The sequence below is a fragment of the Myxocyprinus asiaticus genome, chromosome 8, assembly GCF_019703515.2.
Source record: "Myxocyprinus asiaticus isolate MX2 ecotype Aquarium Trade chromosome 8, UBuf_Myxa_2, whole genome shotgun sequence".
Lineage (NCBI taxonomy): Eukaryota > Metazoa > Chordata > Actinopteri > Cypriniformes > Catostomidae > Myxocyprinus > Myxocyprinus asiaticus.
This window is the reverse complement of record NC_059351.1, coordinates 53,126,058-53,198,146: the sequence shown is the minus strand read 5'-3', so window position 1 is coordinate 53,198,146 and position 72,089 is coordinate 53,126,058. Positions and strand designations below refer to the sequence as shown.

The following is a 72,089-nucleotide window of genomic DNA, read 5'->3' as shown; positions in this document are numbered from 1 at the left end:
TATTATTCTTATTATCTCACACTGGACTGTCATAAATTATATTCTCTCTTAACAACACCCTGGCAACTGACTATCAACCTACAGCCTGAATGTCAATACAGTACAATACAACCTACTGTATATTTTATATATATTATTTTGATTGTATACTGTGTATTCTATATTGTGTGTATTGTATACTGTACATTGTATATTATTATTTGTATATTGTGTTGTGTGTAATTATGTGTATATTAGATATGTAAATTGTGTAAATCTGGTGCTTATTGTAAATTGTATATGTCTCATCACTGTCATGACTGCTATGTTGCTCGGAACTGCACCCAAGAATTTCACACACTATTGCACTTGTGTATATGGTTGAGTGTCAATAAAGTGATTTGATTTTGATTTGAAGTCGTGGTAAGGGCAACGACTGAGTCTGAAATTGTGTGAGAGAGATGAATTCTAATGAATTGTAATGGGATGAAATGTAAAGAGGGATGTTGGTAACAGTAGCCAAAGAACAGGCCATTATGTGTTAATGAGAGTCATTTACAGTATGAAAAAAAAAAACAACATGATTTCAATTTAAGTACTTCTGCTGTGCCACGTGCCACATTAGAGGATTCTGTAATTACTCCAAATTACCAGCAGGGGGAGTAAAATTACCATGGATTATCTGAACTCATGTTAACAGTTTAAACACACATTTCATACTGGTGCGGTGGACAACCATAGGTGAAAGAGTTAATATAGGTAAAGTTGTTAATGTAAAAAGTACAAACAAATAAAGCAACCACATATATATAAAGCGGTTAACTAAAAAATTGAAACCAAACACACGTGTATAAATCTTTAATCTGTTGAAATCAGTAACTGTTTAAATCATGAATAAATTCATCAAATTTCCTCTCGTGTTGACCAGTGAACTGTCCTATTCAACAGTAGACAGTTTTGGACTTTTCAAGATAAAAACAATAGCAAACTATTTTGATTTCTTAATGAATAAAATATGGCAGTTATAAAAATATGTCAGAATAAAATGTGTAAATATAAAACTTAAGAACAGTTTAAAAATGAAAAGCATTATCTGAAAAAGCATAATCTAACAATAAAGCATACTTGAACTGAAACATAAAACAACATCAGCACAAGTCTCATGTCACAAGTTCACGTATAAAGCATTTCTGAGAAGTTTTTAAAAATGCTAAAATGATTAAGTTATTAAAAATGGACTTCCTTGCAAGCTATCTGTAACTAATTTCTCTTGCATGTCCAAATCTAAAGCAGAACAAAAGTGCAAGTCAAAGTTGAGCATCATCATTTTCAAAGAGGAGAGAAGAGCTCACAAGACAACACAGTCACACATTCATTTTAACAGCTCTGAACACAAAAGTGATTTTCCTCATTTATAACATTCTAACAGTTTAAGAGCTGCTATTAATGAGTCTTTATAAAATATATGTGGGGGAAAGATGCTGCATCTCATCTACATTTGGAAATGAAAATTTGCATAGTGCAGTGAGTGTCACTTAAGTGTTGCATTTCCTGGTTTTTTCACACCTTCAGATAAAGTGAGAAGACAAACTCTTTACACATACTGATGAATGTCTGAAAGTCGCTGTTTCAAACATGTAAAAGGAAGCAACATGAACATACACCTTAAAGTCTCTCATGATTCAGCACACTGTTGATATTTTAATATTAGATTATGGGTCATTTTTACAAAATATCTGTGAGCCAAATCAAATGTTAAAATATCACAATGCATTTTAAAATACCCTTGGAATTGTTTGATTATCTGTAATATCTGTTATTATGGAATTAGTTCAGTCTTGTGCAGTATCTGATAGTGGCATAATCAGTGTGAATCTCCTCTTTACTGAATGTGACTGTATCATCAGTGAGAGAATCTTCATGTTTGTGGAAACTGACAGCAGCATACAGGAGCCCATCAGAGGAGTTTGAGGGAAACTGTACAGTAGAGTAAAGAGGAGCTGATGAAGGATCTGAGAGAGAATCACGTCTGCTGTCTGCACAGGATGACTGAAATAAATACAGTATGGCAAACATATAGAAAAATATATATTTCAAACAAAGAGAACATACAAGCATTTACTATAAGTGCATGCATTGTACCATATGAATTCTGTTAACTCCCTTTCACAAAACACACACTGTAACTCACCGTTCTATTTGTATCTCTCTTTCTCTTGTCTGATGTTGAGGTGATTTCTGATGAACAAAAAACAAAATCAAGACATCAGTAAGAGAAGACACAAATAAATGCAACTGTGTGTGTGTGTGTGTGTGTGTGTGTGTGTGTGTGTGTGTCACCTTGTCTCTTGTTGTGTCTTAATTTACAAAGAATCAGAGTGAATCCTCCAATCAGCAGCAGAATCACACACACACAAATGATGATGATCATGGAGAAATCTGAAAATAATATTGATAATTACAGAAAAACACAGAGATACTTTAATAAAATAGAAGTTAAACAAATATTAAAATATATAACATTCATGTCCAAGTTACAGTCAGCTTTAAAGTGTACAATACAAGCTAAAAGTAATGTCTAATTCATTTCTGTTTCTAATGAAGTTTGTGGGCTTGTTGATTTCAGTTTTATAACGGCAAGAGAAATCTTTTACTTTTCAGCTTTTTCTCTTCATAACACACTAAACGTTCATTTAAATTATTATTATTATATTCTTTAAATATACATTTATCTAGAAGAATTGAGAGCGTACATTTTAAAATATCTCACTGTATTTTTAAAATACTAGTGATACTGTTTGATCATCTGTGATCTCTCTTAAGATAATTAGTACGTTGACTGACAGTAGCATAGTCGACAAAACTGCTTAACTGAACATTACTGAATCATCACGAGAGAATATTCATGCTTTTTGAATAGTTTTTTTTTAAGCTGAATTACTCTGCAGTAAAAATGACTTCAATCAAAGCCTCTCTTCTGCAGAACTGCACACAACCTGTGATCTACTTCTTTTATAGGTCTCTCTGTTTCTTTAGCCATGTGGTCACACAGTGGGTTTCCTGAATAAGTCTGTTAAATGTTCACAGTCAAACTAAGACTAAAGACCTGGAACGTTCTACAGTTTTCTGTGGTTTTCAGCTGGTGTGAAAACAGTCTGTTCATCACGCACACAATTCACAACCAGAAATGATGAGAAACTTTTATACAAAAACATAAACTAATTAAATAAATAAATAAAATAGATATTTTAATATGACACCAGATAGATTCACTCCACTAGCTATAGCCCTGTTTACACTGACTGAATGTTTGAGAATTCAAATTACAACTTTAAAAATGTCCAAAACTTGTATTTGTACTGATTTTCTTCATCATCTTATTATCATTTTTGTATCATTTTATCATTGTATTACCAATATTCAGGTGCACACACACACACCTGCATCTGACCCTACATGGCACTATAAGCAGTTTTAAGTTTAAAGGTATATTCTGGGTTCAATACAAGTTAAGCTCAATCGACAGCATGTCAATCTTGGTATAATGTTTTTAATTAAAAAAAGAAGATGCAAAAATCAAGGTTACAATGAGGCACTTTCAATGGAAGTCTATGGGGTCAATTTTTGGAGAGTTTAAAGGCAGAAATGTGAAGCTTAAAATGTTATAAAAGCACTTACTAAAACTCATGCAGTTGTTTAAATCGTCATTTTTACAGTCGGTTTAAGGTTTTATGGTTTCTTGACATTACATTGTCATGGCAACGAAGTTGTAAAATTGATTATAACTGTACACAGAAAAGTTTAGTAAGTGATTTTATCACAGTAAAATATTGTTTATGTCTTGTGTCTATACTTTTGAAACAGTGAGTATTTTAATGTTTACAGATTGACCCCATTGACTTCCATTGTAAGTGTCTCACTGGAACACATATTTTTTTGCTTGTTTAAAGAAAAGGAGGGACGACTCAAAATAATTGTTTGTGGTAATCAATATTATGCCACAAATCCTGTAGATTGAGCTTAACTTGTATTGAACCCGGAATATTCCTTTAAGTTACGATAATATCTTCACCACCAGCGGTGTAAAGTAACTAAGTACAAATACTTTATTACTGTACAGATGTAGCTAGTCGTTTTTTAAAATATGAACTTTAATTGAGTTTTCAATTTGTTGCAGCTTTCAATAATACTTTGCAACATATTTTTTTTTACTTATTTTTACTCTGATACATTTTGCACAAGACCCTCATGTAAAACATTTTTAAACTTTCAGACAAGGCTTTGTCAAACCAACATCAATCTAGTTGTGACTGTTCTCTATAAATAATGACTGTACATGATTTGATTGTTAATACGTGCTGATATATGAATATTTCACGAGTTCGCCTGCCCATGTAATCTTTGAACGATGAAGGTAACGGCTTGTGGCTTTCTGTCCGTAAAGGAGGGGCTCGAGGATGAGGCCCCCTTTTTGGGACTAGTGAATAGATTAGGAAAGCTATAAAGCAGGAACTCTTAAAACAGGGGATGGAGATGGGGAGATGCCGAAAGGACCGTCACAAGAGAGAGGTAAACAGCAGCTTATTTATTCTACAGTTTAAAAGTTGATGAGATGGAAAGGTTCCTCCCGAACCTTCATTTATAAACTTGTGCCAAGGATGATGCAAATAAATTAACTCTCTTACCCCTGCTGATGTTTATATGTACTTTAGTGATGGCATCAGATCCACACCAGTATATCCCAGAATCCTCTTGTCTCAGATCAGTGATGTTTACAGTAAAGACTCCAGTAGATGCTTCATCACTTAAAGAGAATCCATCATGTCTGATTCTCTCCAATGAAACTCCATCCTTTACACACATTGAGGCTTGATGTCCTTTACAGAAGAATTTCTGATGTTCATCATGATGTTTGCACTTGATTGAGATGTTGTCTCCTTCAGACTGATTCAAGATCAGCTCTGAAAAGAACAACAATTTCACTCCACACAGTTCAGGCACATGTAATATTCATATTGAGTTGTTCATGTCCCTCACCTTGTTTCCTGATAATGATCAGATGAGTGCAAAGATAATTCACGTCTCTTTCTAATGTCATTGCACAGCAGTATTTCCCAGCATCCTCTGCTGTCAGTCCAGTGATGGTCACAGTAAAGACACTTGCTGTGATGTCATCATTCAGAGTCAATCTGTCAGTCTTGGTCTCATTCTGGTCTGTCACAGTCTCAATGAGAGGATTTCTATCTCTAGTGGAGCACTTCCCCTTACAGAGATACTTTGACTTTGATTTATAGATCGGATCATAAGGACAGATGATCTCAACAGATTCTCCTTCATGACCAAATACTGGAGGCACTTCAAAGAAAGATAGAGAAACATTTTATGCTTATACTGTACAAATTAAAGTAATTGTCTGTTTTACTCACTGATGAGGTTGAGATGAACTTCAGTGGTCAGAGAGATGAAAGTCAGATGTTCTTCACTGGTTTCTGTTCCACACCAGTAAACTCCAGCATCTCTCACTGTCAGATTACTGATTCTCACAGTAAAAACTCTTGCTTCATTTCTCTCAGATAAAGAATTCATTTGTGTCTCTTCAGATGTGTTGACAGTTTGACAGATGTGATCATCATCCTCTTTACAAAAGTGTGTTGAACTGACTTCATGTTCCTCTGGGATCTGACAGAAAATCTTCACTTCCTCACCAAGATAAACAGATTTACTCACCCTTTGTACTAATAATGCATCTATAAATAAAAACAAAGTGTATACAAATCTGAAGAAAATATTTCATACATGCTAGATAAATAAATAAGTACCGTAAAATGTGTTAGATAATTGTAAAAATGATCTACATATAATTTCCACACCCTCTTTGACGTCCAGTGTGACTTGAGTAACTCTGTCAGTATATTGAGATACATTGACTCCACACCTGTATGTTCCAGCATCTCCAGCATTCAGATCTCTAAAGAACACCATCAAGACTCCTCCTCTGGTGTCATCATATAAAGAAACATCTCCATTTTCCATCCATTTATTCTCAACTCCTGGATACTTCCTCTCAGAACATCCATCTGATTCTTTACAGATATATTTTGGGTTGGTTTTGTACTGAGGGTGTTCACACTTGATAATGATCTGACCTCCTGAGTAACCGGTCACTCTATATGAACCCACTTTATCTGACAATCACAAATATCACATTATACAAATCACATCTGAATAAATCAAACTCTGTTTACACTTTAAAATATACTGATATTACTAGCATTTAAAAAAAGAAATGAAAAAGTGAGAACAAAGTCAAATGATTCGATTGAGAGTTTATTTTACTTACTAATAATATGCACATATACAGTAGTAAGGAGTACGTGTTTCTGTTGTTGTTGTACTCACTCATAATGTGTAGATGAACAGTTGTAGTAATGGAGTAACTGTACGAGTGTCTGTTGATCTGAACTCCACATAAATAAACTCCTCCATCATCTGGTGTCACAGCAGTAATTCTGACACTGAAGAGATTTTTATATCTTTCATCAGAAATACTGAATCTTCCTTTCATATTCCATGTGCTGTAGATCTCCTCAATGGATGTTTTTCCTTCTTTGAATATTGCCTTCCAGTTATTCTTGTGATTCTGTGAATATTCACAGCTGAACTCAGCAGTTTCTCCACTATTCACAGTCACTGTTTTTGACCTCCCACAACAAGAATCTGTCATTCACATATAATAACACAGATGTTACATATTGATTGCCTTAATAAATACTATTAATAAATATAATATAATATAATATAATATAATATAATATAATATAATATAATATAATCAGTTCTATTGTTTTTTTTTTTTCATTACACAATGACTTAAATCCCAAATGACTGACCTCCAATCACATTTAAAGTCATATAAATGAACCACTGCCTATTAAACCCGATCTGGTATCTTCCAGCATCTGTTGTTTTCAGTTCTCTGATGAAGATCATGAGGTTTCCATATTTGTTATGAAACAGAGTGAATCTTCCTTCAGTAATCCATTGATCATGTTTCTTATCTTGTATAATTGTTCTGTATGGATCATGTTTAGCCATGTATTTAAAACAGTTATCGCACCAAAGCTTCCAGGAATTAACAAGAACACTTCCTCCAGAATATCCAGTCACATCAAAGCATCTCACTGAACCTGATCAGATTAATACTGTTATCAGAAACATCATTAAATAATTATTTGTCTATACGTCATTACTGTATATGGATTTAGAGAGTTTAAGTAGAGTACATCATGATTTGTGCAGTATTGAAAGAGAAGTGTATTGACCTGAGATGAGGTAGAATGTGAAGACGATGAAGATCTTCATTGTGAGTTGAGTTCAGCTTCACAGCAGCTCTGATTCTCCTCACAGGATGTTTGTCTTCTTTATGCTGAATGTTCTCTGTGTGTATCTGTCTGTCTCTACATCTGTCTGCTTTAGTTACTTCCTCTTTATTCAGCTCTTTATAAGTAATGATCAGATTTCCTCCCACCATCACCATTCACTCAATATTCATCACAGAGAAACAGCGACCTCTAGCTGACATTGGAGGTTCTGCTGCTATAAACTCATTCTGAGGTGTTCCTGTCATTTGGGTTTGCAAACTGTCCTTTATTATTTGGGATGTCCTGTATTTAAGCAGGGAAACACTTCTACTGAGACATAATTATTGTAGTTACTAAACATTTGCCAGGTTATGTCTAGTGCCGTGCCTTCACTAAATTATTTTTGGTCGGATTTTGATCTGATTTAGCTAACATATTTCCGAGGTTTGCGACAAAACCCCTGGATCACAGCCTAATATCTGCTCGCTTTGGTCTGTGATGCTCATCAAGTATGAGCAGTTCAACAACGTGATCTGAGCTATTCTTGAGATGTCAAAGATGCCACATAATCATGTATTGTGAAATGCAGCATCAGTGGCAAATTTCTCCAACCTGTCACATTTTATCATGCATCTTTATGTACAAGAATGGAAAGCAACAATTCAATCATGACTATGTTTTATTGTAATAAACTAACAAGAAAGAATTTTAACAAATAAATATATGGTCTGAGCACTATACTATGTCCACGTCTTCCCAATCATTATTTCTGCCATATTTTCTTTTTTCATATCCGCTTTTGTTTTTCAGACAAAATTAGTACAAAGACAACTTTTGGACTCCGAGCTGATCGTAACCATCTATTCCTGGAAAGTTTCTTGCATACCGTGAGAGCACATATGATTGAACAGAAAGCCAGGCTTCATTTGCCATCAGTCACTCGATTATCTAAAACTAATACATGCCTCGATATGGGCCTTCATTGGAAATTGTGCTGCTTGTTCGATACATGCTTTGGAGCATCTGTGTTTTTATTACTACATACTATTTTCCCTGTTCTTTCTGCCCCTCCAGACCTATCAAAGCCCAAAGCATCAGCTAGCTCTGCATGTTTAGCTCCTCCAGTGATCACTGAAAAACCTCTCAGAACAGATAAAAGGTGTCTTCGACCTCATGCATCGCTGCATAGACCTTGTCCACAAGGGGCTCAGGAGGACATTCTAGATACATGACATTCTAGAGCCTCTATATCACCAACATGATTAAAACTCAGCTGAAAAACCTGTTGTATGCTGTGTACTAGATGTTTACTGCCTCCTGGTGAAAGTTTCCATGCTCTTCTGGATGTATAAGACCTAGTAATATATTTTCCAAAATGGCTACCTTCACACTGTGATGCACTCGTCTATTTAATGTGAAATCTTTGCTGATTTTGATCAAGTAAAATATTACTGGTATTTCAAAATCTGTATTTATTGAATTGAAGCAACATGTGCTCACTTAAAATGTCATTATTTTATAGACAAATCATGTTGAAAATGTATCAAATATGATACAACAGGTTTTTCAGGAATATCTCTCAATCATCATTCCATTCATGTCCACCATAATAAAAATCTTTTAAAATACTGACATATAATTTTTAAAGAAATATTTGAAGTGTGATTTATTTTACATATGCAGCTTGCTCTGTCATTCTATAGATCTTGTGGTTTTTGTAAATATCTCACAGTTTGTTATTATAATGTGATCTTACTATTAAAAAAAATAAAAAAAATAATGTAATTTTTTTTTTCAAATATCAGTATAGTATTTGGTGTATTTTTTTTTTAATCATATTGCAATTTAGGTGCTGAACTGCAATGTCATACATTTCTATAGAGCAAGGAGAGGAAGTTGTCATGGCCAATCTCTGAAAAGCCCATGATGTCCTCTTAAGATACACAGACTATATACAATGCATTGCTATTACTGCCTGTTTGCCCTACATCACAAAAATGCTCTAAATGAAAATGGCGCTGGGGCCATTGCTAGCCATAATCCGCCCCTGATCAATCATTTAAAGGTGCAGTATGTAAGATTCAGAAACCCTTGTTATTAATGACACCTGTGGCCGTTAAGTGAATTGCAGCCTGTTGCTCGTGATCGCGCGCACACACTCCATAGGGACGCGAGCATCGACCAAAACAAAGAGACTGAACGTGATTCACCGGCATCATGCTGACAGATGAGGTAGCATAATTAAAATGCCACAGTTATGATTGTTTTACTGCAAACTTTGAGACTGTATATTATATTTGACTCTCCAGTGCTGGAACAGGGCTAAAACAAAGTGTGGATATAGGTCTGACTATGCGAGACAGTAGTTTGAAGTAATCACTTTTCTTTGCATGATACATTGACTGCAATTATACCATAGCCTATGTCGGCGTTAGCTAGCTAGCCAGCTTTATCAATTGCTGTTAGCTAAATTTGGTGGATGATGACAGTAGCTGTTTATAAAATAGACTGTACATTATAAATATGTTGATACAATTCAGTACTGAAATGATTTCATCACAACTGTCATTTTGACATATCGATGCGCTATTGTTTTATAATAATAGAATGTATATATTTTCTGTATAATCAAGTTACGTTACACTAATGAATGGAGTCTTTTTGCATTATCTTGAACACTGTCTAGCATTCATTTCATGTGTTATTGTAGTTTACCTTGCAGAATAATTACAGATTAACATTGACATTAACTTGACTTTTAGTATAAAGAGAAGATCGTTTAAATTACATGAAAGTTACGAAGCAAGGTAGCTTGCAATTTGTCAGCGTTAGCAGGCAAGATCAAGTTAGCTAAAATGACATAGATCAATCCTTATGGCACTATATTTCACATGCTTTGCAGTTATGTAAGCTTACCTGTCCAATAAGAAGAACGCCAATTTAGAGTTTGTTTTGATCCCCAAAACCGAATGAAGGTCCCACCATGAATCAAATGTCTTCCCGATGTCTAGTTTTCGCTCAACCACGATCACGTTCCCGCTTAGCCAGACGGGATTCAGTAAAAACATTTCTTTTTTTTTTTTTGGCTTAATCTGAGTTTGTGTAAGAGTCAGTGTTGTGTTTGGAGCCGGCCGTTTGCTGGATTCCATCTCTAACGTTATCTAGCGTTGCAGACTGTCTGTTGACAGTGTTAAATAGTGGAAGCACTGAAGCAAGGCTCTCGGGAGCACGCATAAACATCACATCCTTTGGATTTATCTGGCAAAAGCGACCCGCTCCCTTCGTATGAAAATCAGTCTACAGGCTTTAATAGGCAACCTAGGAAATCCGGGAAGGGCTCATTTTTTACACTGCGTTACAAACCGTTCACACATTGGCAAAAAAAAAAAAAAAACGAATATTACATGAAAAATGTTACATATTGCACCTTTAAATTGTAAGAGCAGTGAACAAGTACGCCATTACCAAGGTGTTTATTCTGACATCTCCAGCTCAGCGAAAACTCACACAAATCTTTTTTCATAACAGTACATCATGTTTATATCATGTTATATTATGTTTATCATGTTTATTCATAAAAAAATGAATTTATTCAAAATGGTTAAAACTACTGACTTCTTTGTTGGTATTAAAATAATATAGGTCAGGGCCTCGTTTCCCAATAGCATCATAAACCTTAGTAGATCGTAGAATACATATTACGATTCATCTTAGTTTTGCGGCCCGTTTCCCAAAGCCATCATAACTTAAGTAGTACAGGAAAATGCTCGTAGATTAACAAGTGCTCTGGAGTAATCGTACAGCGCAAAGAGCATCTTAAAGACACAGACTTACTGATGCAGTGAGATCCAGCAGATGGAAATGAGTTCAATAAATCAGATGATCTGTAGAAGGAATAACAACTTTTAATTTGTAAAAATGTATAAATGAATAAAAATGAATTAATGAATACTGAATAAATGCGATAATACAGAAAATAAATGATTGATTATAAATGTTAAGTAGATATATCTTAAGGATCCAAGGACTAAGTCTGGAATAAACCTAATAACACAAAGTCTTGTCTTTGTCTAATGAATTAAGTAAAATAGAAAATAAAGTTAAAGTACAGAGATGAGTTGAGATGAGGGCTCAAAGTTGGAGATCAGATGCGAAGAGCTAGAGAGTTGAGATGTTAGTCTGACACCCAGATATTCGATAAGGTCTTTATACCCTCTTGGGACTGTGCCAGCAGGCATTTCCTTTCTAGATGCAGAAAGTTCTGCACAATGATGTAATGGCCCTAAGTGTCAGGTCAGGTGGTTATGGCTGTACAGGAGTGTGAAACATGTGGTTTGAGTGGAAAGATAGACTATAGATCCACTCGTACATTTGTTTATGCAAACGACTTGTAAATGTACTTATCTCAGCGAAATCCGAGGACAGGTGTCCTGAAACATATCCTGTTGTGTACTAGGTCTATGTCTGCTCTATGTCTGCATGCTTCTTAGAACAATAGCAGACATAAACTATGCTCTCTCATTCCAGCTCTGAAACCTCATCAGGTCAAAAGGGTAATCAACAGGTCAAAAGGGTAACAAACTGATATACTAGAAGACCAGATGTATAAATTTGGTCTCACGTATGCATTTAATTCTCATGGGAACATTGAACACATAAGGCATCAAGCATGAATATAATGATAGTAATACAGTGATGATAGGCTATAAATGTAAATATAAAAATATGATTGCATAGCTTGTGATTACAGTTGATTTGAAGCATAATATCAATAAGCAAAAAGTAAAATATATGGGAAAGACTCTAGCCACTTGCATCACTTATGCAGACACCTGCAGGCAAATGCAAAATACACCTGATACAATTGAAATACCTATAGCTACACTTTATGCTTATTTAATATCAGTATACATACGTTTTATTTTATTATTATTTTTAACCGACAAGGATAATAATAATAATAATAATAATAATAATAATAATAATAACATCAGTAATAAATGCAGAAAATGTTTAGTCAATATTGGATGAACAGATAAATTAATAAGAAATAAAGTTATTTGTGGACTAGTTTGTAACATCAAAGTGGTGGCATGATTGTTGCAGAGAACTATAAAAATTACAATCAGAGAGAGAAGAAAAAGTCCTCCATACAGTATGTATATTGGCTCCTCATCCTCGTCTCCTCTTCCTCTCTGACACCTAAGGGCGCTCTCGTCCGCACCACGCGTTGTGTAGTACCGCACATGTTGTGTAGTATTGCTATTACCGTTATCACTTTTGGGAGTAAAGAGCAGATCTCCCTTTGATAGATGAATGTCCCTAAAGCGCAGCTCCCACGCGTCTCCTTACATTCCTCGTTATATTCCAATAATGCTTGCTGTCATTAGCAGGACCACACACAGGGTCTCCGCTGTCTTCACTGATCATAAAAGCTTTAATCTCGACCCACAGAGCAAATTTTGAAAACAAAATATTAAAATGCACATCTGATGAACGAAGCAGTGACTGTGTAAAATAAATATATTGCTAAGATCAATCGTTATTGGGAAACGCAGCCCAGTACCGCCGCTTCATACACGCATATTATGCAGTCTGCGTAGGGCACCAGCTCCCTAGGGAGGCTCCATCTTACCCTAGGAGGGGCACCAGAAATTCCACCGGCTGCAATTCCTCCCAGTTTTACTTTATTCAAGAACCCAATAGCAGTTGCGGAACATAGAGGATCCCCTCGTAGCTCGCAGCACATCAGATAATCACCTCATGCACCCCACAACAGTTTTTTAATAGAAACAAAAGACTCCTATTGCGCTATTCACATTGGTTCTGAAAAATCGCCCTCCGTCAATCCTGTTTTTTTTTGTGTGTTTTTTTTCGGAGAGTAGCTGCTAAAAATAGCAGCGAGGTTCGCAGTTCGTTTGGACTAAGCTCGTAGTAAAATATCACATAAAAAAGACTCTTTTCTTAATACGAGTGTAGACAAAGGAAGTGCAGAACCTCACTGCTATTTTTATTGCAAGTGTAATATAACAAAGTTCCTGTAACGGTGCTCTTTTCAAACCATTCACAAGAAATCCTCAATTCAAAACAAATATGCAATTATTTAAATAAAGACAGTGAGCCCATGTTTTCTTTTATATTATTTTTAATATTATGCATCATATTTTATACTATACATGTATACATGTACATTATTCCACGTGTATTTATATCACTGTGTTACGGGCCCCCTTTCTACGTCTAGGGGCTGGAAAGGAGGGTAACAAAATGTGAGGAGAGAGAGAGAGAGAGAGAGAGAGAGAGAGAGAGAGAGAGAGAGAGTATGAAAAGTATGAAAATGTAACAGGTTTTATTTAACAAATTGTGGGATATATACACACAAGGCTTCAGGAGGGGAAACGGACAAAATAAGACTAGAGGGTTTTAAAAACACCTTTCATATTTTCAAAATAAAAGAGAAAATAAAGTCACAAATGCATCCCTTACTCCTTCTCTATTCAAAAACAGGAGAAAACAAGGGGTCTCAAATAAAAAAAATGTCATCCACCTCCCTACAGATGATCCCACAAAAAAAGGCTTTAGCAATAAATTATGCAAAAAAAAAAAAAAAAAAAACCTTCGGCACACAGGCTCGTACTATATACACCTATATACACTATGTAAAAAATAAGCTACTTGTAACTACCATACACATTTAAAATGGCTGGTTGTAACACTACTCACACACTCAGGGCAACTACTAACCTTACACAAACCGAGGTTAGCAGAAAACACACAGCGTATCTTTTCACTGTCCACTTTAACACTACAGGTAACACAATAACACACATGGGAAAAACAACAATGAGCGCTGGGACCAGAAGATGACAGTTTTTCACAAAGGAATAATCTTAAAATAGTTCTTTTATACTCCTCCATTCACCCCTTAACGAGCTGGAATACGGATCAGGTGACACTCATGATCTTGTCAAGTGGATAGTAGGAGGAGCAACAGAGAAACACAAACACAGAACATAGGCTGAAACAAGCACCATATCTCACACAACAGTTCGGGAGTCCGCCGGAATATACTTGTAAAATACCTGTGCAAATATAAAGAAACAGGATGTTATGCAACAGTGCCTTTTACTCATCTCACTCGCATAAAAAAACACATATTACATTCCTCAAAATGCATCAAAAACATACAAATAGCATAATGAAACAGTTATGCCAAATTAGCTAAATAAAAGCTTTAAAAGCGTTCAATATATTTATGTCTGATGATTGAATGCTGAATCGTCTTAGCAGTGGACAACACGATCGCATGTGAAGTCGGCATGGTGTTTCCGATAGTTTTGGTACCCTAGGATCGGCGACTGTATGCCGACGCGATGCAGCATTCTTTTCAGATATGTTTGCTGTGGTTTCAATGTATTTACTTTTCCACCCAGCACGATTGGCAGCGCGTTGCATCAGCTGCGTGAGAGACAAAGCCAGACAGTAACCACTTTTGAATAATAAGTGATGAGCATGATTCTGAGGTTTCACTTTTCCCTCTAACATTACTTTTTTACTCCACTAATGGTTAAGGTAAGGTTTGGGTTGGGGGATAGAATCTATAAATATATGCTTTTCTCTTCATTGTATAAAGTCCTGTAAAGCTGAAAACAACATGCTTCACTACTAGCTTTTGGCGACCACTCCTGGACATAAATGGAGCTCACATGTGCCCATATGCCTTACAAGACTTACCGCTTTGGCCACTGGGGGCAGTGTTCAGTGTTTTCGGTCAACGTATACCGATTTTGATGAAAGAAAAATCTGTCTACTCTTTACGATTTCACTGTGTGATCAGGCTGCAGTGGAAACAAGTAGAACAGCAACAGTGCCGCCTACTGTATACAGGGGTGAAATAGTTTTTAGTTTCATGTCTTTAGATCTCTGTCTGAACAGACCTTTCATCCAAAGTTCGTCTCGCAAAATGGCACGATTTTGATGTGACCAGACCTTAACGCCAGTACAGTCTGTTAACCGATAACTTAACAACGTCCACGCGAAGACAGCAAGAAAGGAGGTTACGTAATTGACTCATTTCTATAAATGCACGTCAATTATTTAACTATTTTTTCATTATTATCTAACTGTCTCTCACTTTCATCTCACTAGCCTATAGCCTATTTCCCTAAGCAAATTCTGAACTTTCTATTGCAGCACTTTTCATGTCATTACCTCATTTGATGAAACAAACAGAATCAGTTTATATATGTATGAATAAAGGACAAATAAAATGCCGGCGTAAGAAAGAATCTTTGACTAAGTGAACAGAACAGCTTCAAACTCAAATGGTGCCATCACAGCAGCTCTAAGTGCACAACTCAGATTTCAAGAAAGCATAACGTATCAGATTTCAGCACCATGGACAGCAGCTGACAGTCAAACTTCAGAAAACTGCTGAGTAAAGTTTAGCACAAACTGGACAAAGAGTGAGTAAATGGAACCTGATCATCTACTTCCATTCAGATGTAAACAAGGAGAAACTCAGTTGGACCACTGGGATCATTTAACCGTCCATCCTTCAATTGAAAATGTTTCTTTAAGCACAGCTCATTTCTTCCTGATTCATTCCTTCATTTCATAATTATAGAAAGTGTAAATCAGTGTTGAATTCAGGTGATGAAAACAGAAGCTGCCTATACCGAAACATTGATCATGCAGTTTATGATGCAGGATTTAACAAAAGATAATATAAACAAAACAAAGACATTTAGCATACATTAGGCCTAATTCATATTTTCCTCTAGATGGAACCAGAAGATTGAATAAGACATCTAAACAAATGACTGCGTGTTTAGTGTGAATGATGACAGTGATCAGAGAATTATTATGACAAACTCTGAGTTAAGTGTCTGAAATATACACAAACATCATGACCAGAAGGTCAAAAAGTAGGCCTGTAACTCAAGAGATCATTATCATATCTGATGCCAAGACACATTACCAGCAAGATATTTTGATAGTGTGGCAAGCACATGAGATCTTCGGGAGCAATCCGACAGGGTCCAAAATTAACATTGTCACAACAGCCAATGTCGGAACAATGTCTGAAAAAAGGGTACATCAAAATAGGTTTGTACCTACGTCAAATTGAATATTTAGGTGTGCTTTTCCATAGAATATTTGCGCTGAATTCTTCCAAAAACCACGACACCAATTGTGGGGATTTTGATGTTTCGTTTTAGTGGCTCAGCACCTGAAAAGTGTTGCAAATATAACAGATAAAACAATTTAAGAAAGAAGAAGAAAAAAACCCCTCCTTATTAAACTTCGGATGATATATTCCAGTAATTCTGATGTAGTACAGTACATACCTAAAAGTTGACAGTCACAAAGCATTTTTAGTAGTTTGAATTGCTTTGATTTTATTCGCTTATGTTGCGTCAAATATAAAAACTAAATTAAGACGTCACTCCTTTTTACCTAGTTGCAAACCCTAAAAAGGTGCAGAGCAGCTTAACCGCCATGCATTACGCACTTATGTCGAGATAGTGGACTATCACAATGTTACACATGGTGATTTGAAGGCAAAACGCAACTCCACTGCGATTTATGAATCCTTTCTAAATGATCCAGTTGTTGAAACATTTATTTTAAGCTCATTCTCTAAGCAAGATTCAAGTGCTCATATGCTGAATGCAACAGGAGTGTCTTCCATCTTTTCAGTCCTGAAAGAGTTTTTCTGACTTTGGGATTTACACACAAATAAGCGTAAAAATATTCAGTGAAATTTAGAATGTATCTGACTTTAACAATGCAAATAAGAAATTAGAAATCGAAAAAGATGATAATCGTTATCATATAGCTTTAAAACTGTAAAAACGAATAAAAAAGAAACTCCATTACACTGAAAACACATTCGTGGATGAAGAAAAACAGCAAAGAAATTATAACATTCTTCAAATAAAATGTAGCAATAATAACGAATAAAATAATGAAAACAATGAAGCAATTCACATTTAATTTTTTCATTTGATTTTATCTTATTTTTTTATATGGTCCTTTTTTTTTTCTTTTTTTTTTTTTTTTGAGGTGGAAACTTTTTAAGTCCATTCTCACCAAAGAAACCATTTCCTGTTTATCACACCTAAGTGTTTCGGTGTTGCAAAGGTCACAAAGGTTTTGTCGGGTTAATGTCACCCAAAGAATGCATAAGAAAAATAAAAGTAGAAGCATTTCAGTGCACTGTGGCCACAATAACAAACAACTTTTAAACATTTTCAAATGAGTCTAAGATAAATACTTTTACTTTTTTATACACTTGTGCTGAACTGAAAACCAAATCAAACTATTTTTTTTTTCCAACTGGTGGAGCTCTGAATCTGTCATTGAGGAGTCATTTCAGTCTTGTGCAGTATCTGATAGTGGCATAATCATTGTGAATCTCCTCTTTCCTGAATGTGACTGTATCATCAGTGAGAGAATCTTCATGTTTGTGGAAACTGACAGCAGCATACAGGAGCCCATCAGAGGAGTTTGAGGGAAACTGTACAGTAGAGTAAAGAGGAGCTGATGAAGGATCTGAGAGAGAATCACGTCTGCTGTCTGCACAGGATGACTGAAATAAATACAGTATGGCAAACATATAGAAAAATATATATTTCAAACAAAGAGAACATACAAGCATTTACTATAAGTGCATGCATTGTACCATATGAATTCTGTTAACTCCCTTTCACAAAACACACACTGTAACTCACCGTTCTATTTGTATCTCTCTTTCTCTTGTCTGATGTTGAGGTGATTTCTGATGAACAAAAAACAAAATCAAGACATCAGTAAGAGAAGACACAAATAAATGCAACTGTGTGTGTGTGTGTGTGTGTGTGTGTGTGTGTGTGTGTGTCACCTTGTCTCTTGTGTCTTAATTTACAAAGAATCAGAGTGAATCCTCCAATCAGCAGCAGATTCACACACACACAAATGATGATGATCATGGAGAAATCTGAAAATGAAACTCACTGTTTTAATTACAGAAAACATAGATATGCATGAATGAAATAATACTGTATTTACACAAATATTCAAACTTATTACATTCATATCCAGTTTACACAGTCAACATTAAATATAAATTAAAAGCTCCTGTTTAAAGCACACATACAGTAGAAGCTCTTGATCTGAAAACATTTTCAGCCCTTTTAGTTCAACACAAACAGCTGTTTTAACAGTAAATAATAGATTATAAATAATATATTATATTTTTATAATATTAAATTTTTAAGTATTATAATGTATTTAAAAAATACCAGGGGTAAAGTTTGATCGTCTGTGCTTTCAGAGTTTTCATGCTTTTCTTTAATTATTTGTTGAAGCTGAATTACTCTGTAAATGATTTTCATTAAAATTTCTCTTCTGCAAAACTGCACACAACCTGTGATCTGCATCTTCTATTTGTGTGTCTCTCTCTCTGTTCACTCTTGATCATACTGGTGGTTTCCTGTATAAGTCTGTTAAACCTTCACAGTTAAAACTGAGACCCTGAAACATCTACTGCTTTCTGTGGTTTTGAGCTGGTGTGAAAACGGTTCTGATCATCATGAAAACACACAAAACACCTCCAGTGGAAACTTTGCAGCCAAGAGAAAGTCTAAGACTTGATACACCATCAAACCATGTGAAAAACTGTATTTTAGATGAAATTTACATCATTATTCTCTGTAAAAGCTTTCAATAATCGAATTATTGGTAGTTTGTTTTAACACAATATTTAAATCAGTCCCAAATGCATTACAACTTAAATAAATGAAGTGAAATCATCTCACCTCTTCTGATGTTCAGAATGACTTTAGTGATGACATCAGATCCACACCAGTATATCCCAGAATCCTCTTGTCTCAGATCAGTGATGTTTACAGTAAAGACTCCAGTAGATGCTTCATCACTTAAAGAGAATCCATCATCTCTGATTCTCTCCAATGAATCTCCATCCTTTACACACATTGAGGCTTGATGTCCTTTACAGAAGAAGTTCTGATGTTCATCATGATGTTTGCACTTGATTGAGATGTCGTCTCCTTCAATCTGATTCAAGATCAGCTCTGAAAAGAACAACAATTTCACTCCACACAGTTCAGGCACATGTAATATTCATATTGAGTTGTTCATGTCCCTCACCTTGTTTCCTGATAATGATCAGATGAGTGCAAAGATAATTCACGTCTCTTTCTAATGTCATTGCACAGCAGTATTTCCCAGCATCCTCTGCTGTCAGTCCAGTGATGGTCACAGTAAAGACACTTGCTGTGATGTCATCATTCAGAGTCAATCTGTCAGTCTTGGTCTCATTCTGGTCTCTCACAGTCTCAATGAGAGGATTTCTATCTCTAGTGGAGCACTTCCCCTTACAGAGATACTTTGACTTTGATTTATAGATCGGATCATAAGGACAGATGATCTCAACAGATTCTCCTTCATGACCAAATACTGGAGGCACTTCAAAGAAAGATAGAGAAACATTATTATGCTTATACTGTACAAATTAAAGTAATTGAATTGTCTGTTTTACTCACTGATGAGGTTGAGATGAACTTCAGTGGTCAGAGAGATGAAAGTCAGATGTTCTTCACTGGTTTCTGTTCCACACCAGTAAACTCCAGCATCTCTCACTGTCAGATTACTGATGCTCACAGTAAAAACTCTTGCTTCATTTCTCTCAGATAAAGAATTCATTTGTGTCTCTTCAGATGTGTTGACAGTTTGACAGATGTGATCATCATCCTCTTTACAAAAGTGTGTTGAACTGACTTCATGTTCCTCTGGGATCTGACAGGTGATGTTCACTTCCTCACCAAGATAAATAGATTTATTCAACTGCTGTGTCAGTTCTGAATCATAAAAAAATAAAACATACATTGAAATATACTAAATACTTTTAAACATGTTAGAGAGTAAATAATTAAAGTTTCTCACCCTCTTTGACGTCCAGTGTGACTTGAGTAACTCTGTCAGTATATTGAGATACATTGACTCCACACCTGTATGTTCCAGCATCTCCAGCATTCAGATCTCTAAAGAACACCATCAAGACTCCTCCTCTGGTGTCATCATATAAAGAAACATCTCCATTTTCCATCCATTTATCCTCAACTCCTGGATACTTCCTCTCAGAACATCCCTCATCTGATTCTTTACAGATATATTTTGGGTTGGTTTTGTACTGAGGGTGTTCACACTTGATGATGATCTGACCTCCTGAGTAACCGGTCACTCTATATGAACCCACTTTATCTGACAATCACAAATATCAATTATGCTTCATCAGATCTGCCACAAACACATACTGTATGAACTTAAACTATATCTAACTGAGAGTTTGTTTTACTCACTCATAATGTGTAGATGGACAGTAGTAGTAATAATGAAATAACTAAATGAGAGTCCTTTGACCTGAACTGCACAGAAATAGACTCCTCCATCACCTGGTGTCACTGTATTAATTTTCACACTGAAGAGGTTTTTCTCTTTGTTATTAGAAACACTGAATCTTTCATTTTTACTGCCTGCAACAGTGTTGTAGATCACGTCACTGTAATCTTTCCTTTTTATTAGAAAGATCTTAACATCTTTCTTATGAATCAATGAATATCCACAGCTGAAGAACAGAGTTTCCCCACTTTTGGAATTTACTCGCTGCGACACTCCACAACAAGAATCTGTCATTCACATGTAAGAATATATGTATTGTATACTGTATATCTTGTAGTTTTGAAAAGGAAGCTTCATAACAAAAACATTTTGATCTTAAATTGACTCACCCTCCACAACGTTTAGATTCATTTCAGTACACCAAAAACCATCAACTCCAACAAGATATTTCCCAGAATCCTGTGTGTTTAGTTCTCTGATGAATATCATTAAGTTTCCACGTGTATCACGAAACAGAGAGAATCTTCCTTCATTCAGTTGATCAGGTAAGTTATTGTCTATAAGATTGTTCCGCCTGCCCTTTTGCTGCTTATGTAGGTACTTCCGGTTATTGGACCAACGGCTCCCAGAATCAACAAGAACACTTCCTCCAGAATATCCAGTTACATCAAGGCTTCTTGCTGAACCTGTCAATCAGATTCATACTGTTATCAGAAACATCATTAAAGATTACTAATCAATCACTGCATTCTGAACGGAATGGTAATAGCTAACTATACATCATCTTTCCAGTACTGAAAGAGAAGTGTATTGACCTGAGATGAGGTAGAATGTGAAGATGATGAAGATATTCATTGTGAGTTGAGTTCAGCTTCACAGCAGCTCTGATTCTCCTCACAGGATGTTTGTCTTCTTTATGCTGAATGTTCTCTGTGTGTATCTGTCTGTCTCTACATCTGTCTGCTTTAGTTACTTCCTTTTTATTCAGCTCTTTATCAGTAATGATCAGATTTACTGGCCCCTCCCACCATCACCATTCACTCAATATACATCAAAGAGAAACAGCGACCTTTAGCGGAAGTGATTGAACATGTAATACAGTTCACAAATAACGTAAGCAGATCAGATTACATGGGTAAAGGTTTTTACTAAAAGATTCCTACTTCAATTATCCTGGCTGAATACCCAGACTCTTCATAAAATAATAATAATAATAATAATAAACTGTTCATAAGATGACTGTTTGAACTTGAGCTGTTTCTGTAAATTAGCTAAAGTTGCAAAATTGTTGTGTGTTTTTTTCCTTCATATTCACAGCGTGTTAAAAACTTTATGACTATCACACTCTGCACAGCCTAAGATTATCTAGTCAATCATCAGTGACAATAGGGGGAACCAATATTCACCAGGAATGTGGACCTCTTCTGGTTTAAGCCACTTCCAGCTATTTTACAGATACAAAAAATGCTAATTTATGCTGCTTTATAATGCAGGCTGGCAATATGTGTCATCATATTATTATATTTAATGATTATTTTCATGAACACCTTGGATTTCTGTGCATATATTTTTACAGTTTATCACATTTTGCCATTGTTTCATCATACACTGTTGCACAGGCTGAATGAATGAGAGGGCAGGTGCTGAAACGCTCAGCTCCATCTGTCACAGCTACCACAAACTTTACACAACCAGGAGAGAGAGTGAAATAGAGAGCACAAATACAGCTGCACTTTTAATGCATCTTCAGCTTTCATTGCACCAAAACTGCATCTTGTTTCATCTTATCAAAATAACAAACATTGTTACATATAACATTATTATCTCATTTCTTGTCAGAGAATATTCTCTTTTTCTTTATGGTGTATAGTAGCACACAGTTCAGTAACACACAGATCTTGTGTTCAGTACGGCTAATGAAACTGAAACATACAGTATAAAAAATAAATGAAGGCAACTTTGGAGATTTTGCAGTTAAATATGAATTGAGGTTTACATGGAGAAAAAATAAATAAATACTGCATCATCACACTTTTGGCAAAGTAAAAAGCATATTTTATTATCGCCTCTTCAATACAACACACAGCAACAACAAGTGAATGATCTACTTACTCTTTTACTATAAATGAGAAAATGATCTGACAATAGCATGTCATTCTGCTATACAACATATGGGTGTGTGAAAATTTGTGAGCTTATGTTTATGGTTAGTGACAGAGGAACTCTGTCACACTTGCTGGAAATGCATACCAGATACCACACATCAGTTCATTATTAGAGACTCAATGATCTGAATTATATCATGTTAAATATGCACTGAAGCTGTGGGAGCAGATTGAGAAATACTGTCCTGTCACTTTAACACACAGCTGTGGATTCAGCACCATGGACAGCAACTGACAGTCAAACTTCAGGAAAACTGTTGAGGAAAGTTTAACAGCACAAAATCAACAAAGAGTAAGTAAGTTGGAAGTTGTTTATCTATTCAGTCTTTTCAGATCTAAACTCAGCCATACTGCTGGGGTCATTTAACCATCCTTCAACTGTTATTTTTAAAGCACCTCATTCCTCCTGATTCATTCATTCATGACTTCTTTTCATATTTATGTAAAGTGTAAATAAGTGTTGAATTCAATTAATGAAAACGGAAGCTGCCTACCAAAACGTAAATCATGCATTTTATGATGCAGTATTTGACAAAACATAATATAAACAAAGGCAAGATATTTAACATACATTAACTTATATTTGCCTCCAGGTGGAGCCAGAATATTGAATAAGACATCTAAACAAAGATCTGCGTGCTCAGTGTGGATGCTGAAAAGTGATCAGAATTCGGAAATCAGAATTATGCACAGAGGTCATGACCAGGAGGTCATAAGTTTACAGTATAACTTGAAATTTTTGTCTGATGCATAGACACAGTACCAATATTCTATTTAGTGAGACTAGAGTACATTTTTCTCAACGTGAGATCTTTACAAGCAATCAGACTGGGTGCAAAATGAACTTTGTGATAACAGACAATATTTGGACAGCTGAAGAAAAATAATTCTACCATAAAAACTCTTAGAATTAATTAGAATAGATAATTAGATACATTAGAATTATTTTGAATATAGTGGTAAAATAGTTCTACAGTTCAGCGCTTAGATACACCAGTAAACTCATTGTTTATACAGTACTCTTGCAGAAGGATCAACTATGCTGATATGATGCATCTAGCTCTTGCAGAAGTGTGAGCATTGTATGTGCAATACCCTTGCAGAAGCCTAAACATTGCTGTGTGATGCATCCGGCCCTTGCAGAAGGGTGAGCATTGTTTGTGCTATATGTAAGCAAAGGATAATAATGCTTTTGCGAAGCGTATAAACCATGCAGACGAGTGAGCACTGTTTGTGCAAAAGCCCTGCAAAGATAAACAATGTTTTGCCATTTATTTTATTGAACTCCTGATAAAAGGTGTGCATAGATTGTGTAATACTCATGTGAAATGGGTAAGTAGTGAATAAGATAAAGCAAAAATACTTTAAGATACAGTAAAAGAGTAAATTATGATAAATGCAACAAAATGCAGACCAGGAATGTCAATCATATGATTACCAGCAGTGAGGTCATGTATGATACTGAAGCTTCAAAGCTTGTGTCAAATAAAAGCATGTTTCTCATTGCAGTGTGTATCAGAGCTTGATTTGTTTAGCAAAAACCACTTGGTCTATTCATTAGACTGAATGTTTGGTATTTGATTCAAAAGAAGCACTAATCCAGCACAGGTTTTTATCTCAATAAAGTTACATAAATACCTCCAATTACCTGCTACTAATATGTTACAGCCCAGACCCCAAGAACATTTATTTACTAATCTCTACTTTTGAATGAACAGTTAGTCTATTAACCCATCACATTATTTAACATTATTTCAAATATGTTGAACGGTGCAAACAACAAAATAGCATTGACCATATTTCTTCAAAATCAAATATAATGTTGTCAAAGGACACAGAATGATTTAGTGTGCTTTATGTTTTGACCAGCAGATGGCAGTAAATTGAATTGTGTACGGAAGCCTTGAGTAATGAAACTTTGAGAATTTCACATGTGAATTATATTTTTAAATGTGAGATAAAGCCCCATTGCCTCAAAAAACTGCATAATCCTATCAATAATTAAAATTATTAATAATTTACAGTTAACCCATATTAATACAAATACTTTCGCAGTAATGTTGCCAAAATGAATAATAAAAAAATAAAAAAATAGATAAAAAAACATGTTAATATAACTGTAATACACTCTTGATTTCATTGGATTAGTTCTTCTATTAGAGCAGCAATATGCATTGTTTGCTGTTAATTGTAATGCAGAAATGCTGATGAGCAATTTCCTACCACTAGACAACAACTGGTACTTCCACGATTGTATACAAGCTTATCACAATGCAACACATGTAGTGAATCTTTGAACGTTTTGACAAACAAAGTTGCGAAGCACGTGATTTGTGAAATCTGATCCGGTAATTAACATGATTATTTTAAACTGATCTGAATGCAGTGGGAGAATCTCAAATGTTTTCAGTCGTGATACAGTCACTTCTGCCATCAGAATTTACATACAAATTACAAAAACAATATTCAGTGGACTTCAGAGTGTATTTACTGTCAAATAAAAATGCTAATTCAACAACTACAATTCAAAACAAATAACTTACAATGAATGATTATAAGATTACATTGAAGATGAAAGAAAATCTTGTACAAAACAAAAACCATTATATTAAAACGATATTTAAATTTTAAATAATGAAAATAATTCAGCGACTCCAATATTATATTTGTATTTTTTCATGTAGTTTACTACATCCGCCACATTGTCTTTGGAGTGCAAACTTTTATTTCCATTCTTAAAGTAAACCATTTCCTGTTTATCACACCTGATTGAAGTAGTTCTTGGTTGCAAAAATGCATGAAGGGCTTGTTAGTTTACTGTAACCTTCACATAAGAGCAGAAGAAAACCACAAGTAGAAGCATTTCATGCTGTTACTCTTCTGTGTGGTGTAGGATGGTGTATATAAGAAGGGTTTGGGGGTAAGTGTAAAAGAACTTTAGTGTATCACATACTACTTCAGTGTAGCCAAGCTGACACAAGGCCACACCTCCGACAGTGACACTGATTTTGATTCTTGTATGGCAGGTGGGCTGGTTTCACTAAGAGACGTCAGATTGAAGTTAGATAATGAAGATGAAAGACACAGTGTCTAGAGAAAAGGAAGTGGGTGTGTGAAGAAGGGCATCATCTTTGTCTCTTGATTTGTCCAACATTAAACATCAGTGTTAATGTTTTAATCAGCAGTAGAACACAAACATAAATGATGATATTCATGGAGAAATCTGCAAAAGAAAACAGCGTGATCACAGAATAAAATACTAGTCATACAATATTATGGTCAAACATTAAATTAACATTATTGTACCATACGTCCTGAAAGATATCTGAGCTGCAGCATTTTCAAAGAGATGTTTGTTGTTTTTTAATGGTCTGTTTATATTCTTATTCCTTATTTGGCACTTCATGCTATATGTCCACCGACCACAAGACTTTCTGTGCATGTTTCTGTTTGTTCAGTCTCATGTGGGCACACTGTGGGTTTCCTGTACAGCTCACAGTCTTCACAATCAAACTAAGCAGAGACCCTGAACCGTCTTTATGATCATTGTAAGTTCATTTGTTTTTTTGTTTTGTTTTGCTTTTTTTAAATGGAAAAACAAAATTATGCTTTGAATTTGTGGATTTTCATTTAAAAAGAAATATGCAAAAACGAGAAAACAGCCTGTTTTATTATAATTCATTTGTCAGTGGGGGCGGAGTTTCATGGTCCAGGCAACAGTAACACCTTCACAGAGACACAGAGTCCTAGTTATTCCAAACTTCTCAAAGGCCTCTATGCTCTTGAGAACTTTTTGTAGCCTTCTCCAGATCTTTGCTTCAAAACAATCATGAGTGCTGCAGGCAGTTCCTTCAACCTCATGGCTTGGCTTTTGTTCTTATATGCATTGTCAATCCAATTTTAGAACAAGTAGACTCCAGTCAAGGAGTAGAAAGATCTCAAAGAAAAATGGGATGCACCTGAGCTAAACTTCAAGTGTCATATCAAGGTATCTGAAGACTTATGTCAATGCAGTATATATATATATATATATTTGAACACATTTGCAGAAATGTTGAAAATCATGTTTCCACTGTCAGTATGGGGCATGAGTGTAGATTGATGAGGGGGAAATTATTTAAAATGATTTTAGCATAAGGCTACACCATAACAAATTGTGAAGTGGTCTGAATTCTTTCCGAATTAACTGTATCAATCATACAATGCCTAAAATTAGATTTAACATTTCAAATATGCATGATTAATAAGTATTTAAAATTCCTCACCCTCTTTAACATCCAGTGTTACTTCAGTAAACGACTCCATATACTGAGATACATTGACTCCACACCTGTATGTTCCAGCATCTCCAGCATTCAGATCTCTAAAGAACACCATCAAGACTCCTCCTCTGGTGTCATCATATAAAGAAACATCTCCATCTTCCATCCATTTATTCTCAACTCCTGGATACTTCCTCTCAGAACATCCATCTGATTCTTTACAGATATATTTTGGGTTGGTTTTGTACTGAGGGTGTTCACACTTGATGATGATCTGACCTCCTGAGTAACCGGTCACCCTATATGAACCCACTTTATCTGACAATGATAAATGTCACATTATGCGTCATAAAATCTGCTGCAAACACAGGTTCTGTGAACTTTTATTGAGAATTTGTTCTACTCACTCATAATGTGTAGATGAGCAGTTGTAGTAATAACGGAGTAACTGTATGAGTGTCTGTAGACCTGAACTCCACATAAATAAACTCCTCCATCATCTGGTGTCACAGCAGCTGATGTCACACTGAAGAGATTCTTATATCTGTCATCAGAAATACTGAATTTTTCTTTCTTAACCCATGTGCTGGAGATCATCTCAGTGGAGTTCCTTCCTTCTTTATAAATTATCTTTTCATCATTCTTGTAGTCTTGTGAATATTCACAGCTGAAGTTGGCAGTTTCTCCACTATTCACCATCACTCTCTTTGACACCCCACAACATGAATCTGTCATATATACAGTATATATTTTATACATACAAAATAATTACATCCAGTATTTAGATGCTTTCAAAAGGTCAATAACTCCATTAAACACTTCATAAAATGTCTTACCTTGTTTCACATTCAAAGTCATTTCGATAAACCATCGGCCATGAACTCCAATCCGGTATCTTCCGGCATCTGTTGTGTTCAGTTCTTTGATGAAGATCATGAGGTTTCCATATTTGTCACGGTACAGAGTGAATCTTCCTTCTTTAGACCATTGATTATGTTTCATATCATTTATTATGTTTGTCCATGGGTCATGTTTCGCCATGTAATTAAAACAGTAATTGCACCAAAGCTTCCAGGAATTAACAAGAACACTTCCTCCAGAATATCCAGTAACATCAAAGCATCTCACTGAACCTGTCAATCAGATTCATACTATTAACAGAAACTCCATTAATGAGTAGCATAACTTTGCAGTCATAGGTTGAGCATGCGTAAGTCTGGGGAAAGCTTAGCCTCCCACTATCCACAGGCTTGATGTGTATGTGAGTGAATATCGATAGAGAATTCTGATTATTGCTCAGGAATGATGCTGCTCATAAATTATGATCTAGGATCAGTTTCCCACCGCAAGTCCAAACCTTAATTACCAGAGAAGAGGGAAAAGCTGACTCTAGATCTGTGGCTACGGCCACATTGTGCGAGTTGCTGCGGCCGATTGCTGCGTGCACGTGCAAGGAGAATGTCTTAATTTCTGAAATTATTTTTTTTAAACAAATATTTAATTAAGTAGTGTAATTCATGGATTAAACCCTATTTCATGAGTTCACATGCCCCTATAATCTTTGCGTGAATGGTAAAACTGGTTTGGCTTGCTGTCCGCAATGGAGGAGCTCGAGGAGGTGACTCGAAACTCAAGCAAATTTATAACACCCTGTGACAAGGAGGAGGGCATGGCCCAGCCTTGATGGTGCATGGCTGGCGCTGAATCAGCTGATCAGTGGGAGAGCGAGATAAAGGGGAGCCGGAGGCACCAGTTCGAGAGAGAGAGAGAGAGACGCATGCGGCCGAGCGGCATGTGTGTGTGTTTGTTTATGTTGGTTTTACTCCTTGCCTGTCCTTTACCTGTTACAGTGGTGCTGAAACCCGGGATGGAGGAGGGATGCGCTGTTGCGCAGTCTTCACCGCTGCCATCCACCAGGGGAGCCGCCGCAGCTGTCTGCCTGGGGATGGAGGGGTCGCTGCCAACCGCCAAGAGCTGGAGCAAATGCTGCCGTCCACTGAAGAAGGGGAGGAGTGGTTCCATCCACCAGGGGCCGGAGGACTCACTGCCGTCCGCTGGGGGAGGGGCGAGCTGGCATCTGCCAGAGGGCGGAGGAGCGGTTGAGGATTGGGCGACAGCGCATCCGGGAGCCGGCGAGCAATTTCTTCTCTCTCTCTCTCCTCTCTCTCTCTTTCTCTCTCTCTCTCTCTCTGTGTCTCTTGCTTGCCCTTTCCCTCTCCCCATGCCTCCCCTCATCTCTCCGCGTTGTGTGTGTCTGCTGTTTGTTTATGTTTGTTTAAGTTGAGTTTTACATTAAACTTTATGTTGACTGTTCAGCTGGTTCCCGCCTCCTCCTTGCCCATCCTTTAACTGTTACACCACCCCAGACTAGTGAGGATGGAGCCGATGTAAAAGGAGGAGTAGGGGAGGTGAGTTGCTGGGAGAGCTGACCCTATGACAAGATAAGAGGTTGCTTTTATATACTGGTAATTAATTGGAAGATTAGATGAGCCTGCTCCTCCCAAACTTACGTTTATTAACTTAATTTCACTAGTTTGCGTGCCCCTATAATCTTTGCATGAATGGTAAAACTGGTTTGGTTGTCATGAGTTGCTCGGATGGGGAGAGTACACACTGCAATCCGAATGGGAGATCCCAATGATTTAATCACAAAAGGATCACTCAGCGTTTCAGAAAGGGAGTGCTCACTCTGCATTCCCAATGGGGAGCTCACACTGCGATCCGAAATGGGGAACCCACGAGTTATAAAAAACGTTGAGTTTGCATTGTATTTGGAATGGAGGGCCCATGCTGCGATTCGAACGGGAGAGCCCACATTGCATCCAGATGGGAGGGTCCATGATTGGAGGAACAGGATAGAACAGAGGAACAGGAGAGAGGGCTGAAACCGATGTGGCCAGTGCCTTTTGAGAAGAGGGAGGGGGGATTTTTAGTGACGAAGCGGGGGGATAGCGTGTGGCCGCTGTAGTCTGCCGGCCGTTTAGACAGGCGGATGAGGAAGTGCTGGCAACTACCTCGAGTCCTACTGGCTGATGAAGAGGTGGATTGTGGGCTTAAGAAGATGGAGAGAGATGCTTGGTTTGCTTGGAAGCCTTGCAGATATTTCTTCATTTCGTTTGTTTATGGTGTGAATAAAGCTTTTATAGTTGTGCTTTATTGGTTCTTTGTGAGAAATGGATGCCGGATTTATAGAGGGCTTGACAAAGATCGTTAATGGAGCAATTTGCCATGGGAGAAATTGCAAGGCTTTCGGTTGGAGAAAGAGATGATTGTGATGTTGATGGTGTTTGTAATGTGGGCACGTGCGGAATGCTTGTATGTTGAGGAGATCACGAAGGAGGTGGGGAGCGTGGACCTCTTGAGCAGTGTTTGTTATGCTGGGATGGTGTGCGAGGACTTAGTCATCCTGGACATTCATCTGGTGAAGGTGATCCTAGAATGAAGGAGGGGGAAACCGGTCTGGTTTACAGTGGATGCATAGGTGTCTCTGGATGACTCGAGAGTTCATCATACGAAGGAAAGAACTGGATTTCCAGTATGTCGGACATGGTGCCGTTGCGGAAAGGTCGGTGCTGGTAGAGCTGACATTATGATGAGGTAAGAGGTTGCTTTTATATACTGGTAATTCATTGGAAGATCAGATGGCCGTGGTCCTCCCAAACTTACATTTATTAACTTCATTTATTAGATCATGGTAGCAAATGAACAAGCTGAAAACAAGTTCATCAAAGTTTGTATCGTTATTAAAAAATTTTTTTGCCTATATATAATCTGGATTACGCAATCAAATTACAAAAATCAAGTAGTTGTGATCAGATCACATTACATTTTAAAATACTTGTAATCAGATTACAGTTACTTTTGTTTGAATTACATGATTAATTAATTTACTGATTAAGTATCAATAATGATTAATAAAGCAACAACGGTAAATTGTTCAATTTATTGATCCTCTACTATTTTATTTTTAATCTTTTCATTTTTTCATTTCTAAATCAGTCTACCATGATATGCATTCTAGTGTTTTTGGAAGAGAGGGGAGAGGATGGAGAGTTTTGTGGAATTGCACACACAGACCTGATACTAGACGCTAGCCAGGTGTCTACAATTCTCACTCAGCGTTTTACCACTGGCTTTATACAAATCATTTCAGTTTTAAGGAGACACAGGGCATAAACATTATTGTGCAATGTGAACTCTGCCTTCCAAAACTTAATATCCTGTCCACTGCAAACGATTCCACGTCAAATATAAAAAAAGCATTTGGACGTTTGTTTGCACACTTTCTCAACTTTACATTGCATATCTAACCAGCTCCTGATGAACACATTTGAATTATTATTTGAATTATTACTCTGTGTGTCATAGAACCGTGTCTCTATGTCTTTGGAAAGGTTTTGTCCATTAAACGCATCAAAGTGCCCAAATACTCGTCATTTCAGATTCACAATCTAATTCACACAGAAATACTGAACCGATTTCCCTGGATAACCTGTCCATAATTCTAGAAACTTACTAGTTATTCATTTTCTAAATAGGTATGTGTTGATGATGTGAATTATTCTTTTCAGTTAAAATGTGTTTTTGTGTTTCATGACCCTTTAAATATTTTTGTTATTTCACTCATGAATAGACAAATAGCAAGTAAAACACAAAAATATAATATCAATTCTCATAATTCTCATAATTAAGTTTTATTTAATGCATTTAAGAAACATTATGTCAAAATGGTACAAGATAAACCTGATCAAATGCATGTGACAAAATATAAAAAAGTTAGGTCAGAGGTAATCCAAGAGTAACAAGAAAGTTAAACATTTTATTCTTAGAGAAAACGTAACTGATTAAAATGTTTAATCATGTAATTTATAATCAGTAACGGATTACAATACCAAAGTACAAAGTACAAAGACTGTAATGTACCCAGCACTGATTATGGCATATGCAGGACCAAGTGGTTCCATTTTTATTTCAAGAAAACACAGAAACAATTAAAATATTGGTTATTACTTTATACTGAATCATACAATCTGATCAGATTGACAAATAAAATACATCATGATTTGTGCAGTAGTGCAAGAGAAGTGTATTGACCTGAGATGAGGTAGAATGTGAAGATGATGAAGATCTTCATTGTGAGTTGAGTTCAGCTTCACAGCAGCTCTGATTCTCCTCACAGGATGTCTGTCTTCTTTATGCTGAATGTTCTCTGTGTGTATCTCTCTGTCTCTACATCTGTCTGCTTTAGTTACTTCCTCTTTATTCAGCTCTTTATAAGTAATGATCAGATTTCCTCCCACCATCACCATTCACTCAATATTCATCACAGAGAAACAGCGACCTCTAGCTGTTGTGATTGAACATGTAAGACAGCTCTGTACAGTACTCAAGTGTCTGTAAAAGACAGTCATTTATGCATATTTGATACGTTTTACATCATTAAAAATGTTTTTACATCCTTGTAAACTATGCACAAATCACACACAAGTGTATTTCCTTCAATAGTCTTTCTCTAGTATGCGTGCCTGTTGAATGTGAAATTTGGGTAAAAGCCTTTACTGGTAGAAACCGACAGAGATACTGTTTTATTACTCTCTCTTTACTTCTTACACGGCTCTCTGGAATAATCTCTGGATTCTGATTGGTCAGTGGCACAATCTAACTGTCTGATATCTCTCTCTGTAACAACCGCACATACAAATCTCAGACCATCCATCAGGTATTGTGAATCATATTTCCTGCTTCTCGGATCACTGAGCGATCTCTACAAGTAAGCTAATAAAATAATTTCAACAATCAATGTTGCATGTCCATTTATTTGTTTATATGGTAGGTAGCCTTAAAATAAGATGGATTATGAGAAGTCAGATGGTCATTTTTACAGAATAAACATCAACAGAACTCCAACTCAAACCGGAGGTGGAATTCAGCTGTTCAGAGATTTCTTTCTTTTCACATAATTTCATAATTTTAATGTAAATCAATATCTGATCTCTATATATTTATCTTTTTCATTAGTAGCCATGTAATAAGCCTAACATTGGTTGTCCTTATCACCCTGTCAGAGTTTATTTTGAGATAACAACTGGCTGACTGTTTCATGACCCCTTAAATAATCTGTATGTTTCATTTTAAGATGACTTTGAGCTGCATTTTAAATAATAATAAAAAAATCACACAGACAATAGTGTACTATTCATCATATAAAAATCACTTTAACGTTTTGGATAAAAAGCATCTGCAAAATGAATATATGAAAATAAAATTACTTTCTCCACAGAGGCAACTCAACCCAGGAGGGCAAAGAGGAAGTGGCTCGGGCCATTGTAGCCAAACCCTTGTGTACGTCCCCCTGTGTACGTCCTTGCGATTTATAAAACAACAAGACTCACATGCTTCGCGCAGCCTCAAATAATGTCCTGGCCAGTCATCACTGATTAGAGCAGGACCCTGACCTGTTTACAATAATGCATTCTGATTGGGTGACTTGTGGTTGGAGGACTAAAGCAAGTTCAACAGAAGCTGTTTTAATGAGAAAATCATGCTTACATCCTCCTGCCAAAATATTTGACTCAGAAATGCATCGGACACAATAAAGACAATGTATTGCACTTGTTCATATTTATAAGTGCAATAAATGCAATACACATTCTAAAATTAACATTTTGAAACAATAAATAAATAATAAAATATAATATTTTTTATGAATACAAAATAATAATAATTAAGAAATCTTCACAGTTTATCATGAAAATTGTTTTTCTCAGGATTTTTGCTGGAATCCCACAGCACTGCACTCTCTCTTATCTAACACACCTGATTCATCAGTTCATTATTAGAGACTCAATGATCTGAATTATATCATGTTAAATATGCACTGAAGCTGTGGGAGCAGATTGAGAAATATTGTCCTGTCACTTTAACACACAGCTGTAGATTCAGCACCATGGACAGCAGTTGACAATCAAACTTCAGAAAAAGCTGTTGAGGAAAGTTTAACAGCACCAGATGAACAATGAGTAAACATTTTGAAGCAGGTTATCTACTTCCGTTCAATCAGACCAAAATAGGGGAAACTGGAGGAACGCTGGGGTCATTTAACCATCATTCAACTGTAACTTTTTCCTTAAAGCAGCTCTTTCATGTTGATTCATTCCTTAATTTATTATATAAAGTGTAAATCAGACTTAAATTCAGGTGATGTTAACAGAAGCTGCATACTGTAACATCGATCCTGCATTGTATGACAGTATTTGACTTTCAAAAATTGTAATAAAAAAGACATTTACAGACATGATCTCATATTTGCCTCTAGGTGGAGCCAGAAGATTTTATTAGACATCTGAACAAATAACTGCATGTTTAGAGTGTATGTTGAAAAGTAATCAGAAAATTATTATTTGAGTTAAATTTGAATTATGCAAAAAAGTAAAAAAGTAAGTATAATTTCTGATGAATTTATGACAAAAGACAGATTCATAAAAAAATACACAGTACCATTAACTATTTTGGTAGTGAGACAGGTATACATATATATATAATCTTAATCTTAATACCCATGAAACTGTTTTTGTCCATTATTAGGCTCTATTAAAGATTAAAGGTCCCCTTGACAAATGTTATATTTATCAGCTTTTTTTTATTTTTTATTTTTTATTATTATATATTTTTTTATATTTCGATATTTTGATATTTCGTTTTACATCTGGTAAGTGTTGCTGGAGTTGCAAGAATACAAGAAGAAACCTCCATTACTGAGTAAATGCATTAGTTCTGATAGTAAATGCCTTACTAGATCTGACAGGACCTAATACTGAGCCCTGCGGCACTTAACTTGTGCTTGATCTGACACAAACACAAACAAAGTGGTAACAGTAAAATATTAGTACTTAAACCATGCTAATGCCAGTCCAAAAATGGCAATATAATTCTCAAGCCTATCCAAGGAATTGTCATGATGTACAGTTGCAATTAAAATTATTCAACCCCCCCAGGACTGTAAGGATAAGGATAAGGTAAGCTTTTCTGATGACCCAGAATTTTTAAACTTTACATCTATATCAGTTGAGTGACACATTCAAAGTCATAGTGTGAATATATAACCTAATATTTCTAAATGGCAGGATTTTTTAAAAATACAGCCATGTCATAATTATTCAACCCCTACTGCACGTAGCTGTTTCTTAAATATGTAAGGCTAGACAAGTAATTGTTTTAAAACAAAATTAAGTCATCAATCTGCAATGGCACATATTTAAGTTTTAAAATGTAAGTTTAGCGTTGTAAGCAAAAAATGTATTTCTATGCAAAAAATACAATTAAAAATAAGCTGTCTCAAAAGCTAATAGAGGAGATTATTTCATAACACAAGTTAGTGACAGTATCCCTCCATACACTGTGAAATACCTTTACATTTGTACTCTACCACATGTGCTCCATTTTACAGAGCTTAAAATCACGAGTATTAACATTTTACCATGGTGCAGGGCTTTTCTCTTTTTCTTCAATCAAAGGAGGTGACAATATCTAGAGTGCAAGAGAAGATTGTATCCACATTTTCTGAGACTACATCAAGTTCTTCTGAACTTTTTGGAATATTTGAGATAGATCTGAAAGATTATTAGTGAAGCTATCTTTAGTGGTTGAAAGAATAGTTCTACCTGATTTATAACATGTTGTTGATTGAGTGACCTTCTAAGCACAGCATACAAGAGACATGGTAATGAACTGAGATGTCATCGCTCTACGCAAGAATTGCTTTATTTATTTATTGATTATGGCAATGATTGGGCCCTGTTCCCAATATGTCATTTTCATTATCTATTTGAATGTTTAGTCACCAACAATCAAATCTCTATCCACAGTAACTCCTAGATTTGACAGAAAACCTGCAAATTCTTTACGGAAGTCTGTATAGGGCCCTGGGGGTCTGTATACAGTAGCAAAAAACTGAGATTTTTACTTATATCGGATGATGTCACATTAAGCACTTCAAAAAAAATGTTCTATTTTGACATCAATCAATTATTTATTATTTTTTTTCCCGAAAGACTTAGGGTTTTGTGTTTATTAGTTAGTGGAACAGACACAGTCTCTTTATGATATCTAGGAGATACAGTCTCTGTTTTGCAGTTTATATGACATGTGTGATGTCTCAAGGCAGCTAGCGGATGGTGCATTAGCCAGTCTGTCTGGTATTAAGACTATGAGCCAAATTACTAGAGAGGAGAGCGGTGCCTTTCCTGGAGGGACAGAGTCCGTCTGTTTTTAGCAGTTCAGGTCTATCTCCAATACGTGCCCAATTTTCTATAAATCATATGCTATTCTCTGGACACAACTCAGACATCCAGCCATTCTGTGATCATAATCTACTATAAATCTTGTTGATTATCAGATTAATCACTGAACAAAAACACTTCATCAAACCTTCATCAACCTGACTAAAATAAATATGTATTTAAGTATATCTGGAAAAATTAAGATACCACTCCAAATGTTCAGTTTCTCTGGGTTTACTATTTATAGGTATGTGTTTGAGTAAAATGAACATTTTTGTTTTGTTCTATAAACTACTGACAACATTTCTCCCAAATTCCAAATAAAAATATTGTCATTTAGAGCATTTATTTGCAGAAAATTACAACTGGTCAAAATAACAAAAAAGATTAAGTGTTTTCAGACCTCGAATAATGCAAAGAAAACAAGTTCATTTTCATTTTTAAACAACACAATATTAATGTTTTAAATTACGAAGGGTTCAGCGATCGATATTTGGTGGAATAACCCTGATTTTCAATCACAGCTTTGTTCAATCACATAATTTCATTTATATATATATATACAGTAGTGTGAAAAAGTGTTTGCCCCCTTCCTGATTTCTTATTTTTTTTGCATGTTTGACACACTTAAATGTTTCAGATCATCAAACAAGTTTAAATATTAGTCAAAGATAACACAAGTAAACACAAAATGCAGTTTTTAAATGAATGTTGTTATTATTAAGGGAAAACAAAATCCAAACCTACATGGCCCTGTGTAAAAAAGTGTTTGCCCCACCTGTTAAAACATAACTTAACTGTGGTTTATCACACCTGAGTTCAATTTCTCTAGCCACACCCAGGCCTGATTACTGCCACACCTGTTCTCAATCAAGAAATCACTTAAATAGGACCTGCCTGACAAAGTGAAGTAGACCAAAAGATCTTCAAAAGCTAGACATCATGCCAAGATCCAAAGAAATTCAGGAACAAATGAGAAAGAAAGTAATTGAGATCTATCAGTCTGGAAAAGGTTATAAAGCCATTTCTAAAGCTTTGGGACTCCAGAGAACCACAGTGAGAGCCATTATCCACAAATGGCGAAAACATGGAACAGTGGTGAACCTTCCCAGGAGTGGCCGGCCGACCAAAATTACCCCAAGAGCGCAGCGACGACTCATCCAAGAGTTCACAAAAGACCCCACAACAACATCCAAAGAACTGCAGGCCTCACTTGCCTCAGTTAAGGTCAGTGTTCATGACTCCACCATAAGAAAGAGACTGGGCAAAAATGGCCTGCATGGCAGAGTTCCAAGACGAAAACCACTGCTGAGCAAAAAGAACATTAAGGCTCGTCTCATTTTTGCCAGAAAACATCTTGATGATCCCCAAGACTTTTGGGAAAATACTCTGTGGACTGATGAGACAAAAGTTGAACTTTTTGGAAGGTGTGTGTCCCATTACATCTGGCGTAAAAGTAACACCGCATTTCAGAAAAAGAACATCATACCAACAGTAAAATATGGTGGTGGTAGTGTGATGGTCTGGGGCTGTTTTGCTGCTTCAGGACCTGGAAGACTTGCTGTGATAAATGGAACCATGAATTCTGCTGTCCACCAAAAAATCCTGAAGGAGAATGTCCGGCCATCTGTTCGTGACCTCAAGCTGAAGCAAACTTGGGTTCTGCAGCAGGACAATGATCCAAAACACACCAGCAAGTCCACCTCTGAATGGCTGAAGAAAAACAAAATGAAGACTTTGGAGTGGCCTAGTCAAAGTCCTGACCTGAATCCTATTGAGATGCTGTGGCATGACCTTAAAAAGGCAGTTCATGCTCGAAAACCCACCAATGTGGCTGAATTACAACAATTCTGCAAAGATGAGTGAGCCAAAATTCCTCCACAGTGCTGTAAAAGACTCATTGCAAGTTATCACAAATGCTTGATTGCAGTTGTTGCTGCTAAGGGTGGCCCAACCAGTTATTAGGTTTAGGGGGCAATCACTTTTTCACATAGGGTCATGTAGGTTTGGGTTTTGTTTTCCCTTAATAATAACAACCTTCATTTAAAAACTGCATTTTGTGTTTACTTGTGTTATCTCTGACTAATATTTAAACTTGTTTGATGATCTGAAACATTTAAGTGTGACAAACATGCAAAAAAATAAGAAATCAGGAAGGGGGCAAACACTTTTTCACACCACTGTATATATATATATATATATATATATATATATATATATATATATATATATATATATATATATATATATATATATTTTTTTTTTTTTTTTTTTTTCAAAACAGAATGATGTGATAAAATAATAATAAAATAATGAAAACAAATAAGCAACTCAAAGCAACCCCAACCCCACGATAGAAACGATAGTTTGGCGGTTTACATTCAGAGCCCGCCTGCAGCTGCTTGATGGTCTCATATTAAAGCCTTAACATGTCAAAAAGGGATGTTGTGTAAAGAGTTTTATGCAGCCTTTTAGTGTGTGTATATGATGCAGAAATTCCATAAATTTTTTTTAGATTCTAGAAGAAAAAAAGAAACTCACATGTACTTGGCCACGTGACAGTCAGCACATTGCACCTGTGTTGAGAAGCAGAATATATTTGGTGCACTTTATTCTCATGCAGTTTTTCAAAGAGGCTCCGGATGGTAGAGTGACATTTCATGAAGTTTTGCTACAGTTAGCAGGGTGTCAAGGTCTTTGGACAGTTTTTTTAATGTTGAGATTTTGCTCCTTTGCGTCCTTTCGTGACACGAGGATGCTGACATGCTGTCTTATTGGTATCGCACATTTTATGGCTCTAACCTTAAGGGGGTTGGAAACCACTGGTCTACATATTTCACCACATGTTGTGTTTTTCTGGAGTGGAAACTTCTAAGTTCATTTTCACCATAGTAACCATATCCTGTTTATCACATCTGACTTAAGTGCTCCTTGGTTACACAAATGCACAAAAGGCTTGTGGCTATGATCTACAGAATGCATATATATATATATATATATATATATATATATATATATATATATATATATAAACACAGTTAGAAGAGCATTTCATGTTGACACATTTCTGTGCACTGCAGCCACAAAAACAAACAACCTTTAAACATATGCTTGTCATAAAAGAACTGATAATCAAATCAATCTCAACAAACAACAACATAATTAATTGTTTTGAAATTGGCCATTATAACTGTCTGAGCTCTGTTATGTGTCATTAGGGAGTTAGTTAAGTCTCGTGCGGACAGTGGAATAATCAGAGTAAATTTCATCTTTCCTGAATGTGACTGTATCATCAGTGAGAGAATCTTCATGTTTGTGGAAACTGACAGCAGCATACAGGAGCCCATCAGAGGAGTTTGAGGGAAACTGTACAGTAGAGTAAAGAGGAGTTGATGAAGGATCTGAGAGAGAATCACGTCTGCTGTCTGCACAGGATGACTGAAATAAATACAGTATAGTATTTTATAGTATAGTATAGTATGATGCGTGGTGAAAATAAAAAATAAATATATTTTAATAAGCACTTGTGCATGCACACTTCGCACCCCCAAACACACACAAACCCACAAACACTTCGCACCCCCAAACATACACACGCATGCGCACACACTCACGCACACATACACGTGCACACGCACGCACGCACGCATGCACACACACGCACGCGCATATACACACATCTCACACACGCTCACACACACTCACACTGTAATTCACCATTCTATCTGTGTTCTTCTTTCTCTTGTCTGATGTTGAAGTGGTTTCTAAATAACACAAAACAAAATCAAGAGATCAGTAAGAGAAAGTAGATGAACATGAAACTTCATAACTGGTGAAGCTCACGATCATCTCTCTGAGCTGGAAGACTCAACATGAAGTGAGTGAGATTTTACTGCTGGATTGAACGATTGAAAATTACTCAATAAAACCCACGTAAACTGTTTAAGACAGAACAACAGATAAATGTGTTATAAGTGTGTGTGTGTGTGTGAGCGTGTGGGTGAGCGTGTGTGTGTGTATGTGTGTGTGTGTGTGAGCATGTGTGTGTGTGTGAGAGTGTGTGTGTGTGTGTGTGTTTGTGTGTGTGTGTTTGTGTGTGTGTGAGCGTGAGTGTGTGTGTGTGTGTGTGTGTGTGTGAGCGTATGTGTGTGTGTGAGCGTGTGTATGTCTGTGTGTGTGTGTGAGCATGTGTGTGTGTGTGTGTGTGTGTGTGTGTGTGTGAGTGTGTGTGTGTGTGTGTGTGTGAGCGTGTGTATGTGTGTGTGTGTGTGTCTGTGTGTGTGTGTGTGTGTGTGTGTGTGTGTGTGTGTGTGAGAGTGCGTGTGTGTGTGTGTGTGTGTGAGAGTGCGTGTGTGTGTGTGTGGGCAGGTTTAAGTGGTTTACAAGGACTTTTATTTAGGTAACAAACTGGTAATTACAAGGGTATTATGCTATAAATGTGGTTTATGAGGACATTTCTAGTGTCCCCATAATTTTAATTGCTAAAAAATCATACTAAATGATGTTTTATTGAAAATGTAAAAATGCAGAAAGTTTTTTGTGAGGGGTAGGTTTAAGGGTAGGGTTAGGGTTAGGGGATAGAATCTATAGTTCGTACAGTATAAAAATCATAATGTCTAAGGAGAGTCCTCATAAACCACAAATACCAACATATGTGTGTGTGTGTGTGAGCGTGTGTGTGTGAGCGTGTGTGTGTGTGTGTGTGTGTGTGTGTGTGTGTGTGTGTGTGGTGTGTGTGTGTGTGTGTGTGTGTGTGTGAGCGTGTGTGTGTGTGTGTGTGTGTGCGTATGTGTGAGCGTGTGTGTGTGTGTGTGTGTGTGTATGAGCGTGTGTGTGTGTGAGCGTGTGTGTTGTGTGTGTGTGTGTGTGTGTGTGTGTGAGCGTGTGTGTGGGTTTGCGTGTGTGTGTGTGAGCGTGTGTGTGGGTTTGCGTGTGTGTGTGTGAGCGTGTGTATGTGTGTGTGTGTGTGTGTGTGCACGCACGTATGTGTGTGTGTGTGAGCGTGTGTGTGTGTGTGAGCGTGTGTGTGTGTGTGTGTGTGAGCGTGTGTATGTGTGAGTGCATGCGTGTGTGTGTGTGTGTGTGTGTGTGTGTGTTTGATCATCACCTTGTCTCTTGCTGTGTGTTAATTTACAAACAAACATAATTATTCCTCCAATCAGCAGCAGATTCAAACATAAACACATAAATATGATCATGGAGAAATCTGGAAATACGGAAACACAAAGTGATAAATACAGAAAAACACAGAGATACATGGATAAAATATTTACAGAAATAATGGTAACATTTTATTTTAGGGATCAGAAATTAGACAGAAATTAATTACTAATAATTGGACTTTTAAGGGATTAGTTACTGACTTGTTTGGAATTATAAGGTATTTATTATGCCTTTGTTCAATGATTTCTTAATAGACTCTTTACATTTGTTTTTTTCCTAACAATAAACATATTAGGTAAAAACAAAAGATACTGATAGCTAGTAAGGTCCTTTATAGGTTCTCATTACACTACATGAATGTGTAACTTATAAGTATTAAATAAATATTGAAGCCAGAGACTTTTGATGCATCCTCTTTGCTCTAAGGGCAAACAGTGTTAGATGCTGTTTTCACCCCTTATAAAATATTACCATTCAGTAAAGGGGCATCACTGCAGTGTGTTTATTGTGTTTATTTAGAGTCCCACAGACACCCTACACCAACCCCTACCCTTAAACCTAACCTTAACCTTCCCAGCTTATGTTGAAATACTAAACGCATTCTACATGTATTTCATACTTATAAGCCGCACATTGACACAGAGTACTGAGCTCCTGTAAAGGATGTGTTCTGAATCGTACTAGCTATTGATATGTTTTGTTTTTAGCTAAGAAATTCATTGTTATGTCCTTTACAGAAGAATTTCTGATGTTCATCATGATGTTTGCACTTGATTGAGATGTCGTCTCCTTCAATCTGATTCAAGATCAGCTCTGAAAAGAACAACAATTTCACTCCACACAGTTCGGGCACATGTAATATTCATATTGAGTTGTTCATGTCCCTCACCTTGTTTCCTGATAATGATCAGATGAGTGCAAAGATAATTCACGTCTCTTTCTAATGTCATTGCACAGCAGTATTTCCCAGCATCCTCTGCTGTCAGTCCAGTGATGGTCACAGTAAAGACACTTGCTGTGATGTCATCATTCAGAGTCAATCTGTCAGTCTTGGTCTCATTCTGGTCTGTCACAGTCTCAATGAGAGGATTTCTATCTCTAGTGGAGCACTTCCCCTTACAGAGATACTTTGACTTTGATTTATAGATCGGATCATAAGGACAGATGATCTCAACAGATTCTCCTTCATGACCAAATACTGGAGGCACTAAAAAATAAATAAACAGACACTTTGAACACAAAATATGGTGCTTATACCCTATTTATTTGTTTGTCTGGGATCTGTCTGGAAAATATAATAGTACATAAAAATGGTCCTACCATTTTTCACATCCAGTTTTACTTCAGTAAACCACTCAGTATATTGAGATACATTGACTCCACACCTGTATGTTCCAGCATCTCCAGCATTCAGATCTCTAAAGAACACCATCAAGACTCCTCCTCTGGTGTCATCATATAAAGAAACATCTCCATTTTCCATCCATTTATTCTCAACTCCTGGATACTTCCTCTCAGAACATCCAACTGATTCTTTACAGATATATTTTGGGTTGGTTTTGTACTGAGGGTGTTCACACTTGATGATGATCTGACCTCCTGAGTAACCGGTCACTCTATATGAACCCACTTTATCTGTCAATCACAAATATCAGGTTATGCATATATTCTGTGGTTGGGTATAGCAGTCATTGCTCAGAACTTGTTCCATTTATTAAAAATATAAAATAAATACTGGCATCTTATGATTTTCATGACTTAATGGTTCCGTTAACTGTTTAACATTCCGTTTTTAAGGTTCTTTGATGAAACACAGACAGTAACAAAATATAATGTTGCTGGTTTGTATAGTCCTGGATCACAGAAAGTAAACGTATTTGGTGTGCTGTCCGTAGCGGAGAGGCTCATGCACAGGACTGGGTTTGAGCTCTGAAATGCTTATCCCCCTGGACTATCAGACTAAAGCAAGAAATAGAAAGACAATTTTGAAATAGTAATTGGTATAGGCATTATGATATACAGTATAAAAGTGTATATGGGGAGGTGCAGGAATGCCTGAAGAATCATCACCAGTGGGAGGGAATCAGCCACTAATTTGACCTTGGGATTTGATTGGCAGGCCTAGATGAACAAACTCCACTCAAACTTATGTTTGGAACTTCATCAAATAAAACAAAATTCTCTCACAACGTTTCCTGCAGCACAATTCAGCGGCAGTGCTGCCCCCTACTGAATCTACAGTGTGAAACACAGCGAGTCCAGTGTAGTGTGATTGATTCCCGAGCGAATGGCTCTGAAGAAGTCTGGTTTATACTTGACGCTACCACATGAGCGCACAAGTGATGTGAAATCTGTTTACAAACGCATTCACACAGAAATCACGATTTATCAATGAGTTTGCACTAAAATGTATTAAAAATGTATGAAAAAACATAGGACCAACTGAAACCACACATACGCCAAAATCACACATTTCCGGTGTCCTTATAAACATGGAACAAACACAAAATAATTGAAATATATGGTATTTTTCAAAGTAACAAAAATGACGTGCGTATAGCTCGAGCTGGGTTCTGATTCTGCCTGTGCATGCTCAGTGATCGAGCGCACAAGCCTTTGGTTGTCTTGAGCTGGTAAAATGCTCTGGAAAAGGTTTGTCAGATGGTTTTAGCATGCCGCGTACTGCACAACACTGCAATGAGACTGGGAGTTTCTTCACCTTTGTGCTTGACGTGTGCAAATTGTGTCAGTACCGGCAGCGAGTCTCTCTTTTATAAGGCGCCCTGCTCAAGAAACGATCAGGCGAAGCAGCAAATGTGGAGAACCGCCACGGATTTCTTTGCACTTCAAGCATTGCCTCATGGACCTCATGCACAGTCTGAACCTGTGGACGTTCAGGCAAAGATAAATGCTCCTGCACAAGCAGTGCTCCAAGCACGCCTTCAGTTCATCTTACGTCTACAGTATGTTGTACATTTAAAAAAAAAATCCAAATTGTAATTCTGTACTGTGATGTTTTTTGGCCTTTTGCTTTGACGGCATCTTTCACTACACATTTCCAACTGTACAGGTGTGTTGGTGCTGAAAGCCCTCATATAAAGATTGTTTAGGTGTGTCTTATGTCAATTACAATCTTCGGTCACGCGCTCCTTCATTTAAAGTAATCCGGATTCGTTTATCATTAGAACGAGGGTAAGACCAAACTCATGTGCGTACAGTCCTTAAAAACGGTTTATTATTAGACGGTTTACTTAATACAATGTTTAAATGTAATTAGAATGTATACATTCATTTTAAATGAAAGTCATCATCTTGACTGGCTCTACAATATAAACACTAGTGTCTTAATGTAAACATAAGTGCTTGAGTTTAGTCACACAGACAGTGTAAACAGCCTATTTGTTCTTAAATGTCTTTTTTACCTCTTGTTCACGACTGTGTCTGTTTGTCAGACATCACCTGATAATCAGCCGTTGATGTCTGTAATGCTGCATTTCAGACAGCACTTAAAATGTTGTTTGAAATAGAAAAGTGGATTAAAAGAGCAATATAAGAGTCTTTTAGGTCATGTAAAAAAAATAGCATCTTTCTCAAACAGTCTTATTTACACTATAACTGACTCTGTGGTCGAGTCGATTTTACTTGCTTGTCTTTCAGAATATCTTTAAATATCACTATGTGCTGGACATATTTGATTGCTATAAGTACTTAACAAAATGTACCTCTTTTGTGCCAAATATTTGGTGGTGTGGCATATTTGGTTCCTGAGATTTATCCCAAAATGTGAAAAATCTTACCACTGACCCCAGCCTCCCCTAATCTGAAGAAATGTGTAAAGAAAAGAAATGAATTAATTAAATATGTTGGATTTTTTTTTAACAAATGGCTACAGTAGGACCAAATATTTTATTGCTTTTATGCCTCTAAAAGTCTTTGAAAATTCATTCAAGTTTGCAGTGACTTTTGTAAAGTTATCTCTGATTAGTTATATCTGCTCTGTTGACATATGAAATGTTCTCGTCATTTTGCAACAGGATTAGAAATTGCATTTCTCATTATCAAATATATCTTCCTCAAATTAAGTATAGTTAAAGGAACCGTTAAAAGGAATCAGAACTGGAACCGGAATTCTTTATGATTCCCGTCCCTGATCTCATCACATCTGAATGAATCAGTAACAGGTGGTGGGAACGTATGATGGTTGGAGATTTTTTGTTGTACTCACTCATAATGTGTAGATGAGCAGTTGTAGTAATAATGGAGTAACTGTACGAGTCTCTATTGATCCAAACTCCACATAAATAAACTCCTCCATCATCTGGTGTCACAGCAGTAATTCTCAAACTGAAGAGATTTTTATCTCTGTCATCAGAAATACTGAATCTTCCTTTCTTCTTCCTTATGCTGGAGATCTCCTCAATGGATGTTTTTCCTTCTATAAGATTTGTCTTCCAGTTATTCTTATAATTCTGTGAATATTCACAGCTGAAGTTGGCAGTTTCTCCATTGTTCACCATCACTCTCTTTGACACCCCACAACATGAATCTGTCATTCAAGAACATTATTTCCATTGTTTACTTCAGCTTTAAAATTGTCAGTAGCTTTGATTTGAATAAGACTTACCTTCTTTCACATTCAAAGTCATGTTAATATACCATTTGTCAAGAACTTTAATCCAGTATCTTCCAGCATCCTGTGGTTTCAGTTCTCTGATGAAGATAATGAGACGTCCATATGTGTCTCGATACAGAGTGAATCTTCCTTCGTTAATCCATTGATCATGTTTCTCAGAATTTATAATGTCTGTCCATGGGTCAAATTTACCCATGTATTTAAAACAGTCATCGCACCAAAGCTTCACAGAATTAACAAGAACACTTCCTCCAGAATATCCAGTCACATCAAAGCATCTCACTGAACCTGATCAGATTAATACTGTTATCAGAAACATCATTAAATAATTATTTGTCTATACATCATTACTGTATATGGATTTAGAGAGTTTAAGTAGAGTACATCATGATTTGTGCAGTAGTGCAAGAGAAGTGTATTGACCTGAGATGAGGTAGAATGTGAAGATGATGAAGATCTTCATTGTGAGTTGAGTTCAGCTTCACAGCAGCTCTGATTCTCCTCACAGGATGTTTGTCTTCTTTATGCTGAATGTTCTCTGTGTGTATCTCTCTGTCTCTACATCTGTCTGCTTTAGTTACTTCCTCTTTATTCAGCTCTTTATAAGTAATGATCAGATTTACTGGCCCCTCCCACCATCACCATTCACTCAATATACATCAAAGAGAAACAGCGACCTCTAGCGGAAGTGATTGAACTTCTGAGACAGTTCACGACTGTACATTAGGAGAGAATTCTGCTCCTGTCAGAAAAAGACTTTCTGTAATACAGTGTGAAAGAATTTTAAATTCTTTATAAAACAGTCAACACGCCATTGTCTCTTCTATTAATTTATGCATGTTTTGATAAGTTATTCTGTCTTTAAATATGTTTTCATATTATAGTTAACTTGCTCCTTGGAGAAAGTTTTGAAAATGTTCTCTAAGGTTTGCAGTGTCATCTCACTCTCTCTTATCTAAAACCTCTGATTCATCTCCTTAATTGATATTCCATGATCTGAATAAAACAGAAAATGTGCACCATTAAAACGAAAAACTGTCACTTTAACACACAGCTCTGGGTTCAGCACCATGGACAGCAGCTCAAACATTACAGCCTTTAAAATAAGATCCATCAAAGTCAGAGAGCACATGAGGGATATATATATATATATATACACACATAGAGGAGTGAACAAGGCTAACAAGACACAGGTGGGAGACAATCAGGGAAGAAACCAGGAACAGAATAAGAGACCAAAACCACAGGTTAAAATTAAAGTCCAAAGACACTATGCAGTAAAGAGCTTTATGATTCATATACAGCCTCAAATAATCTGGCCAAACATCACCCACAGGAGGCGTGACCCTGCTGATTTAATGCATTCTGATTGGCTGTCTACGTTTGAATCATTTTAATATATAAGAAACTCAATACACTTTAACTTTACAAACTAGATTACATCCTAACATAAGTATTAGAGTACAAGTGTGAAACTGGTTTGATATGATCCAGGGACTAAAAACGAAATGTTTTTTTTTATTTGGTTTGTTCTGAGCAAAAACTATATGTTATCATTCCGGTTCAAAAGTTCTTCAATCTCCTTTCCAAATGGTAACCGGTAAGAACAAAGAAAAGTTAATAAAGTTATTTTTTTAAATGAGAGTACTCTGCACTTAAGGGGTGGGTGAAATACCAATTGCAGTGTTGCCAGATCTCACAAGAGAAACAAGCGACCTGGTCTGGAAAAACAAGCCCAAAATAAGTGAGAAAAAGATTTTTTTTTCCTGTGTGGTGAATTCATCAGTATATAAATCATAACAAGCAAACAGTTAATTCACAGTTAAGTACAATTTTAATTACAGATCTGCTTCTCAGTCAAAACCCGGCGGCATCAAATCTGTATTAATGAACGATATCTACCAATAATTCAGTGAAGACTTGGAAACAACTGAGAAATGTGTTTTAAAAAGAATTTCCTTGTATTTATAAGCCATGCATGTATATGTAGTAATTACACATCTTTGTTAAAAAGGTCTTCATTCACAGAATGCTTCATCCACAACAGACAAAAAGAAATGTGTGATGCAGCAGTTTCCTTCAGGATCAAAGCACGTTTCATTTTTTCAGGAAATATTATGTGGTGTAGTTCCATATATGTACTGTGATAAACTCTTTGGGCTTTGGTTTAAAAAAAAAAAAAAAATACATTCATTTTCGCTTTGATTCCTGGAACTGTTTTTAGTCTGTGATATTAACAAATAAAATGTGTTTTACATATGAAATCCCTTCAGTTGTATTATAATCAGTGTCCACTAGGGGGCACAATATTGTAGCACAATTGAACTGCTGTGCACTGTTTTCTAAGCACACATTTTCCTTGGAGTTTGTACGTTCTGGAAGTTTTGTAGCCTTGTCTCATATATTAAAGATGGCACTTATGTTGTTGTGAAAATGATTCATCTTACGATTGTGTTTGTCAGTACTGCTGCTGGAGACCCACAGCACTGCACTCTCTCTAACCTAACACACATGATTCAACTCATCAGTTCATTATTAGAGACTCAATGATCTGAATTATATCATGTTAAATATGCACTGAAGCTGTGGGAGCAGATTGAGAAATACTGTCCTGTCACTTTAACACACAGCTGTGGATTCAGCACCATGGACAGCAGCTGACAGTCAAACTTCAGAAAAACTGTTGAGGAAAGTTTAACAGCACAAAATGTAATAAGATGGAAGTTGTTTATTTACTTACATTGAGTCTTTTCAAATCTAAATAAGGAGGAATTTAAGAGGACCGGTGGAGGTCAATGTTTCAACTCATTTCTCCTGATTCATTCTTTTATTTCATACTTATAGAAAGTGTAAATCCATATTGAATACAGATAAACAGAAGCTGCCAACACAAACATCGACTATCTACTGTATGAACTCTCTATTTCTCAAGGTTAGATTGAAAATTAATCTGGAAAATGAATCAGACATGAACTCATTTTCCCTGTAGGTGGAGTCAGAAGACTGAATTCAAAATCAAATAAATGACTGTGTGTTTAGAACAGGGGTACTCAATTAAAGTCCCAAGAGATCTGGTCTCTACATTTCCTTCCCAGCAAATGTACACTATATTGCCAAAAGTATTCGCTCACCCATCCAAATAATTGAATTCAGGTGCTCCAATCACTTCCATGGCCACAGGTGTATAAAATGAAGAACCTAGGCATGCAGACTGCTTCTACAAACATTTGTGAAAGAATGGGCCGCTCTCAGGAGCTCAATGAATTCCAGCGTGGTACTGTGATAGGATGCCACCTGTGCAACAAGTCCAGTCGTGAAATTTCCTCGCTACTAAATATTCCACAGTCAACTGTCAGTGGTATTATAACAAAGTGGAAGCGATTGGGAAAGACAGCAACTCAGCCACGAAGTGGTAGGCCACGTAAAATGGTCAGCGGATGCTGAGGCGCATAGTGCGCAGAGGTCGCCAACTTTCTGCAGAGTCAATCGCTACAGACCTCCAAAGTTCATGTGGCCTTCAGATTAGCTCAAGAACAGTGCGTCATGGAATGAGTTTCCATGGCCGAGCAGCTGCATCCAAGCCATACATCACCAAGTGCAATGCAAAGCGTCGGATGCAGTGGTGTAAAGCACGCCGCCACTGGACTCTAGAGCAGTGGAGACACGTTCTCTGGAGTGACGAATCACGCTTCTCCATCTGGCAATCTGATGGACGAGTCTGGGTTTGGTGGTTGCCAGGAGAACGGTGCTTGTCTGACTGCATTGTGCCAACTGTGAAGTTTGGTAGAGGGGGATTATGGTGTGGGGTTGTTTTTCAGGAGCTGGGCTTGGCCCCTTAGTTCCAGTGAAAGGAACTCTGAATGCTTCAGCATACCAAGAGATTTTGAACAATTCCATGCTCCCAACTTTGTGGGAACAGTTTGGGGATGGCCCCTTCCTGTTCCAACATGACTGCGCACCAGTGCACAAAGCAAGGTCCATAAAGACATGGATGAGCGAGTTTGGTGTGGAAGAACTTGACTGGCCTGCACAGAGTCCTGACCTCAACCCGATAGAGCACCTTTGGGATGAATTAGAGCGAAGATTGCGAGCCAGGCCTTCTCGTCCAACATCAGTGTCTGACCTCACAAATGCGCTTCTGGAAGAATGGTCAAAAATTCCCATAAACACACTCCTAAACCTTGTGGAAAGCATTCCCAGAAGAGTTGAAGCTGTTATAGCTGCAAAGGGTGGGCCGATATCATATTAAACCCTATGGATTAAGAATGGGATGTCACTTAAGTTCATATGCGTCTAAAGGCAGATGAGCGAATACTTTTGGCAATATAGTGTATGTAGCTTACATGGTGTCAGTAGTTATATGGCTAGGAAATTATGTATCTTTTTTTAATAGTTTTTATAACTTGCCATGTTGACAGCAATAGTACTTTGTAAAAAAAAAAAAAAAAAAAAAAACTGATGAGGACATTGGGGGCCCAGAGACAGCTAGTGGGGTCTGAGAGATTCAAATCTACCAAAAGATTCAAATATTTCATCAAGACTTCATCAGTCGAGGGCACTTGGATGTGAATATTAAAAGATCAACAGTTTGTTTTGAAGCTGAATGACAGCAGTCCAGTTTTGTTGAAATATTTTTACATTCAGAATCTATATGTGTGGGACATAGGAGGCCTTTGGGTTTAGGGGTGTCCCCTGAGAGAAAATGTCTAAAAATTTAAAAGCCTGAATGGACCATTTTTATATTTACCTTAAAGTGAGAATCTGCTAACAACAAACAAACAATTTACATAACAGTGAATCATTAAATATCTGTTTGATTAATTTAAGGATAAATAGGCTTTCCTTGCCATGATGACATCTCTGCTTAATTAGAACAAAAATATATTTTTTAATTTTAATTTTTTTTATTTTTTATGAAAGGCTCGTAACATGCTGATTAATGAAGCACGTTCACTTGTCCTGACACAAATCTGGCTTAGCTGAACCGGCTGAAATCACATATCAGACAGATGAAGATAATTTCACTTTACTTCATTTTTGTTTTCTGCAGTGTGTTTAAGTGATAGATGCCAGTATCTGTAGCGGTGCGGCGCCTCATGTCTATAGCGGGGAGAGAGAATACATACAGTATACTGAACGCTGAACTATAGCGTTGAACGTGCTTTATTCCCGCTCTAGAGAGAAATATTTCTCTTACATAATCACTTAGCCAGGTGTCAGATAACTAGCACAAAGCTTCAGAGCTCGGTCCGGATTTAATTGTCCCTTGGTCCGGATCCAGACCGGAGTCCGCCAATTGAGTACGCCTGGATTAGAGTGTATGATGAAAAGTGATCTGAGAATTCTCAGAGAAGAGATGTGAAAATGTACGGACCACGAAACGGTTTTCCATTGTTACATTAAAAATAGTTGTCATCCCAATGACGAGTAGATTTGATTTCTTTATTCATACATTTCTTTATTTAGTTCAGTTGAATATTTATGGAAAACTCTGTAGGTCATTGTATCACTCGTAGTAGAATAATAGTCTATTATAACCAAATTTTCAGTGACAAACCGCCTCTCATTAAAACAATTACACCCTTTTAGATTGAGGATTTGGATCCTCATATTCCATTCAACACAATGACAATAAAATAAATTAAAAAAAATCCTCCTTGCTGATGGTATATTTCAGTAATTGTGAAAATGAATGTTTTAAAAGTCAAATAGGTTCTGTGGCAATAGCAGTTCACGTATGACATGCAATGTTGCAATCACCATACATTACGTGTTACGATAGCACATCGTCAAGATTCGATACATATTGTGTGATTTACATGTTAACGTCCAAAGTATTCCGAAGCACCGCAATTTATTCATTCTGTATAAACTGTCCGTTATACAGTAGTCGATAAGATTATTTTGATGAGATTATTTTAAGATAGCTCTATAAAGAAAAGTTAATGTGGTCAGTCTTCTGGTATCAGGATTCACACACAAATAACAATACAAATATTTACGCAAGTTCATCTGGTGAATTATGTATTTAATTATAAATGAATACTACAACTGCAGTGATATCACAACTCAGAATAAAAATATGAATTATAATGAATTATTCATTACTCAGATTGCATTCAAAATAAATGTATATATATTTTTATTTTTATTTTTTACAAAAACTTCATAATAAAAACCCGAATAAACAGATAGTTGTATAAAGAAACAAAAAGTTAAAGAAGAAAACTACTTTTTAAATAGAATTATGCAATAATAATTGCAGTGAAATAAACTAATAACAATAATAATAATAATAATGAAAATAATTATGCAAGTCAATTATAATATTTGTAGTTTTCATATGGTCAATAAAATGCATCTTGTGTTGAGTGGAAACTTCTATTGTAAGTCCATTCTTAGCAAAGAAACCATTTCCTGTTTATCACGCCTGACTGAAGTGACAAAGGTCTTGTTTGGTTTCTATGATCTTCTACAGAATACATATACGAGTGGAAGAAAACCACAAGTAGAAGCATTTCATGTTGTAACTCTTCAGTGCACTGTCGCCATGGTAACAAATAACCTTTATACATTTTCAAGTCTAGGTTAAATGCTATAAGTTCATTTTTGAAGTGCCACACTTGTGATGAAAGAATGGATACCAAATTAAACTCAACAAACAACAACACAAGTCTGTTTATTTTAGATCCTGCCAAACAGAACGGGTGGAACATTTAAATTAGTTCAGTCTCGTGCGGTGATTCACAGATGTATAATCAGAGTAAATATCTTTCCTGAATGTGACTGTATCATCAGTGAGAGAATCTTCATGTTTGTGGAAACTGACAGCAGCATACAGGAGCCCATCAGAGGAGTTTGAGGGAAACTGTACAGTAGAGTAAAGAGGAGTTGATGAAGGATCTGAGAGAGAATCACGTCTGCTGTCTGCACAGGATGACTGAAATAGACAGTTTACTGGTATGATACTGCAGAGATGTATTTAAAAAAGATACAACTTTCAAACACACATTGTAACTCACCGTTGTATTCGTATCTTTCTTTCTCTTGTCTGATGTTGAGGAGGTTTCTGATGAACACAAAGCAAAATCAAGACATCAGTAAGAGAAAGTAGATGAACATGAAACTTTATAACTGAAGAAGCTCTTGAAAAGTCAACACAACATGAAGTGAGTGAGATTTTTATACTGTATCATGAGTTCAGCTGCTCAAACTGTTTAAACTTTGAATGGTCAAGGGGGTAAAATATGACATTTGAGGATGAGACTCAACTCGAGCTCTAATTTACAGTATCCTCTTGTGGGATTACTTAATGAATTAAGATAACTACAGGGAATGATCTATTAAAAGAGTGAGAATGGAAATGGTGAAGTCATCAGTGGTTTATATGGTCTGTTAGACTGATTGATTGACAGGCAGATTAAATGAGAGAACTCCTCCTGAACCTTCATTTAACTCCGTTTAAGATGGAAGAATGAAGAACACAGATGAACACTTCTGTAAATGAATAAGATCAGAATAAATGAAGTGTGTTTATGTGTGTGTGTCACCTTGTCTCTTGTTGTGTGTTAATTTACAAACAATCAGAGTGAATCCTCCAATCAGCAGCAGAATCACACACACACAAATGATGATGATCATGGAGAAATCTGGAAAAATTATGGAACTATCTCAGATATACATACACATTTAAATAAAATAATATTTACAGAATTATTCGAAGGACTTACAAGTCCGACACTTAGTTTACATAAATGTTTTCAGTAAATATTCAAAACTAAAATGGTGTATAATTTGTAGCAATTTGACAACAGCTGCAAATATTTGTGGGGCTATTTTTTTCTTTTCTTTCTTTTTTTTACTGTTTTTGTTATGGAGAGGGAAAATGCCAAAGCGCACATGGATAATCTGTCGATCAAAAAATGTTTTTACATTTCTATAAATCAAATTAGATTCAATTGAACCTGCATGTTTTCAGTAATGCTTTATGATCTGTAATTTGTGTTTGAGTTTTGTGTGGTGACAGAAAATCTCCTTAATGAAACTCACTCAATCGCTACTGAGAGAATCTTCATGCTTCACTTTATTAAGTCAAGTCACTTTTATTTGTATAATACTTTTCACAATACACATAATTTCAATGTAACTTTACAGAAAGTCTTAATTTCTTTTAAGTCTCCATTGAGTGATCCAAATGATTTTATTTGTTGAAGCTGAATTACTCTGCAGGTAAATGACTTTCAATAAAACTTATTTTTTGTAGAACTGCACACAACCTTTATTCTGCTTCTTCCATCTTTCTTTCTCTCTCTCTCTGTTCACTCTTGATCATACTGGTGGTTTCCTGTAGAGTCATTAAATCTTCACAGCTGAACTAATCTTAGACCCTGAAACATCTACTGCTTTCTGTGGTTTTGAGCTGGTGTGAAAACGGTTCTGATCATCATGAAAACACACAAAACACCTCCAGTGGAAACTTTGCAGCCAAGAGAAAGTCTAAGACTTGATACACCATCAAACCATGTGAAAAACTGTATTTTAGATGAAATTTACATCATTATTCTCTGTAAAAGCTTTCAATAATTGAATTATTGGTAGTTTGTTTTAACACAATATTTAAATCAGTCCCAAATGCATTACAACTTAAATAAATGAAGTGAAATCATCTCACCTCTTCTGATGTTCAGAATGACTTTAGTGATGACATCAGATCCACACCAGTATATCCCAGAATCCTCTTGTCTCAGATCAGTGATGTTTACAGTAAAGACTCCAGTAGATGCTTCATCACTTAAAGAGAATCCATCATCTCTGATTCTCTCCAATGAAACTCCATCCTTTACACACATTGAGGCTTGATGTCCTTTACAGAAGAATTTCTGATGTTCATCATGATGTTTGCACTTGATTGAGATGTCGTCTCCTTCAATCTGATTCAAGATCAGCTCTGAAAAGAACAACAATTTCACTCCACACAGTTCAGGCACATGTAATATTCATATTGAGTTGTTCATGTCCCTCACCTTGTTTCCTGATAATGATCAGATGAGTGTAAAGATAATTCACGTCTCTTTCTAATGTCATTGCACAGCAGTATTTCCCAGCATCCTCTGCTGTCAGTCCAGTGATGGTCACAGTAAAGACACTTGCTGTGATGTCATCATTCAGAGTCAATCTGTCAGTCTTGGTCTCATTCTGGTCTGTCACAGTCTCAATGAGAGGATTTCTATCTCTAGTGGAGCACTTCCCCTTACAGAGATACTTTGACTTTGATTTATAGATCGGATCATAAGGACAGATGATCTCAACAGATTCTCCTTCATGACCAAATACTGGAGGCACTAAAAACACAGTAACAGACACATTACACATATACTGTATCATGATGTTTTACTGTGTTTCTATGTTTGTGTAGAATCAGTTCTACATTACATAAAACTATATTTTTCTTTTTAATTATTTTATTTAAATATGTTTTTAAATTCCTCACTCTCTTTCACCTCCATCTCGACTTCAGTGTTCTTAGGAGGTTCTTCTTCCTGTACAAACAATGAAGGCGTTCTGTTTGAACCTAACAGATCTGTCAATCACAAATAGATGATGCTTCTCAATATCTCTGATTAATTAAGTTTCTTCATTAAATATGAAATCTAGAAAATTTCATGGTATGTACTGGATTTGATTAAGAGTTTATGTACTCACACATAATGTGTAGATGAACAGTTGTAGTAATAATGGAGTAACTGTACGAGTCTCTGTTGATCTGAACTCCACATAAATAAACTCCTCCATCATCTGGTGTCACAGCAGTAATTGTCACACTGAAGAAATGTTTATCTCTGTCATCAGAAATACTGAATCTTCCTTTCCTCTTCCGTTTGTCAGTGGTGTAGACCACCTCATCAAATGATTTATTTCCTTTATATACAGTCTTGGCATTGTTAACATTACTTTCAGAATATTCACATTTGAATATGGCGGTTCTTCCATTTTTCATCTCCAGTCTCTTTGAACCATCACAACATGAATCTACCATTCACATACAAGAAAATGTCATTCATATAACGTGAGTGAGACATCTTTTACAGGTGCATCTCAATAAATTAGAATGTTGTGAAAAAGTTCATTTATTTCAGTAATTCAACTCAAATTGTGAAACTCGTGTATTAAATAAATTCAGTGCACACAGACTGAAGTAGTTTAAGTCTTTGGTTCTTTTAATTGTGATGATTTTGGCTCACATTTAACAAAAACCCACCAATTCACTATCTCAAAAAATTTGAATATGGTGACATGCCAATCAGCTAATCAACTCAAAACACCTGCAAAGGTTTCCTGAGCCTTCAAAATGGTCTCTCAGTTTGGTTCACTAGGCTACACAATCATGGGGAAGACTGCTGATCTGACAGTTGTCCAGAAGACAATCACTGACACCCTTCACAAGGAGGGTAAGCCACAAACATTCATTGCCAAAGAAGCTGGCTGTTCACAGAGTGTTGTATCCAAGCATGTTAACAGAAAGTTGAGTGGAAGGAAAAAGTGTGGAAGAAAAAGATGCACAACCAACCGAGAGAACCGCAGCCTAATGATTGTCAAGCAAAATCGATTCAAGAATTTGGGTGAACTTCACAAGGAATGGACTGAGGCTGGGGTCAAGGCATCAAGAGCCACCACACACAGACATGTCAAGGAATTTGGCTACAGTTGTCGTATTCCTCTTGTTAAGCCACTCCTGAACCACAGACAACGTCAGAGGCATCTTACCTGGGCTAAGGAGAAGAAGAACTGGACTGTTGCCCAGTGTTCCAAAGTCCTCTTTTCAGATGAGAGCAAGTTTTGTATTTCATTTGGAAACCAAGGTCCTAGAGTCTGGAGGAAGGGTGGAGAAGCTCATAGCCCAAGTTGCTTGAAGTCCAGTGTTAAGTTTCCACAGTCTGTGATGATTTGGGGTGCAATGTCATCTGCTGGTGTTGGTCCATTGTGTTTTTTGAAAACCAAAGTCACTGCACCCGTTTACCAAGAAATTATGGAGCACTTCATGCTTCCTTCTGCTGACCAGCTTTTTAAAGATGCTGATTTCATTTTCCAGCAGGATTTGGCACCTGCCCACACTGCCAAAAGCACCAAAAGTTGGTTAAATGACCATGGTGTTGGTGTGCTTGACTGGCCAGTAAACTCACCAGACCTGAACCCCATAGAGAATGTATGGGGTATTGTCAAGAGGAAAATGAGAAACAAGAGACCAAAAAATGCAGATGAGCTGAAGGCCACTGTTAAAGAAACCTGGGCTTCCATACCACCTCAGCAGTGCCACAAACTGATCACCTCCATGCCACGCCGAATTGAGGCAGTAATTAAATCAAAAGGAGCCCCTACCAAGTATTGAGTACATATACAGTAAATGAACATACTTTCCAGAAGGCCAACAATTCACTAAAAATGTTTTTTTTATTGGTCTTATGATGTATTCTAATTTTTTGAGACAGTGAATTGGTGGGTTTTTGTTAAATGTGAGCCAAAATCATCACAATTAAAAGAACCAAAGACTTAAACTACTTCAGTCTGTGTGCATTGAATTTATTTAATACACGAGTTTCACAATTTGAGTTGAATTACTGAAATAAATGAACTTTTCCACGACATTCTAATTTATTGAGATGCACCTGTATTTAATGGAGGTAAGGTCGTTGTTGGGCTAAACAGCACTTTAGAAGATTATTAATTAAATGTTATTTAAAATCCTCAGTAACACTTTACAGTAAGTTTCCATTAATTAACATCAGTTAAAAACATTCATTAACACGAACTAACAATGAAAATTACTTTTATATTATTTATTAATATTGGTTAATGTTCATTTCAACATATATTGACACATTTGAAAAATGAACATGAAATGTATTTTTTAACATTAGTTAATACACTATGAATGAACGTGAACCAACAATGAACAATTGTATTTTTTATAACATTAACAAAGATTTATAAATATATTGTTCATTGTTAGTTTATGATATATTGTACACTCACTAATGTTAAAAAATAGAACCTAATTGTAAACTGTATTTTCTGTCTCATGTATTTCTAATATCAAAATGACTCACCAACTTTCACATTCAAATCCATTTTAATAAAATCTAAGCTCGAAGGCCCAATTCGGTATCTTCCAGCATCTGTTGTGTTCAGTTCTCTGATGAAGATCATGAGGTTTCCATTTTTGTTGCAATACAGAGTGAATCTTCCTTTATTAATCCACTGATCCTGTTTGTACTTATCTATGAGGATATTCCATCTGCCCTGAGATTGCTTTTGGAGACTCTGATAGTTATTTGAGCAACGACTCCTAGAATCAACAAGAAGACTTCCTCCAGAATATCCAGTTACATCAAAGCACCTCACTGAACCTGTCAATCAGATTGAAACTGTTTTTGGAAACATAAGGAAATGCAGTAGTTTGTCCCCAGTTACAGTATATTTCCAGACCTACAGTACGTATTTTAAAATCACTCAAATTTGGCCATGAAATGTTATTAATTACTGTATTAACAGATTGAAAAAAATAAATAAATAAATCACAATTGCAGTAGAACTAAAGGAGAAGTGTATTGACCTGAGATGAGGTAGAATGTGAAGATGATGAAGATCTTCATTGTGAGTTGAGTTCAGCTTCACAGCAGCTCTGATTCTCCTCACAGGATGTTTGTCTTCTTTATGCTGAATGTTCTCTGTGTGTATCTCTCTGTCTCTACATCTGTCTACTTTAGTTACTTCCTCTTTATTCAGCTCTTTATAAGTAATGATCAGATTTCCTCCCACCATCACCATTCACTCAGTATTCATCACAGAGAAACAGCGACCTCTAGCTGTTGTGATTGATCAGGTAATACTGATCCCAGCTGTTCTGTAAGCAGGTCAGATTATTGATGTGAAATGTGGGTAAAAGCCTTCACAAGAAGATTCCTAGTTCAGTTATCCTGTTTGATTACCCAGACTCTTCACAAAATCTCTTGTTTTCATTTTAAGATGAATATGAGCAGCACTTAGCTCAAGCAGCTTAAGTGTTTTTGCATTTCCACTCCATTTTTCCAGTGTATGAAAAGGTATTATCCCTGCGTTCCAAACGGGATGAATCACCCTCTGAAGGGCACTTTGAAGGGAGAACAATCATGATAGTAATGTGTACGTTCGCTTCAAATAGACTTTCCAATAAAACATTTATTTATTTATGTATTTTTTATCCCGCACCTTTTAGCCCTCCAAAGCTCTCACAGTGGATGGTAAAGTCTTCAGAGGGAATAGGGCATAAGAGTTGATCACTTCTGAATGAAACGCATCCTAAAATAACTTGTTACGTCTTATAATTTTCCTCTAAAAGCACACTAGAGCCGCATTATTGTTTACTAACAGATTTCATCTGGCAGAGCGCATTTTACTGGCACTGTGTATGTTTTCAAAGTTTTCTTTCAGTTTTGTAGCCTCATCTCATGTATTAAAGATGACAGTCATGTTGAAAATGAGTTCTCTTACCACAGTGTTTGTCTGTACTGCTGCTTTCACATGATTCAACTCACCAGCAGGCCCAGACAGAATCTGTACATTCACCACCATTTGAATATTTGTTTACTAAATATTTTGGCTAATTCGAGGATTCTTTCAGCTTCCAACAAGAGTGTAGTACTCTCATCTCCATTCAGACATTTCAATATGCTAAAATCCCTTCAGTACAATTCTGCAGATTTTCCTTCAGAAATTGCACTGAAAATGTGAAGAAGAAAAAAAAATCTGCAGGTTCTGTCTGGACCTGCTCATCAGTTCATTATTAGAGACTCAATGATCTGAATTATATCATGTTAAATATGCACTGAAGCTGTGGGAGCAGATTGAGAAATACTGTCCTGTCACTTTAACACACAGCTGTGGATTCAGCACCATGGACAGCAGCTGACAGTCAAACTTCAGAAAAACTGTTGAGGAAAGTTTAACAGCACAAAATGTAATAAGATGGAAGTTGTTTATTTACTTACATTCAGTCTTTACAAATCTAAATAAGGAGGAATTTAAGAGGACCGATGGAGGTCACTGTTTCAGCTCATTTCTCCTGATTCATTCTTTAATTTCATACTTATAGAAAGTGTAAATCAGTGTTGAATTCAGTTAATATAAACAGAAGATTCCAGTGGAAACATCGATCATGTATTTTAATGTGCAGTATTTGATTTTAAATAATTTAAACAAAAAAGCAAGACATTTAAAAGATATTAACTCATATTTGCCTCTAGATGGAGCCAGAAGATTGATTTAGATAAAACAGTATGGTTATAACTGTAGAGATATTCTGTAAAAAAAAATTCACATGAGATTCCTTTGTCTGTCTGTATAATGGATGATTGTCTGGGGATTTTCACAATAAAAGAGGAGTAAGAAAAAGCAAGAAGACTTTATCAATTCGGTGTCATTCTGAAAAATTATCGCACTAAAAATCTATAATTATATTTAATTTTTAATGAACTGTTAACACGTTTAAAAGTTGCAGAATCCTGAGGAACTGAAGAATGATAAATTACAGATCTACTGTAATACAATTATGACTTGAACACTGAACGGGTTTGAGAGTGTTTCTGTAAATACTGAACAACAGATGAAACTCATCTGAAAATTTGTGAGACGTTAAATAAAACTCGGTGCAGAATAGTTAAAGAGTCTCTACAGACTTGAATAATAAAACAGACCTTGAGCAAAATGTATATATATATATATATATATATATATACTGTATTTATTGTATTTGTTGTCTTTTTGCAGTGGAAACATCTGCATCCATTCTATTTCCTGTTTCTTGTTTCAAAAATGCACAAAGGTCTTGCTTGGTCAATATAATCAAAATCACAGACATAAAACACGAACAAAAGGAAATCACAAACTGAAGAGCATGTCATGTTGCTGACTCTTTAGTGCATGCTGCACAGCAAAAAAAAACAACTTTGCACTCATGAAAGACTAGTTAAATGTTAAGTTAGGCACCTTTTCAAACATTACACATTTCTGATCAAAGAGGATTTTAAAAATATCACATATTGTGTTCTAAAACTAAGAAGCACATTTTATTATTATTATTACTATACTTTTTTTTAGCTGCAAACTTAAGGGACTTATTGTGGAAATATTGTGCGGCGATTTACAGAAGTATAATCAGAGTTAATCTCTTTACTGAATGTGACTGTATCATCAGTGAGAGAATCTTAATGTTTCTGGAAACTGACAGCAGCATACAGGAGCCCATCAGAAGAGTTTGAGGGAAGATGAGTTGAGGAGTAAAGTGGATCTGCTCCAGAATCTGAGTGTGAATGTGGAGTCTGAGATTGAACAAGAGAAAAACATGATGTGCAGAATTAAACACACATAGGACTCTATTTTTATGAGCGCGCAAACCACAAGTGGGCATCTGACGATTAGAGCCTTCTACTATGAAACAAAATTTGTATGAGATTTGTGTAAAACTATCTATAGATCATGGTTTATTTTTCAATTATTATTATTATGTTTAAATTTACAATTGTATTTATGGTCTAATTTGTAATTCTAAAGGTATTTTTCCATCTGTTGTCGTTGGTGGGCCGGTAGAAGAAGTTGGAGAGTGTTAAATGTTTGGAATTGGTATGATTTGTATATATATATATATATATATATATATATATATATATATATATATATATATATATATATATATATATTCAATATTTTCATTATATTATTCATTATGTGCCTTAATGATAGGTCCTAATGATAATGTGTAGGTTGAAAACAGGAGGGGTCCCTGAGGAACACCAATGATCAGCTCATGTGACTTGGACACCTCTCCTGGAGACCTTGAAGGTTCTGCCTGAGGTATGACTCAAACCATCCAAGTGCAGCTCCTGTGATGTCCAAGTCAGAGAGAGTGGACAGGAGAATCTGGTGGTTCACTATGTCGAAAGTAGCAGACAAGTCAAGGAGAATGAGGACAGATTATTTGGAGTTAGCTGTTGCCAGTTGCAGGGTTTTGGCTACTGATCAGAGGGCAGTCTCAGTAGTGTCCTTTTTTGAAGGCAGATTCATGTTTATGGAGTAGGTTGTTCTGTGAAAGAAGAAACTGGTTGAATACAACCCTCTCAAGAGTTTTAGGTCTGTAGTTATCAATTACTGTAGGGTTATATGTTGTTGTTGTTGTTGTTTTAGCAGTGGGGTTACTCAAGTCTGCTTGAATGTGTTGGGAAAGTTTCCAGTTGTAAGAGATGTGCTGATGATGTGTCTGATGTGGGGAGGACTGGAGTAGCGGCAGCTTGCAGAGGATAGGAGGGTACAGGGTCAAGAGGACAGGTAGTAGGATGGTTAGAAAGAAGCACTTTGGAGACCTCTGTCTCAGAGAGAGGAGAGAAAGAGAATGGGATGTAGGAAGAGAGCCATTGTGGGTGTGTGGTGTCGATAACTTGATGCTAATGCTTGATACTTTGTCAGTAAAAAATGCAGCAAAGTCATCAGCAGTCAGAGTGGGAGGTAGTGGGAGGAGGAGGATTGAAAAGAGAAGTGAAAATTGAAAACAGTTTGCTGGAATCTGAAGTGTTACTGATCTTATTCTGGTAAGAGTCAATCTTGACAGCAGAAACACTAGAGGAAAATGAGGGGAGAAGAGATTAATACTTACAACAGATCGTGATACAGAGTTCAAGATGGTACCAAGTATGGCTGCTGCGTTGCAAACTCCGACCCAATATTGCAGTTTATTATTTGTTCTGTCCACAATTCTTATGTTTTTTTTGTCTTAGATGTTGTCTGCCTTATTGTCTACTAGAGACAAACACTTTTGGACACTGGTTCTGCAATAGCACACTGAAAACCGTACTTTAAATACCTCAATGCCAACCTGCTGTTTTCAAACACGACAGCGGAGCCCTTTGTCTGAGCAGCCAGGCCGCGGAAACGTAGCCGGAAAAGGGGAAGGAGAGCAGGCGTTCTCTTCAGACTAAGACGTCGTGCAAATCGACCCCTGCTACGCAGCATTCTACTGGCAAATGTTCAGTCTCTAGACAACAAACTCTGCGAGCTGAGAGCGTGGATCTCTTTCCAATGCGAGATGAGGGACTGCTGCATTATCTGCCTTACAGAAACTTGGATGTCTGCGGAGATTCCAGACTCAACCATCAGACCCGTGGGGTTCTCCGTGCACTGAGCGGACAGAGCGAAAGACCTCTCAGGTAAAAGCAGAGGTGGTGGTGTATGTTTTATGATCAACAAATCCTGGTGTGATCAGAGGAACGTACATTCTATCAAGTCTTTCTCTTCTCCTGATCTGGAATTTCTCATGCTTCTGTGTCGACCATTCTGGCTACCAAGGGAATTCACAGCGGTCATTATCACAGCTGTGTACATCCCAACACAAGCCGACATACACTGGGCAATCAAGGAACTGTATGTAAGTATAAGTGAGCAGGAAACCGTGCACCCTGAGGTCGCGTTCATTGTGACCGGGGACTTTAACAAAGCCAACTTCAAGTCAATAGCACCGAAATACTACCGATACATTAGTTTCAACACACAAGGGGACCAGGTTTTGACCATTGCTACTCTCCCTTCTGGGATGGCTACAAATCCCTCCCCTGCCCACCATTTGGCAAATCGGACCACTCGTCCGTTCTGCTTCTGCCCGCTTACAGGCAGAAATTGAAACAGGAAGCACCCACCCTCAGAACAATCCAGTGCTGGTCAGACCAGTCAGATTCTATGCTACAAGACTGTTTTCATCACGTGGACTGGGAGATGTTCCGGTCCACCTCTGATGATGACATAGAGGTCTATGCTGATACCGTAACGTATTTCATCGGAAAGTGCATAGATGATGTAGTGTGACCAAAACAATACGGTTCTACCCTAACCAGAAACCGTGGATTAATAGCGATGTTTGTGCGGCACTTAATGTGCGGACCTCCGCTTTTAATTCCGGGAATGCGCAGGAGCATAAACAAGCCAGTTATGCCCTCCACAAAACTATCAGAGCAGCCAAATGCCAGTTCAGGGACAAGATTGAAGGACAGTTCAACACCACCGACTCTAGAAGCATGTGGCAGGAAATTAATATAATCACGGACTCCATAGGGAATAAAAACTCTGCCGTGAACACCGCTGCCTCTCTCCCAGATGAGCTCAATTATTTTTATGCTCATTTTGAGGGAAATAACACCGCCCTCGCGGAGAGAGCTCTAGCAGCCGAAGCTACATAGGTTAGTTCACTCTCCGTCTCTGTAGTGGATGTAACCCGATCCTTCCGACGGGTAAATATCTGTAAAGCCGTGGGTCCAGACAGCATTCCCGGGTCATATCAACAGAGTGTGCGTGAACCAACTGGCTGATGTATTTACGGACATTTTCAATCTTTCCCTCTCCTTGTCTGTGGTCCCCACATGCATTAAAATGTCCACCATTGTGCTTATATCAAAGCAATCCAAAATCACTTGCTTAAATGACTGGCATCCTGTTGCTCTGACCCCCATCATCAGCAAATGCTTTGAGAGACTAATCAGAGATTACATCTGCTCTGTGCTGCCTGCCTCACTGGACTCACTGCAGTTTGCTTACCGCAACAACTGCTCCACTGATGATGCCATTGCATATACACTACACACTGCTCTCTCCCACCTGGAAAAAAAGGAACACATATGTGAGAATGCTGTTTGAAAACTACAGCTCAGCATTCAAAACCATAGTGCCCTCCAAGCTTGATGTTAAACTCTGGGCTTAAACAGCTCACTGTGCAGCTGGATCCTGGACTTCCTGTCAGGCAGATGCCAGGTGATTAGAATGGGCAGCAACATCTCCTCATTACTGACCCTCAACACTGGAGCCCCGCAGGGCTGTGTTCTCAGCCCACTTCTGTATTCCCTGTACACACATAACTGTGTGGCAACACACAGCTCCAATGCCATCATTAAGTTTGCTGATGATACGATGGTGGTAGGTCTGATCACTGACAATGATGAAACTACAGAGAGGAGGTGAACACTCTGACAAGCTGGTGTCAGGAGCACAACCTCTCCCTCAATGTCAGTAAGACCAAGGAGCTTGTGGTGGACTTCAGGAGAAAAGACAGAGAACACAGCCCCATCACCATCAATGGAGCACCGGTGGAGAGAGTCAGCAGCTTCAAGTTCCTCGGTGTCCACATCACTGAGAAACTCACATTGTCCGTCCACACTGAGGCCGTTGTGAAGAAGGCTCACCAGCACCTCTTCTTCCTGAGACGGCTGAGGAAGTTTGGAATGAACCTCCACATCCTTACACGGTTCTACACCAGCACTGTAGAGAGCATCCTGACTGGCTGCATCACTGCCTGGTACGGCAACAGCACCGCCCTCAACCGCAAAGCCCTGCAAAGTGTGGTGCGAACTGCCAGACACACCATCGGAGGTGAGCTTCCCTCCCTCCAGGACATTGTAGGAAATTCAGTAGTGAAGACCAGGAGACCTGGGTATGTCTTCAGCAGAATTCTTTATTGAGAACGTGCTGTGTGGCGCTGCAGTCATCAAGTCCAACTAAGTGAGACTTACATTGTAGTTTTATAGACATTTTGGTGGGCAGTCCTTCAAGTGAAGACAAATTACTCAGTTGATGACCGTTAACAAAGTATGCAAAGAAAGTAAACAGTTGTAAGAACCCACCCCAGACCCTGGAGTGTCCCCAGCCCTTAATCCAATCGGCTTAACTATATCACTTAGACCACTTCATTATCACAGACATAAAGCAAAGCTCACACCTAAAGCACTGTCTTTACATTTTATTCAGACATTAACCATGGTCGTCAGTTCAGAGATTGGGATGGAGACACCAAGGGCCATCAAAGGTTATAGCCTCAGTCACTAATGCCCATTTTACTCAAAATGAGGCGAATAGGAACTAGCAGAGACCTCCACTTAGCAATTCTGTTTAACAGTATGATGCAGTCCAAAACAGACTACAAATCCCATGAAGCCTTGCTCACTAAAGGATCGAACTCTCAACTCCTATTGGATGAAGCACACAACAGAACGCCCCATAACCATGACGTCATCAGGAGTAGAAATACCTCTGAGATCCTTCCGGGCATTGCTTCCAGCAACTTTGCTCACCGTGCATAGATGCAGCTCATCGCTGCTCTCAGGTGTAGCCTCGTGGCACAAGGAAGTAACGTATGACTTGAAAGCGTGGCCATACAATCTCCATTTCGCTGGTCAAGTTGAGATTACTCTGTGTTCCACCGAACACTCTAATGGATCCGAAGGAGACCGCCGAGCAATCTGCATCTTCATCCGTTTGCCTGCAGAAGTGAATAAAAAGATTTCTCTTCCCTCTTCAATCAAGTCGACGTCGCTGATTTCTCCGCCAGCCTGCCGAGAATCAGCAGCCGTACCGCCCGCTGACAGAGCGAGGAAACGGCCTCCCGTCATCACCCGAGCCTTGAGGAAACAAGACGGAGTCAAACGACAGATGAACACACATTCTACCTGTGTCCTCATGTGATTCAAGTAAGAGGTTTATGTCTGGGGAGAGATAGAATATTATAGTGTGTTATTCTTGTGTATCAAGGTTATTGCTCGTACAGTTTACGGACCGCCGAGTCTGCTCATTGCTGCTAATAATACTCAAGGTATTACTGTAATGTACTATTATCACGAATGAGATCTGCTGTGTTGTAGTCCAACCACATTGGACTGCTGTGTATTTCCGCCATCGTGGGTAAGACCAGCACACTGAGTTTATCCATTAAAGAACCAAAGACTGCAGGATGGTTTACGAGCCGTCCACCACATCTCTGAGTGATAAACTAACAGCTGTTTTCTCTCCCACGATCGCGAAACCAGCTTTGGTGTCGCCACTTTATTCTCTCTCTCGTACTAACCCCCCACACACGCGACCCCTCACAAACATTCTCGCACACACTTTTGGCTTGTAGATAACTTCGTGATAAAGCTCAGCTTTGTCCCTAAGTTATCGTACAAGCGGAGACACGTGGTAAACGGGCAGACGCCATTAACCGGCTTCTCTCCGCCCACATTCGCGGCCATATTCTATGGCCAGAAATCTTGTGTGATGTACTCTCCACGAGTCACGTCCGCCATTTTGTGTGTGTCACTCCTTACATACACACACACACAAAACTTCCTCATGTACTATAGGCTTATTTTGGTTACCATATCTAATCATGTCACTGTTTAGTTTGTAGTTGTAAGTCGGAATTTTATTGACTGCATTGTATTGATTATTAATTGATATTACTGCATAAATAAACTTTGTTATATTTCAAAGAGAAGTGTTTTGGTTTGTTTTGCATACACCTGTGTCAAATGCTGACAGGGGATGTCAGTGCTCAGATTCAAGCCTTCATTGTTTTTTTTTTTCAAAGGTTGATGTTCTTCGGACGTCGAGTTTCCGAAGAGAACAATCTAATAATGAGACTGTTATACTGTCTGGTTATTAGTCCCTGATTCCAGGGTGGTGCCCTTGTGATATGAATCCTTATTAATATTCTATTGATTTTTGATAATTGATAATTATCTTTGACGATTGTTGAATTTGAAGGAACAATAAGCTAGTGTTAATTCTAATCAATGTTTCATCGATTTTAATAATGAATGATTATCTTTGATAACTGTTGATTTAAAGGATTGAAAAGCTAACATTGATTCTCATCAATGTTATATTGATTTTAATAATTATTAATTATTGGTAATAACCAAACCTGCTCCTGAAAGTGGCGCACTACATTTAATGGTGCGCCGTGTGAGGTTTTAATGAGTTAGATTCTATTATTTAATTTAAATATTAATTAATAACTAAAGAAATAATTATTAATTATTTCTGATAGTAACAGTGATCTAAACAACCAGTAGAACCTACATAATAATTGGTGCCCCGTGTGAGGCATTCTACATGCCAGTTTGTCACAGTGTGTTTGCATAAGAATCCAAAGTAATAACTTGAATCATTACTTCAAAGTTTGGTTCTGTTTGACAATTGACTTCTCAAAACTTGCCAAGCATAGGCCAGTGTGGTGTGAAAGTGCTCTTAAGAGTGAATTAGGGGTTGGTAAGTTTACGATAGTCTGCTTAAAGCCTGCTGTTGTTGTTATTTAACTCCCAATGCTTTCACCTAGATGTTACAGAGAGGTGTCAGGTCACCTCATTGACGTCCACCAAAGAGAGAATGCAGTGAAATTTGCACATTAAATATCAGTAGCCAGTAACTCACAGGTTGAAGCCTCTCACCTGTGCGTTCGTGTCAGCATTATAGAAACTGTAAAAAACAAGCTATCAGAGCCACTGTGTCGCAATAATTTTTACTGCCAAAGTAAAATGAGTCGCTAATCTCCCCACTTGGCTGGAGCTGAAGCTCCACAGAGGTCAGATGACCCAGCACTGCAAGATGTGGTCGCTGCTGTCCTGCGTCTCTCCATAGAGGAGAGAGAGTACCTTAACGGCTACAATATTAGTCGTTGTGATGAAGCATTGCGGGAACTAGTTGATCATGTCAGCAACCCGGTCGGGAAACCAAAGCACACAATCCCGGACCTAGTGGGCCAAATGTTCCTTCTTCATCACCGCAGAACCCAACTGCAAACCGCAGAGCACCAGGCCCAGAGCAGCTACCAAGTGGTGCAGAGGGAAAATCTCAGCCTGCACCAAGTAGCTGAGAAAGTCCAGGCATCAAGCTTCAAGCTGCCCAGCTAAGAGTAGAGTCAGATCAGGTAAGTGCAGCTGAAACGCACAGCACAACATCTGACCTAGAAGAGGGCCCCCTCTTTAGCCCAACGCGTAGAAATTTGCCCCTGAGAAACCCAGGGACACACACTAGGAGCTGAGCTGCCCCTGGTGGTACAGTCTCTGACTTCGTCCTCCGAGACATCTTTCAAGCTCCTCCAGCGGCCCGCTGGTTGGATGCAGGTGCCCCTCCTTACAGTTGCCCCCCTCAGTCAGTTTTCAGTCGTGCCACCTTGCGTTTCAAACCAACTGATTCCACACCACGGAGGGGGCGAAATTACTTCCAAGCCCAGAGTGGTGTAAGTGGCTCAAAGATCCCATTAGCCAGGGAGCTGTACGAAACCCAGTGTCCACCCCCATGTCTCGACTGGACTCCTTCCCCACCACGTAGGGGAGGAAGTCGTCCTCATCGCTTTAGTGATCTGAGTGACTATGGTGTTTCAGATGACTCGGACGACCCGTGGTCATACCAACACCAAGGCTTGCACACTCGACAACTCGAGTCCCTCGCAGGGGACATAGAGTGTTTTAACCCAAGTAATCGAGATTCAAACATCGACAGTTATCTCAGAGAAATTGAGCACTGTCTGGTTGACTTGCCTTATGCTTCATCACGTGAAAAACTCAAGCTCATATGGAAGACCACAGTAAGGAGTGTCTATGTGTTCATGGAAACACTACCGACTGGTACCCAAAACCGCTACTCAGCTCTGTGTAAAGCCCTACATGAGGAGTATTCGCTGTATATCGACGAAGCCTCCGCTACCATAGGTGATTTCGCCATCACCCAGAAGAGGCACGAGCCTCCGTGTGAGTATTATAGATGCCTGAGAACCACGTATTTCCTAGGAAGTAACGCACCAGGTCTGGAGGAGGAATGAACTTTCAAGTCTCTCTTCCTTCACAACCTCCACGAGAGCATGCGATATGACGTTCATGATGCACTGCAGAACGGGCAACCCCACCATGCAGGAAATCAGAAGGTATGCGCAACTGGCATGGGAGACATGCGTGCACCCTGCCCGAGGGCATGAAGGTGATGCCAGGGTCCTGGGGATCCAAGCCTCAGAATATGCACACCTAGCGCTTGAAGGCAACGAAATGCATCGTGTTAAGGTGAAAGCTAGAACAAGACCCCAGAGGCGCCAATCACCCCGCCAGCAGAGTAGGCAACAGAACCAGGAGGGTGGTGACCAGACACACTCCCAGGGTCATGGCAGGCCAAAACGCCAAAACATTCGCCGGCCGAAAGGAAAGGCATGGTTCGAACGAAAACTCAAACAAGAAGGTGAGTGGGTAGACAAGGTTTCAAACCCCCTCAGAGAACAAGATTTGAGAAAGGAAATGGAGGCTATAAGGAGACACTTGACTGAGTTATTAACAAAGCTTGACGTGCTCCATCGTTCACCATAGGAACACGGCACTGAAACCCCATCAGTGACTAGACGATGTACCCCCTCCCATTAACGCCAAAGTTTACTTTGTAGGTTGGGGAAAGAGGAACAGGGTCCAAGTCGCTCCCCAAAACAGTCACTCCTAACATGCCACACCCTCCTTTTCTGACCTTCTTAGGCGATCTGTACCATAAGGGCAACGCCTGACACATGGGTGCATCAGCTCCCACGCACTACTCGACACTGGTTCCAAAATAAGTCTAATGGGTTCCAACACCTTCGCAGAGGTGGCTAGAGCAAAGTTCTCCCTTGGCAAACTGTTACAGACAGAACTGCAGCGTAAGCATCACAAGCTACACGCAAGATAGGTCATCTATCACAAAACGGGTGTGGATTGACATTACCTTTCAAGGGATGATGCTAGTACACCCTGTTTATATATGTCCCATTAATACGGAACCACTGTTAATTGGCCAGGACCTACTGAACCGATTGGCTCCGCTCATTGACTGCCGTTGTGGACACGTGGGCTCAGGTTGACATACCGAGACCACTTGGTCCAGAAAACAGTTTGCCAGCTTCAGATGGACAAGTCACCATCATCCAGAAATCCAGCAGAGACTCAAACAAGAACAATTACATGGCCTGGGTAAAACCCTTGAGGGTAGTATAGTTACTGTAAATTTGTACTCTGCTCTTTTCAATAACACTTTGCACGCTTTAGGGACTTTGCCAAAGGTTGTCAGAGAAGACATAACTTATGTGCGTATCGTTAGATCTAATGCAGGATCTCACCAGGGAAATTATCTCCTCAGTCAACAGTCTGAGTGGTGGAAGGATTCCAGCTTACCTGGTCTCCCTAGACCTTGTCGAACAAATCCTTAGATCTGCTACTATCTCCGTTTTGCAACTTTCACAGATACACCTGGCATATAGTTTGGCAGTTTAATTCCAATCCATGTAAATTCTCAGAACCTCGAAATAGGATTTATCCTCAATCTACCATCATAGAAAGGTAGAATATATACAGACTAAAGTCTGTATTGAATGTTGGTTTTCAGAGAGGTAACACATATTCACCTCAAAACACCACCAACACTCACCTACCATGATCAGGACCCCTCGCTTTACCTTATCCCTAACCTTAACATGTGTACCAAGACAAAGGACATTCATTGGTTTTGTCCAAGCAACCCCTTTGTTAGAGAGGTGACTAACTACCTCTGCGGCCTAAGAGCCAAATCCCCTGAACAAAAGTGTCATGTTAGCATGTCCATCAAAGATGAAGGAACAGAGACCAGGGTAGAGCGAGCAGGCAATTGCTGGCTCGTTAACACCAGCCACCGAAGTACAAATGTCATATGACTGCCATGATACAGCCACTAAACTAACACTACCAAACCAAACGGTGTTCTTAACGGTTCCCCAAGGAGCCACCGTGCACATTGACGATATTGTCCTCCATCATCTCAACGTCAACAAACATGATGCAGGAATTTAGATCATGGATGCATTTAGAAGTCACAGTTTCACTGTTGATGACACCCTTCAACAGCAGCTTCAGGCTGAAGGGACGAAATTAGTGAAGTTCAGTTTCAAACCGACTTGCTTGACCACTATATTTCCTAGTCACATAAGCATATCGTCATCTTACCAAGAACACCCTATAAGTTTGGTCGCCCTCGGG

The 72,089-nt window shown here is 37.6% G+C and overlaps 4 protein-coding genes across 7 annotated transcripts in view; all 4 read right to left on the bottom strand.

The window, feature by feature from the left end:
• LOC127444990 (polymeric immunoglobulin receptor-like) overlaps window positions 1-7,426 on the bottom strand; it is an 80,579-nt gene extending 73,153 nt beyond the window's left edge. For 2 of the 3 annotated variants that reach the window (XM_051704681.1, XM_051704684.1), the window contains exon 1: window positions 7,302-7,426. In XM_051704681.1, the coding sequence (XP_051560641.1) occupies window positions 7,302-7,341 (40 nt within the window). In that variant the 5' untranslated portion in view covers window positions 7,342-7,426. The remainder of the gene's footprint in view (window positions 1-7,301) is intronic. The other variant, XM_051704685.1, reaches the window with a different exon arrangement.
• Window positions 7,427-17,648: 10,222 nt separating this feature from the next.
• LOC127444813 (polymeric immunoglobulin receptor-like) lies at window positions 17,649-58,993 on the bottom strand. The gene is made up of 9 exons (XM_051704354.1): window positions 58,856-58,993; window positions 58,350-58,649; window positions 55,948-56,274; window positions 55,736-55,825; window positions 55,269-55,586; window positions 54,917-55,192; window positions 18,226-18,321; window positions 18,077-18,123; window positions 17,649-17,862 (listed from the first exon to the last, which is right to left on the bottom strand). Exons 1-9 carry the CDS (start codon window positions 58,893-58,895, stop codon window positions 17,713-17,715), a joined length of 1,644 nt encoding a protein of 547 aa, XP_051560314.1. The 5' UTR covers window positions 58,896-58,993; the 3' UTR covers window positions 17,649-17,712.
• On the bottom strand, window positions 25,563-46,764 carry LOC127444992 (uncharacterized). 2 transcript variants are annotated; one of them, XM_051704689.1, is made up of 5 exons: window positions 46,669-46,764; window positions 28,008-28,304; window positions 27,579-27,899; window positions 27,175-27,489; window positions 25,563-26,132 (listed from the first exon to the last, which is right to left on the bottom strand). In XM_051704689.1, the coding sequence occupies exons 1-5, from the start codon at window positions 46,706-46,708 to the stop codon at window positions 26,035-26,037; spliced, it is 1,071 nt and encodes a 356-aa protein (XP_051560649.1). In that variant the 5' UTR covers window positions 46,709-46,764; the 3' UTR covers window positions 25,563-26,034. The 2 variants fall into 2 exon arrangements, with proteins under 2 accessions (XP_051560649.1, XP_051560648.1); XM_051704688.1 differs by lacking the exon at window positions 46,669-46,764 and adding an exon at window positions 32,266-32,397.
• LOC127444993 (protein CD300H-like) lies at window positions 39,635-43,120 on the bottom strand. The gene is made up of 4 exons (XM_051704690.1): window positions 42,933-43,120; window positions 42,502-42,819; window positions 40,167-40,213; window positions 39,635-39,887 (listed from the first exon to the last, which is right to left on the bottom strand). Exons 1-4 carry the CDS (start codon window positions 43,093-43,095, stop codon window positions 39,672-39,674), a joined length of 744 nt encoding a protein of 247 aa, XP_051560650.1. The 5' UTR covers window positions 43,096-43,120; the 3' UTR covers window positions 39,635-39,671.
• Window positions 58,994-72,089: the final 13,096 nt, after the last annotated feature.

Excerpts from the sequence above, each read along its gene's own strand:
- LOC127444993 (XM_051704690.1), bottom strand. The coding sequence starts at position 43,095 with ATGGAAAATGGAGATGTTTCTTTATATGATGACACCAGAGGAGGAGTC. Across the intron at positions 42,820-42,932 it reads AAAACTGGATGTGAAAAATG|TGCCTCCAGTATTTGGTCAT; the intron begins GTAGGACCATTT and ends TTTATTTTTTAG. Across the intron at positions 40,214-42,501 it reads GATCATTATCAGGAAACAAG|AAACCACTTCAACATCAGAC; the intron begins GTGAGGGACATG and ends TGTGTTATTTAG.
- LOC127444813 (XM_051704354.1), bottom strand. The coding sequence starts at position 58,895 with ATGAAGATCTTCATCATCTTCACATTCTACCTCATCTCAG. Across the intron at positions 58,650-58,855 it reads CACATTCTACCTCATCTCAG|GTTCAGTGAGGTGCTTTGAT; the intron begins GTCAATACACTT and ends TCTGATTGACAG. Across the intron at positions 55,587-55,735 it reads CGAGATGGAGGTGAAAGAGA|TGCCTCCAGTATTTGGTCAT; the intron begins GTGAGGAATTTA and ends CTGTGTTTTTAG.
- LOC127444992 (XM_051704689.1), bottom strand. The coding sequence starts at position 46,708 with ATGAAGATCTTCATCATCTTCACATTCTACCTCATCTCAG. Across the intron at positions 28,305-46,668 it reads CACATTCTACCTCATCTCAG|GTTCAGTGAGATGCTTTGAT; the intron begins GTCAATACACTT and ends TCTGATTGACAG. Across the intron at positions 26,133-27,174 it reads AACACTGGATGTTAAAGAGG|ATTTCTCCATGAATATCATC; the intron begins GTGAGGAATTTT and ends TTTCTTTTGCAG.